Below are 72089 nucleotides of genomic sequence, written 5' to 3'. Positions count from 1 at the left end.
TCTGGCCCAGAATTTATTTTTAATACACATTTTGGTGGGAGAGCAACTGAGGATGTGCCTAGCAAATCAAAGGAGTAAAACAAGAACAAGGAAGATGCAGCCTCCAAAAATCAAACGCAGTGAGGAAGTCCTAGGATTATTGCTGTGCAGTCTGTGGGGAGCAGTTGGTCAGAGGATGCGCAGCTCTGGGAGGGAGGGATGTGGTGGAAATGGATGGAGGGCATTTAACAGAATGCCTATTTGATCCAAGTATTTGAAAAAAAAAGTTAAGGATGTAATAAAAGCAAACAACACGAGAATAAAAAGGAATTTGAGACCAAAAGAAAAACTTAATGTTCTACAAGAGAAAAAAACATAATCATAGTATAAAATCAGGCTCTGCACAAAACAATTAAAATAATTTTCAGCTCTTAGACTAACCCCAGAGATCAGCGGTCCCCAACCTTTTTGAAACCAGGGACCAGTTTCACAGAAGACAATTCTTCCAAAGACCAGGCTGGGAAGGGGGGGCATTAATTAGAGTCTCATGGGGAGCATGCAACCTAGATCCCTCATGTGAGCAGTCAACAATAAAGTTCGTGCTCCTATGAGAGTCTGTTGCTGCCACTGATCTGACAGTAGGTGGAGCTCAGGAGGTAATGCTCACAGCCGCTCACCTCCTGCTGTGCAGTTCCTAACAGGCCATGGACCAGTACAGGGATTGGGGACCCCTGCCATAGACAAAGCACAGAAGAGAGTTATGGTTTCAGAACAGAATGAAAATATTATCAATCTTGACAAGATAAAAGTTCAAATGACAGAAATTGGGAAGTGGAAAACAGGAAGAAGAGCTAAAAGGAAGGACAGAAGGGTAAATGTTCCTATCTTGCAAGGGGGAGAGTCAAAAAACACTATTACTGAACAAGAAATAAAGTGGTAAGCTTATGACTTACAGTTTCAAATGATACTGATTTTAAAAATGAAAGCATGATATAACTACATTAAAAGGTTGAAGGAAGGAGGGATGTAGGATGGTAAAATCTCAGATCAATGGTAGAAATTCAATAACTAATATCTAAAGTTGATCAATCAAAAAACAGAAACAGAAACATCTTATTTAGAGATAAGAAATTAACACCAAAATAAAGAGTAAAAAGAGTAAAAGTGGCTACTCTAGGGAAAAGGATAGGAGTTAGAAAAGAGTGAGGCAAGAAACTGTGGCTTTGTATCACAAGAGCTCTATGGTATTTTGACTTGCTAACCAGGATAAGTTATATTATAAATTTATTTTTTTTAATTTTAGCGGATCTTTAAGTTGCCTCTGGGACCACTGGCACATTCCCTTTGGACCCTTGTTTCGTGTACAGATCCGAGTTCTCATGGGCAGCTCCCATATCCCAGCACCAGGAAGTCCCTGGGCTCAACCCCCACCTTTTTATCCACGTTGCTGTGAACCTCATAAGCAATGAGGTTTCCATGCTCTTCCATGGGCCAAGGCCCTTTAATAACATGTGGTGTTTATGAGACTACAGTGCAGGGCATAACATTCTCTCACCGTGTTCCTGTGGGGAAGGTAGGAGACTGGTGCTATTAACCCCACGATACTGATGGGAAAATTGAGACAAAGAGCTCTTAGAACCCATCTAGGAGGTTTGTTCTATTACTCAGATTTAAGGGGATAAGTCCTGAGCCTTAGGGATTCTGGAAGCTTTCACCTGGTTTTTTTAAGCCCTGCAATTGATTCTTTCGAAGACGTTTGAGTGGGCTTCATTATGGGCTTCATCTTTTCCCTCTTTTAGTTGAACAATCCAGGGGCCAGGGTGGAGCCATGGGAAAAGGGGAGTAAGTCCCAGGACGTGAGTGACGACGGAGGGAAGTGAGAACGAAAGGCCTAGTTAACTGTGGGCTGTGTCTTCACCACCAAATCGATCCGGAAGTGTTTACGAAGCCCTCTCTTAGGCTTTCAGTCCCATGCCTGGTGCCGGGGAGAACACAGCGGAGGAGCGTGGAATTAGTGCCCGCGTGTCAGCAGCTTACAATTTCCTTGGATCCATGAGAAATACACATATTGAACAAGATGAAAAGTAATGCTGGGAGGTAGAAACAACTCAGTGTAACGAGACCTTAGGGGAAAGTAAGGTGAGCAAGGGCTTCGACGGGCACTTTTTCCACCTGTGTTTCTTCACTGAGCACCCACCATCGCGGGGTGTGCTGTGAGAGGTGCAGACTCGACACTCAATCCCTGTTCCCACGGGCTCATAGGCCAACCTAGCTGAGAGAAAGAGTGCAGCGGGAAGGGGTGGTCTGGAAAACCTCCCAGAGCAAGTAACCTCTATAAATGGAGCCTAACAAGAGAGTGGACGTTGTGCCTGTGAACTGAAGGGACAGCTCTGAGCAGAGGGAGGGGCTGCAGATACAGGGGAGGGCAGCAGAGAAAAGAGCTCCAAGAAGGAAGGAGGGCTTGGACACAATTTAAAAATGCTTTTCTGAGGTCACCCAGCCCTCTTCCGTCCACTAATACCGTTTTTGCCTAATTGAAGTAAAGAAAAGCACGCCTCCTCCATTTCCTCCACTTTCTTTCCACTTTCCTTTCTTTCTCTTGCCTTCCTGACTTTCAACAGTAGCATCAGGAGACTGTCTATTATTTCAAAAATCTCCTGCCGGTCTTTCCATTTTTTTGGTCATTTGTTTAAAAAAGTATTCCTTGTGAAGAATATTTTCATTGTGTGTGGCTTCATTGCCCACAAATTACTTCTGTCGCCACAAAGTTACATCTTAGATATGACAATGTCAGGTCAAGGGCTTACCACCAAATCAACAGAAGGACTCCAGGTGAAACTCCAGTTAAATTAGGCAGTGGAGCTGTCCAACTACCCAGACAACCCAGGGGAGCAAAAGTCCACGTGGCATTGGGTTCGCCAAGGAAGGAGGGTACAGCATTCCCAGCTCCCTCGGTGCTCGTGACAGAGGCCAGGAGTCAGAGGGTCAGGACAGAAACTCAGCTTGATTGCTATTCAGGAATACTCCTCACCTGCCTGTGACCAGGACTTGGGGCCAAAGGAAAGGAAATCACACAGCTGCAACCACATTCTCCACATGGCACAAGAAATGGGCTCCCAGTCTCTCCTTTTCCAGAGCAAGAACAGGTGGCACTTGGCAGCATAACTCAGTGGTTGCTACATGCTGAGCTGGTCCTAAAAGCCTTTGACATCCCCAGTTTCTCAATACCCTTCCTCCCTTATTCTGCCTGTTCCTTGCCCATTCATTCATGCTAAAGATCCAAACTCAGGTATGCTCTCCTCATCACTCAAGACAGGGCTGACTACATAAATAGAAGCAGGTCCTCAGTCTGTGCAGAGCTTGTGCTGTGTGCTGAAGCCCAGCCACACGTTACCGCAGACCTGACACCAGACCCCAGCAGGCAGCTGTGCTGAGGTCAGCTGGACTCCTCAGGGCCACCTCTTATATTTACTGCAAGGCACATCCTGATTCTTCTGGTGCCCCTGGAGGTAGCCTGTTACACATGACTCTCTCATCTCCTAGAAATAGATGATTGATGTTATTATTCATAGTAAATAAGTTACTATCAATAAATATTTTATTAGTTGTAACTGATATTGTCAAAATCATCATAAATACTTATATTGTAGTCATTACTAATGGTAGTAAATTTAATTGTTTCATAGCAATCCTTGTAGAGTTAATGCATTTGTCCCTGAGCCCTCAGGAAATAGAAATGTTGTTTCCCAGGCATAATATTGTCTTAAGTAATAAAATTAGAAACTAAATCTATTATCTTGCTGCTTTTTTCATCCAGTTCTCCATACTTCACTAGGATTTTAAGTTCTCACAAGGTCTAGGCTCCCTCTAATGGTCATAATTTGGTTACAAAGAAGTTTCTTCGGTTCACCAGAAATCAGGTCTGATCTGCCCCTTGTGGGGCATATAGTAGCCATGAACAGGGTGTGGTCTATCAGAGGCGATGCCTTACCTTATTAGAGGGAACTAGAACCTAAAAAGGTAAAACTCAACCCAAATTCCTCTCGATGAATCTGGAAAAGCAGTCTAAATTTAAAACTTTTTTTTTTTTTTTTTTAGAGAAACCGTAAGTAATTATATTTCGTAACTTTAACAGAAATTAGAGTTGTACATCAGCAAATTTGAGGGGGATAAAGAATGATTTTGAGATAGACAAAAAAAGCAATTGTTAAAACTTTTTTTTAACATGAAGACTGTTTCAGTAACTTCTTAGAGATGTCGAGGTGATGAGATTGTCATGCTTGATCCAGAAGAGCAATGAAATCGTAAATCGACATGACAAAAATCTCCAGAGCCCGGGACAGCAGGGGTGAGAGAGGACCCACAGTCCATCTAATTCAACCGCCCACTTCATCTTCTGCTCCGTCCACCACATCCACCAAGGGAGCATGCCGCCTCTGCAGTCAAAGAAGACAGCAAACAAGCCCACTGCGCTTGGGGCAGAACTGGAGAGGAAGGTCCTATCTCTTCTTTCTCTTTTTAAAGCATTATATATAATCTTAGTTTTCTGTTTAATTATCTAGTTGATTAAAGGCAAGTGAATTATACACATGCAGCAAAACTGTAACTAATACAAGCAAAATCACTATTTCTGAAGTTATTTTCCAGACCACATCTTCAGTGTCAATCCTGAAAATGATCCAACAGCACGGCCATTTAAACATAAGAGACTGTCCACACGTTTGTCTCTGCTTGTTCCTGGAAGCTTCCTCCAAAAACAGAGTAAATTAATTTAAAAAGGCAAAAGGAGGGAAAATGAGATCACAGAGTAGGAAGATGTCAATGTATTTGGGGAAGATAGAAAGTAAATGAAAGTGTCGTACCTAACTTAGAAGGGGGAAAGGTAAGCTCTGAATGCCTGCAGAGGACACCAATGTGACTCCATGGAGTCCAGCCACACAATCTGGAAAGACAGGAACTAGAACTAATTTGTCAGTTAGGAGTGAAGGATAGAGCTGAAAACAACATTGACCAGGACTCCTGCATCCAGCCAGCAGACCAAAAAAAAAAAAAAAAAAACCAAGAGTGTGTAGAATCACACATGAGAAATTGCTATGGGCCAAGAAGTAGCACACATCAGTCACATCAGCCTATGTCCACTGGCCAGAACTTAACCACACGGCTATACTTACCTGCAAGGGAAGCTGGGAAAGGCTCTGTCCAGAACTAAAAGGAAATAGGTTGTGGTAATCATATAGCAGTTTCTGCCACAGGCTAATTCTAATCACTAGAGCAAATTATAAAGTTCAAACAAGGAACACACCACCTTCATATCACTTAGTATCTTCTCAGTGCTCCATTATGGGGTGCTCACTGCATACTGAGTCATAAACCATAATATCTCTGAGAGGTTGCTTTGTGTACTTAACAATAATATCGTATAGGGTTTACTCTGTGCCAGGCATGGTTTTAAGTACCCTACATACACAAACTCATTTAATCTTCACAAAACCTTGTGAAGGAGATATTATTGTCCTCATCTCCATTTTACAGATGAGAAAACTGAGACCCAACAAGGCTGCATACCTGGCCCTGATCACTCAGCAACTCAGCAGCAGAGCTGAGATGAGAAATCAGCCCATCCAGTTGGAGTGCACGCTCTTAGCCTAAATTCTTCTACTCCAAAGTCACTCTCTATAGGATCAGTAGGAACATCCCAAGTTGTCTCAAACAACAAGAAAGCAGGTGTTTAACGTGCTTCTCAGGGTCAGGAGCTGTCCTGGTATTCGTGGCTCCATACGGCGCAGGACCATTTTCAGTTTGGGCCTTAGCCAGGAGGTTCCTTCTCCCACCATGAGCAGCAGTGAATGCGACCGTGACGCCAATCACACAGACTAAAGAGCTATGTTTGTGGGGCCGTATTCAGGCTCTGGCATGACTCAGGGCACAGTGCAGGAAAGCCAACCACGTGGCAATGCCCTGTGCAAAGGCAATCATAACCAGTTGCTCTGAGAGCAACATTAAAGGCTCAGGAGTCAGCTCTGCCTAGCATGATATGAGTGGGTAGCCTTTATTGAACATTTAACCCACCTGAGGCCCTGTGACGTGATGGTTTGTGACAGCACCTTTCTATTGATAAACATGACTGGCATGTACCAGGAATCTTTAATCCTCACAGCAATCCTATGGGCTATGCAGTAATCCTGCTATTATGATGATCTCTACTTTAGAGATAAGGACACTGGGAACCAAGAAGTTAAGTAACTCACCCAAAGACATACAGTTAGTACAAGACCACTCATGTTTAAAGGTTTCTTCTTTTTTTTTTTTTTTTGAGACAGAGTTTTACTCTTGTTGCCCAGGCTGGAGTGTAAATGGCGCGATCTCTGCTCACTGCAACCCCTGTCTCCTAGGTTCAAGTGATTCTTCTGCCTCAGCCTCCCTACAGCTGGGATTACAGGTGCCCGCCACCATGCCCAGCTAATTTTCTTATTTTTAGTAGAGATAGGGTTTCACCATGTTGGCCAGGCTGGCCTCGAACTCCTGACCTCAAGTGATTCCCCGACTTTGGCCTCCCAAAGTGCTGGGATTACAGGCATGAGCACTGCACCGGGCCTGTCCAAAGACTTCCTGCTGTTCAGCAGCAAAAAATATGAGCTGTATGGAAAGTGTAGAAAAGGACCCAGAGGGCCTGGGAGAAGGGGAACTCACACTGGACCCCAGGGAACTGTCCCTGGCTGTGAAGTTATGTTTTTGTTGTTGTTGTTTTGTTTTGTTTAGAGACAGGATCTGGCTCTGTCACCCAGGCTAGAATAAAGTGGCACAATGTCAGCTCACTGCAACCTCTGCCTGCCTCCCCGGCTCAAGTGGTCTCCCCATCTCAGCCTCCTGAGTTGCTGGGACTATAGGCACATACCACCACACCAGGCTAATTATTGTATTTTTTGAAGAGACGGGGTTTCACCACATTGCCCCCTGGGCTAAAGCAATCCACCTGCCTTGGCTTCTTAAAGTGCTGGGATTACAGGTATGAGCCACCGCACCTGGCCTGTGCCACTTCTTGAGTGAGATGGAACTGGAAATGTAGAACTCTACACGGAACTCAGTTCTAACTGTGTACATATTTTATGCTTATGCTGATAATTATACCAGCTAAATCTTTCTGTTATGTCTATAACCCTCCTGGTATTGGGATCAATGTCTGGAGAGGGAGGACCCAGACCACTGAAGTGAGACAGAAGCAGACCTGATAAGCACATCACCCTCCATGATGTTTTAACAAGTCAAACGTTTGTGGATGTGCTTTGCGTTTCATATGCCAACATGCATAATCACGAGTACACATGAACGTGTAATTATGTAAACATATACACAGCCGGGTTAAAGTTCCACATCTTTCATCTATTAATTATAAGACCTAGTGCAAATAATTTATTCTATCTGAAGTCCAGGTTTCCCCTCTATAAAAGAATAACTTACCAGATTGCTGTATCAAGTGTAACTGAAATCTCTATAAATCACAAACCTTGATTCAAACATGTAAATTATTATATATATATGGGTCTGTGTATAAAAGGCATGCTTTTCTTAAGACAGGGTCTTGCTCTGTCACCAGGTTGGAGTGCAGTGGTGCAATCACAGCTCACTGCAACCTCAACCTCCTGGGCTCAAGCAATCCTCCACTTCAGCCTCCCAAAATGCTGGAATTACAAGTTTGAACCACCATACCTGGCTAAAATGCATACTTTAATGGCCTGCTTGAAATTTTATATTGTTACTTCTGTGCATGATTTTACCAACATCAGCGAGACTTCTCTGTCTCTTCTTGTGATATGGTTTGGAGATTTGTCCCTTCCAAATCTCACGTTAAAATGTAATCCCCCATTATCCTTAGCAAACTAATGCAGGAAAAGAAAATGAAATGCCACATGTTCTCACTTATAAGTGGGAACTAAATGATGAGCACAACAGGACACAAAGAGGGGAACAGACACTGGGTCCTTCTTTAGGGTAGAGGATGAGAGGAAGGAAAGGAGCAGAAAAAATAACCATTGGCTTAGTATCTGGTGATGAAATAGTCAACAAACCCACATGACCCAAGTTTACCTATATAACAAATCTGCATGCACAAACCTTTGAACCTAAAATAAAAGTTTTTTTTAAAAATAAGGGAAATCCCCAGTGTTGGAGGTGGTGCCTGCTGGGAGGTGATTTGATCATGGTGGCTGATACCTTGTGAATGGTTTAGCACTATTCCCCTGGTGATAAGTGAGTTCTCACTCAGTTCATAGGAGAACTGGTTGTTCAAAAGTCTCGGACCTTCCCTTTCTCCCTGTCTCTCGCTCCCATTCTCTCCATGTGACATGCTGGCTCCCCATCACCTTCTGCCATGATTGCGTGCTTCCTGAGCAGGTGATGCACCTGAAGGAGATGATGGTACCATACTTCCTGTACAGCCTGCAGACCTGTGAGCCAAAATGAAACCTCTTTTCTTTGTAATTACTCACTTCAGGTATTACTTAAAGCAATGCAAAAGTGGCCTAATACGCCTTTTCTGCTCCTAGAAGTGAAGTCTTTGGGGAATGATGTTTATGCTACTATTTGAAGGAGTTTTGCACTATTTTTGATCCTTAGGAACTGTGCACTCTTGAGAAGAATTATCAAACATAAGTGTATAATATATATATTGTACAAACAGATTATTTGGCACATTGGCCTTCACAGAACAAATAATAGGGCCTCAGCTGGGGGATCCAGGTTTAAAGCCACCAAATAAGCTTATTCAAAGGGCCAGCAACCAAAGATGTGCAGGCAGTGGTTGTAATTATCTTCTGGGTTCACAGTCTAATGGTCCATGATGGGGGAAAAGGCCTCAAAATTACAGCTAGCTCTGTAACTCCACTCAAAATCACTTGCAGGGAAAGAGAAACTGCAGGTCCAGAACGCTTGCACAGATAGGGAACACAGACCAGCTCAGGGGCTCATGCCTCCCAACCGAGGACCCACTTGGACACACTGAGGGTTTCAGGGAGCAAATAACCAATATCCTCCAAAATGTGTGTTCACTATTAGATGAACAGTGTTGTTATTTCTACTTTATAGACAAAGAAGCTGCAACCAGGAGAAGTTTGAGAATTTACCCTCAATCACACAGATAAATCACCTAGCACAGGCCCTCTACATTGGCATACTGGCAAATAATCACAGCTCAACAAATGACACTGTGAGAGGAAGGGTCTTTGGTAAGACTGAGAGAGAGTCTGAGATTATGTTGGCAAAATTATCCTCAGATACACCATGAAAAGGTGTTCAATACTAGCAATTTCAACTACAGAGACCAAAGCACTTAAGAGTTCTTCTCAACATCAGCATCGCTGCCCACTCTGCCCACTTGGTTGCTGCCACTGGTCCAAGGCTTCATCAATGAACAAAATGAATGGAACCACTGACCGAGAGGCAGGGCCCTGGGAGGAGGTTGGGGAAGGATGGTCAAAAATAAAGGCATCTTAAGGAAAAGAAATAAAAAAGAAAACATGTTCACTCTGGGTGAGTTGTGTTGACCAATGGGCACCACAATGGAAAAAGAAATGAAGTGATTTGCACTATTAACCTGCTGCAGAGGAAAGCAACTTCAGGACCAATGGAAGTTTAAAATTATGATACAAGGCCGGGCGCGGTGGCTCACACCTATAATCCCAGCACTTTGGGAGGCCGAGGTGGGCAGATCACCTGAGGTCAGGAGTTCGAGACCAGCCTGGCCAACATGGTGAAACCCCATCTCTACTAAAAATACAAAAATTAGCCAGGCATGGTGGTGCACACCTGTAATCCCAGCTACTCAGGAGACTGAGGCAAGAGAATCACTTGAACCAGGGAAGCAGAGGTTGCAGTGAGCCAAGATCGCACCATTGTACTCCAGCCTGGGCAACAGGAGCTAAACTCTGTCCCAAAATATATATATATATACACACATATGTATAAATATAGATAGATAATATATAGATATTTTTATATATTTAATATATAAATATTTTATGCATATTATCTATACATTTTATATATGCCTCTGGAGCTACGTATCTGATTATAGAATCGCATGGTTCTATTTTCTCAAAGGTTTTAGCAACATACTCATTGTCACTGCATAGGAAGCATTAAACTTGGTAGATTAAAGGAAAATGTGTTCTGTGGGCTAAGAAAGGATTGCTGCAGGACCAAAGATAAAGGAGGCACTGTCCCACAGCCACCAAGACAGAGGAGAGAGCAGAGTCACTAAGTTTCATTCCCCTGGGTGATTGGGTGGCCAGGCTCATTGTGGTTGCTCTCTATCCATCACTCAACAGTAATATCACAGCTTCAGGGGGCAGGGGGACAAGTGATATGGGAGAGAGGGGTCCCTGGACAATCTATTTTTCTTCCTTAGCTGGTTGGGAGACCAAATGTAACAGGAAAACCAAAGCCCAGCCAGGAGGCCCCATGGCCCACAGCGTTGTTAAGTGTGACTAGTCAACAGTCCTAGGCCCTGAGCAGAGGAGCTGCAAGATGACAAGATGGAAGATGACAAGGTGATGCTCCAGCCTCCCAAGGCAATCATGTGGGCCATTTACACAGGCATTTGCCAAGGGTTGCGGACATACCCTGCTGCCAACCTCCAGAGCAGCCACAATGGAAACTCATCCACAGGAAGAACTTTTCAGAGGTTACCAGGAGTGACCCAGAGAGAAGTGACCCAGGGTAAACACAGCACCAGCTGAGCTGGCTGGACCCCTGCTCTGGGACACCTGGCAGAGGAGGCAGTGTTGGCTATTACCGAGGGATTTTGAGTCACTTTTTCCTGACTGGGAAGAAGAGGAGCCACTTTTTCCTGACTGGTCAGAGCCAGATAGGAAGAGAGAGCCCCGTGCTTCAGAACCCAGGCAAACCTTTGCACTGAGGGGACACAGAGGAACCTGGAAAGACCTCGGGTTTCAGCCTCTAAAGGGACAAGGGGCCTTCTCACCAAGGGGACTTTGGGGAAGAGCAAATAGCTGTGGTTAGTTGCTTATCTTTCCTGTAAGGTGGGTGCTTGGGACTTACTGTTATGGAACTTATTGTTGTTAGTCTATCAATTGGTCACGTCTTGCCTTCTGAAAGGTAGAAGGAATCAGAGCCTGCCCAGAAACCCCAAGACGGCTGATGCATTTTCTGGGACTGTATACCAGCCTGCAGGGCCCCCTCCATTCCTCTAGGCTGTCTGCCTGGAACACTTTGCCCAGGAGAGGCTGCCCAGTGGGCCCGTGCCTCCGGGCCCCACTGTCCAGGTACTGGGTTAATGGGTGTGTCTAGGTGTTTCTGCTTAAGGAGGGGCAGGATTGGTGTTACAAGCAAGTTTCCACAGCTGGGCGCTACACAGCTGGTCTAAAACCTTAGTAGTGCCCACGCTGTCCAAACCAAACTGAGGGTATAACAGTCTAACGAATATAAAGATGATTATATGGGGAGCACAGAGCCGATTATGTGAAAGGAAGTCTATAATTAAAGAACTGAGGGGATTATGATTATCCTGCCTGTTGAGTATGTTGAGGCCAAGAGATGTGGGACCTGGACAGACTCCAAGGAAAGCTGCCCCAGTGCAAGCTGTGTGACCTCAGGCAAGTTCGTTAGCCTCTCTGAGCCTCAGAATGTTCCACAAAAGATGCATAAAATAGGTGTAATAAGGATGTCTCTGTCACTGGACTATTGAGGAACCAAGTGAGATAATACCTATACGCATGACTGTTACTAGTTTTGCTGTTATTTCTATCTTTCTAGCCAGAGAACCTTGAACAAATAATTTCAACTCTTTGGGGCTGTGATTCCTAGAAAATGAAGGAATTGGATTTCCCAGATTTCTTCACAGCCCTTAACATTCTCGGCCGTCACCCATGAGAGTCATTGCCCTCTCATAGCTTTATTAAGTGCCAACCTTGAGGGCTTGGTCCCCCTTTCCAAATGTGACCTCAGTCTCCACTCACCCCCTTTCCTCTTGAAAAGATCTACAGTTTTCCTGGGAAGTGAGCACAACTGTATTCAGTGCAGCAGTAGCCAGAATGTCTAGGAAGCAACAGAAGGCTGCTGGCCTTGCAAGTGCCCTCCAGGCACAATCCTGAGAATGGGGGAAGGCCCCTTTCACCGGCTGGAAGGTTCACAGTCATGGATTCTCAGTGCTTCCAGTTCCTAAACACAAGCCCTACCTGTGCATGATTGGAGGTGGAAATGAGCAGACCTACATTTGAGTGTCAGTTCTGTCATTCATCAGCTGGGAGACCCTGGGATCTTATTTTATTTCTATAAACCTGTTTGCTCGTAAAGCTATGGAGCTATCACCTCATTGGGTTGCTCTGAGGATTAAATGAAATAATGTCTACAATGTGCCTGGAGCGAGTAGCAATCGTTTTATGTGTTTTTGCACATCATAAAGTGTTATTTCCCATTAAGTGTTTCTTTGTTCTTGTTGTTAGTTTTGCTTTGTTTTGCTTTGTTTTATTTGACAAGGAGTCACGCTCTGAACCCCAGGCTAGAGTGCAGGGGTGTAATCTCGGCTCACTGCAACCTCCACCTCCCAGATTCAAGTGATTCTCCTGCCTCAGCCTCCTGAGTAGCTGGGATTACAGGTGCACACCACCACGCCTGGCTAATTTTTTGTAATTTTAGTAGAGATGGGGTTTCACGTTAGTTACGTTGGTCTTGAACTCCTGACATCAAGTGATCCACCTGGCTCGGCCTCCGAAGGTGCTGGGATTACAGGTGTGAATCACTGCACCTGGCCCCCCTTAAGTGTTAAATTTTCATTTTCGCTGCTATTAGTGATCATAATGGGGAATGATGTCACTAGTTTCAACCTCCTTCATCCAAACAAAAAAGCCAAAGGCAGGCAGCACCCCATTCAGGCATCAGCTTTCTGCAGCCCTGAGTTTGGATATTAGATAGAAATAAGACCCCAAGCATTATCATCCTGCTTAAGCCATTGTTCATGAATAACTTTAAATCTTCTGTGAGCATAAAAAGCTGATGCTAGACATTTTCTCATTTTATTCCCAAAACGGGACCCTGGCTCTTCAAATGACTTCAGGTTTCCCCTGTGGAAAGGGTCATTCATTGCACCAGGCCTCCATGTCTAGAGACCTGAGTAGTGAATGGGCAGCTATTCATGAGCCAGTTAGCGATCCAGCATGAAGTTGAGTCAAGAATGGGCACAAAGGGGTGTCAGCATGAGCACCACCTAACCTGAAACAGGAACTCCTACTGGGTCACAGAGGCACGTTCTGGGACCCCTGGGTCTTGGAGGGAGCACCAGCACCTCATGCTCCCCTGGCAGCCTCCACTCAGCAAATCCAATACTGAGTTTACTGCAATCTGACTTAAGTTCAGAAAGAGCAAGCACAGAGAAGAAAGCAAGATATGAAATCTTCCCTTATCTCCATGTGCCTCCATTCTGGCTTCTCTGAAAACTCCAGGCTCAGTACACTCAACTGATGAACAGAGTGAAAAAGGGAATTTTCCACATGAATAAAATGAGAGGACAAGATGATTCAGATCCTCTTGCCTCTTTATTTCTCCAGCACCAAACATTGAGAGCCTTTTCAATACATTCTCTTATTTTCCTCCTCTCAGCAATCCCATATGTGGGTGCCATGGTAAACCTCATCTGATAGATGAGGAAATTGAAGTGAAAGAAGTTAAATAACTTGTCCATGCTCACACGTGGAGGCAGGGTTTAGACCTAGGTTTGTGTGATCTGGGGCCAAGTTAATAATCACTATGGGAATTGCTCTAGGAAAGAACCAGAATAGGTCAGGCAAGGTGGCTCACGCTTGTAATCCCAGAGCTTCTGGATGCCAAGGTGGGCAGTTCATTTGAGGTCAGGGGTTTGAAACCAGCCTGGCCAACATGGTGAAACCTCATCTCTACTAAAAATACAAAAATTAACTGGTGTGATGGTGGGCGCCTGCAATCCCAGCTAGTCGGGAGGCTGGGACATGAGAATCACTTGAACCTGGGAGGTGGAGGTCCCAGTGAGCCGAGATCATGCCACTGCACTTCACAGAGCAAGACTCCAGCTCAGAAAAAAAAAAAAAAAAGAACCAGAACAACAGTGATTTCCTAAACATTACCTCAGTTCACCTTGCAGTAGATGTTCAAAAGGCTCTCTTTAAAAGAGTCCCCATAATCTTTTAAAGAGATATCTACTATAAGCCAGATGCCTCCATATTTATGACTTCTTTAGTCTATATACCACTATCTATGAGGTCAATATTTTTTCTGCATTACAGAAGAAACTGAGGCTCAGAGAGGAAAGTGGCTTCCCAGATCATCTCGCCCACCAGTGGCACAGCTGGGCTTGATGCATTGCTCTTGGGGGTGTGAGGTTGGAGCACTGTCTCCTGATTCTGCAATGGCTGGAGTGGGGCAGCTTCCTGGTAACAGCTGTTTTCTCTTTCTCTTCCAGGCAGGATTCACATGTGTTCTAACAGTGGCTCCAGGTGCACGGGCATACTGAGTTTGGCCTTGGCTACCACAGCCATCACTGCCAACCTCCTGCTATACATCCCCAGTGGGCAGGTGCTGGAGCCTGCCGACATCACAGGTTTGGTCTGGGTTTTCTCTGGCTCTACTGGAGCTGGATGCTTGGTAAGAATGAAATTTATCTATGTCTCCCCCGTAAGGTGAAGTGTGTCCCTAAGCACTTGTCCAGACACAAAGCAATCCTCTCATCTGGGGGCCACCTTCCCTGTGCCCCAAAGCATGGGTTGCTGCTCTTCCTCTGTAACCCACAACATACTATAAATAAACACACTGCACATTGGCACCTGGCACACTGTATTGTAATCATCTGTTTATTTGTGTGCTCCCCATTAGGCTGTGAGCTCCATAAGAATAGAGCTCGGGTATCATTCACCTTTGCCCTCTAAATGCCTGCCTAGCAAAGTGCCTGGCTTAGATCAGAGCTTAATAAATAAATGGTTGTTAATTGCATGAAAGATACACTTTATCAAAAGCACAATAATAGGATATTTGTCAGGTTCATCAAAGATGACCATCTGAGAAAACAAATTATGTAGCTTTCCTAGGTATAATTAAAGGGTTAGCAATTTTTTTCTATAAAAGGTAAGACAGTAAATATATCCATCTTGGTGAGCTATGTGGTCTATTTTTTTTTAACTACTCAACTCTGCCATTGCAGGGCAAAAGCAGCCATAGAAAATACATAAGCAGATGAGCATGACTATCTTCCAATAAAGCTTTATTTATAAAAACAGGCAATCTTCCAGAGCTGGTCCACAGCCCATAGTTCTCTGAGATACGCACGGGGTATTTTCCTTCCTTTCTACCTTTGTTTTAATTTGGCTCCTCCTCTCTAAGGTATCCAGTGGTCACTTACGAAAAGACTATTTATTTATGTGAGATCCCGGCGCCAAGCACTGAGTGCGCAGCAAATGGGTGAATAAAGGGACAGGGCATAAAGAATTCTCCCAAAACAAAGTGACAACCTCCTTTCTGGGATTTTCTTCATACTAGTAGACACAGTGATATTGCAAGTTGCATCCAGTGACCACCCGCCCCTCTCCTACAATGGCAAAGGCTGGGGATTCCTGTGCAAGAGAGCATCTAAGTCAGCAATACCTCGGCAAATGCTGTCTGTGTCTCAACTCAGAGCCCTTCTTCACAGGCAGACCTAGGAGTCCAACAGACGCTGCTCAAATCATGAGTCTGCATCTGACCTGCTCTGCAACTTCCCTGTGCTTCAGTAAAAATAATCACACTATCTCACAACTGAATGAAATAACAGATATAAAGTGCCTGGCACATACACAGCAGCCAGCAAACATGCATCAGTCTCCTTTCCTGGCCCAGATGACCAGCTCCACCACCTCCTCTGGAAATCCAGCCAAGCACCTGTCTCCTGCTTCTAACCCACCCTATTTTTGAAGGACAGATTTGCATTTCTCAGCTCCACTGCCAAGCAAATTACACAAATCCTTCTAAGCTTAACTCTCATCCTCTGGAGAATTTACAGGAACATCGCCACCCAGCTTCTTTTAATACATATAAATGAACAAATACAGTAACTACTGAAAGCAGTGAAACAGGTTGAGGTCACATAGGTTTCCTAATAGCAGAATCCCAGAGCACTTACTAAAAAAGAATGACGCATAGAAAAATATTCTGTGGTCCAGAGGGATGCAGAGTACAGCCTGGCTCAGTCACGGGCCAGACACTCTGTCTCCACAGCACCCCTTAATGCCCACTGGCTTGTCTAGCTCTCACTGCAGCTTTCCAGCAAAACCTCCCCCAGCTCTCCCAGACAGTGACATGGAAATAATGCAAATAGGTCCAAACCAGGCCGTGAAGTTCGATAACATAAAATCCAACAAACCAAGCCAGTCTTTCTCTTTTCCTCCTTCTCTTTTTTCTTCCTTTCTTCCTTGCTTGCTTTGTTCATTCAATCATTAGTATACACTCTGTACCTTGACAGGTGCCCAGCTAAGGCAAACTAAGGCAGTGGCTGCAGAGGTGGAGAGGGGAGGGTATATTTGAGCAATGTTAAAAGATCAGATTGGCAGGACCTGAAGACTGATGGGGTGCGGCAGGGGGAGCAGCCCAGGTTGGCTCTGGCATTCTGGCTTGGACGCTAAGAAAAATAATGGTAGCTTTCTCTGAGGCAAGGACCTCAGGGATGAGCTTGGAGGGAAGGCAGAGGACTCTATTTTCCTCTCATTTACATCTACACCAAGGGATCAGAGGACGGCTGGGCTGGGACTGAAGACCAGGAAACAGACACGATTACGAGCCACTGCAGAGAGGTGATGTGGGAGCCCCCATAGGAGTAGGTGTGTCCGGGGCTGGTGAAAAGAATGAGAGGAGAAAAGAACTCAGGTTAAAACCTTAGGAAGCACCAGACATTGAGGCATACAGAGGACGAGAAGACTGAAGAAGACTGAAAAATAACTAGACAGTCAAAGGCAAAGCAGAAAAGAGGAAAATTAGGAAATCTGAGGAAGAAGCAAGTTTCAAGGAGTGAGGAACTGCAGTGTCAATTGCAGCAGGGGGAACATAAGCGGGGCCCTGAAGAGCATCCAGCGCACAGCAAGGCATCCAGGGAATCTGGGCTACAGCAGTCCTGGGGGAGTGGCTGGAAACGAGACTGCAGAGGACTGAGGAATGAATGGAGGTGAGGAGCTAGGGGCTCTGTGCGGCATTAATCTCTCCAGAGGTTCGACTCTGAGCGGAGGAAGAAGGGGCAGGAGATTGAGCTGCCCTTTATGACGTAAGGAAAGCTAGAACAAGATCTCAAAAGCCACGAGGGACACTCTGAAGACAAAAACAATCCCAACCACCGTTTATTTAGCATCAGCTTCATGCTTAACATGATTTAAGGATCTACAGTGAATAAAACCAGAATTCACAGTTACTGCCCTCTAATAATAATTGTAGCAGGCATTTGCACAAAGGTTTAGGTTGTATTAAATCTTGCACACATATCATTTGTTTGCTTCCCACAACAATTTTGTGTAGTAGGTATCATTATCTCCATCTTATGGGTGTGGAAATGAGGCCCAGGTGGATTAAGTCATTAGACTATGGCCACACGGCCAGTACAGGAGAGAACTGAGACTCAGACACTCGTCTGACCCAGAAGCCTGTGATCTCTCCATTTTGCCACCATTTGATCCATGCATTCACATAAGATAAGACACAGGGAAAGATGGCATGCATGAAGTTCATGCCAGCAGAGGCTCTACTCCACATCCACATCTCTGCAAAGAGCATGCAGAGTGCTTGGGAGGGCTTTCCAGCCAGCTAAGAGTTGGTCCAAGTTTGTTTGGCACAAAGTCTATCAGGTGAAAGAACAATCCTGAGTACGTAAGAGCCATCTTTAGCACCAATCACACGCCAATCGTACATGCCCAAGAATATTATTTCATCACCATCGTGAGAACTGGGGGCTTCCCAGATGTTCACATCAGCAAACACATTTACCAACCATTTCACAGGGGGAAGTGATTTTTTTCATGAAGCTGTTTCATCCATTGTAGTTACTTCTTGTTCCTGGCCTGTGGCCCTATTGTGCTGCTCTTTCTCCTACCTGACTGCTAGAAGAAACCTGTGGAAATGTCAGCACAAATTTTATCACCTCAGCATTGGCTTCTGATACTGTGTCAGGGACTATGATAAAAGCTGCTGGCCCACAGGGTTCAAAGCCCACATGGGCAAAGGAGAATGACATGTGCTTAGTGCAATAGTTCAGGTTGACCTGAAGGAAGGAACGAACTGTTTTGCCTGGCAGGGGTCACTGAAAGCTACAAAGAGGTCTTGCATTTCTATGCTATTGCTGCTCTAACCAATTATCATAAAGTTGGTAGCTTAAAACACCAGAAATTTGTTCCCTCATGATTCTGGGGGCCAGTAGTCCAAACTCAAGGTATCAGCGGGGTCACACTCCCTCTGGGGGCTCTGAAGAAAATTCATTCCTCATCCTTTCCAGCTTCTGATGGCTGCCGGCATTCCTTGGCTTGTGGCCGCATCACTCGAGTCTCTGCCTCCATCTTTCCATGACATTCTCCATCCACCCTCTCAACTCCTCATGCCTCACTCTTATAGGGATACAGACCATTGCGTTTAGGGCCCGCCCAAATAATCCAAGACAAGCAACTCCTCTTAAGATCTCTAATTTAATCTTATCTTTTACCTTATAAAGTAATATTCTCAAGTTCCAAGGATTAGGAAATGAATATATATTTAGAGAGGAGTGCATTTTCTCAGACTATCACAGGAGATACTATCACCCTCAGTGGGTGAATAGAGTGCAATCTCCAATGTCCCTTTAGGGTGAACACCTGATGGCAAAAGGTGAAGAGTGTATTCAAAGGCACAGGGGCAGGAAAGTCCCGGGCCAGCCTGGGAGCCCACAAGCTGGGTATGTCAGGAGATCTCGATGGAACTCTGACAGCAGGGCAAGACCAGCACATGAGGGTTCATGAACCATGTCCAGGGCCTGAGGTTATCCAATAAGCAGTGAGGAATCATTAAACATTTTTAAATAGAAAGAGATGCAATACAAACTGCTTCAAAAAGCTCACATCCCCTTCATTATTAGAGTATTTTCGTGACCATGGGTACTGGTACCCTCCCTAATGCTGTTGAGAGGAGGCAGAGAGGGGTACTGCTTTCACAGAAGCACGCTAAGTACTGTGGGGTCTACAGAATTGTTAACCACTCCTAAGACCTACCCCAAAAAGCTTTATTTCCTAGGCTGTGGGCTTTCCCTCTTTTGAAGGATAGACTATTGACCATCTCCCAGTACTTTGAGTATCTTCCTTTTAAAGCACAGGGGTATGTGCAGGGCTCTAGCCAACAGAGATGGGCACTGCTCCACAAGGCACCAGGCAAAATGAGCCTGGAAAGAGGCTTTGAAGAGAGCCGGCAGTGGACCCAAACATCCATCAGCACTGGGAGGCCAGCCTGCTGATGTATTGTTGTTTGTTTGTGCTTCTATTGTCTGTGGAGAAGTCTAGAGCCTTCTCATCCCTTGGCTTTCTTACTTCCTCAGTAACCAATGAGATAACACATCATAAAGCTGATATTCCAGCAAGAAGAGACATTGGAGATTTCACTCTCAAAAACTTTCACAGATGGTCCCTCTCCTGGCCCATGAAGAACAAAAAGCTGACAGTCTATAGATGCACCCATAACGTATTTATTTCTCATTCCCAGCCCATGGCCCTATCATGCTACTGCTTTTTCTCCTACCTGGTACTGCAAGAGGAAACCTTTGGAAATGTCACCACAAACTCTACAAACGTATCCTGCATTTGACAAACAAGAAAGGAAAAACCCTGAGAGACTGAATGGCTATCCAAATTCACGTAGTTCTAATTTTATTGCTGGAAGGCATGTTTAGGATGACAGCTGACCCTTGAACAACACAGATTGGGGCACCTACCCTCCCCACAGTCAGAAATTTGCCTGTAACTTCTGACTCCCCCAGAACTTAACTACTAATAGCCTACTGTTGACCAGAAGTTTTACAGATAAAAAAAAGTCAATTAACACATATTTTGTATGTTGTGTGTATTATATATTGTATTCTTACTGTAAGAATACAGTACAAATACAATTAGAATACAGTATATAGTACGCACATCATATAATAAGAGAAAATTCATTTATTTTATCTTTAGTTTATTGTATTATGTGTATTATATACTGTATTCATATAATAAACTTGAGAAAACTAGTACAATAAACGACTTTTCTCGAGTTTATTGTATGAATACAGTATATAATACACATGACATACAATAAACTACAGAAAGAAAATGCTATTAAGAAAATCATGAGGAAGAGGAAATATGTGTACTGTTCATTAAGTTGACATGGATCATCAAAAAGTCTTCATCCTCATCTTCACGTCAAGTAGGCTGAGGAAGAGGAGGAAGAGGAGGGGTTGGTCTTGCTGTCTCAAGGATGATTGAGGCAGAAGAAAACTCACATATAAGCAGACCCATGCCCTTCAAATCCTTGTTGGTGAACTGTATTTACTCATCCCCAGGTAGACTGCAAAGCTGCTTGCTTGGGGACAATCTTATCTCTGGACCCCCAGGTCCTCCACAGATCCTGACACATAGTGGAGGGACTGGGGGTCCAGAGATGATAATGACACCCTGAATGAGGGTGTGGCTGGCAGGGCTGGGGCTCGGTCTAGGTCTCCTGACTCCCAGCATCATGCTCTTTCCCACACCCTCATTCAGGGTGTCCTCATCATCTCTGGACCCCCAGGCCCTCCAGGGTGTGTCAGGATCTAAAACTACTCGCCCATGTCTCTGATCACAGTCCTGGCAGTTTTTGTTCATACACTTTTTTCATCCCTTAAACAACAGAAAAAAACTCAAACAGCCAGAGACCATCCTGCTCAAAAGATTCCCTGCCCCGACACTTGCAGCCCCCAGTCAGAGCCTCCCCAGAGAACTTGAGACTCCACATCACCTGAGGGCTATCTCTAAGGAGCTGCCTGAGTCATTCCATCCAGTTGCCCCATCCCTCCCTGTGGTGAGAAAGACACAGTATAGATGTATCAGAAATCAAAGCTCATACTTTGAAGCAAACTCGTCCTTCGGCTTTGCCCCATTTCCGCAATGCGCTAACACGCAGGAAGGGTCACTGTTCTTCCCATGGCCTCACCATCACACTCACCCATCCAGTCAACAAGTATTTATGGAGTTTGTACACTGTACAGGCCCTGTTTTGGTCACTGACTCAGGCATTAGGTACATAATTATTCATTTACTAACCCAATCACACAACATTTACTGAACACCCATCTCCAGGATGGCAAATACGCTTCATTTAGAGCTCCAGTACCAACCAGTTGGCCACTCTGTGTTAAGAACTGTGAGGCCTTGTCCAAGCTTGATGGGGAAGAATGCTGCAATCCATTACTGATGTCTGTCGTGAGTGCCAGTGAGGGGACTGGCAGCACACTTCTATGTGCCAGGTGGCTCACAGGCCCTAGGAGTCAACCCTGGACAAGTTTCATTTCCTGCTCACGATTTCGTAGCAGATCATTTCATTCTTTCAAATTGCACCTGGGACAGCGGGTTTCTCAGCTCTAGTGCCCCACTTTTTTGTCTACTTAGGAAACAAAACAAGGACACCTACCTAGTCCAGCATCTAGAAGAGAAGATTTGGGCCCTCTGTAATCTACCTGTACAATCTTCCTGCACATCATCTCTTGCATCTTTAAAAAGATGAGTTCCCATCACCTCCCTCACCATTGTTGCAATGAATTTCTGGCTCTTTTCCATTTCTTATGCTGTTCTATGTGCTTTGGGAAACACAGGGCACTATGTGGGCATGTATTGTGTGGCCATTTCTTCACTGGGTTTGCTCAGTGGCCCCTTCTGGACACAGACAGAGGAAACTATACCCTTTCAGGAATGACACGCTGGAGTGAGTAGCATTCACAGTCTTGGATCAGTGTCTCACATCTGAAGAGGATATAGCTGATGACCACAAAAGGCATATTCTCTTGGTATTGACTGTCCAGTAATGCTGCCAGGTACTTCCATTCATAACTCCTATCTTGTTCCTCTCTCCCCACTTGCTCCCAAATCAACAACGTCTGAGAGATGATTGACCTAGGAAGCAGCCCTGTGTGGGCCCATGAATTAAGCAGTCTACCCAAGGTATTCAACCCAATACTTGACTTCATTAGGTCCAATTAATAAACTCTACCAAGTAGGTGATGAGGGCATCGCTAGGTGTTGTGGAAAGAGAAGGGGTACAAAAGAAGGCTGAGACAATTTTACCTGTTAGCAAGAAACACTCTCTGACTGGGGAGATTTAACTCCTACATGCTTGTGTCACATGCCTTCCTGTCTCCTCCTATGCCCTGTTGAGTGGCTATGTCTGTATTCTCAATTCCTTGCTGAGATGTTTGCTATTAGAGGGAAAGATGTCTGTTCAGCCCTGTCTCTGATAGACACATAAAAGGTCTGCTGTCTCTATGAAGGTGAGAGTAATGAAGACCCGTAGATCTACAATCCCCTGTACTAAGCTAGTGCTTTTCAGATGCTTGTAAGTGGCAGCTCCCTCCCTTTACTGCCTTTGTTACAGTAACAAATAATAGTAGAGTCCTATGAAATACGGCCTGAAATCATATTTGAATGTTCAAATAACTATTTGGAAAGTCTGTGATATAGAGCCCTGTGAAATATGGCCTGAAAACCTATTCCATGTTCTGAATTTTCTCCCTTCGGTACCTGGAATAGGTTTTCGGGCCAGGTTTACTGTTGTCCCAGGTATTGACAGGGACAACTACTTATTCCACCAACCCACCTGGGCAATCAGCCAAGAGGCTGTGCATATCATCCTCTGGAACACGGTCTTTCTTTCCACCCTCCTGAGGACTGGTGCTAGGGAAGCTGTACTTTGCCTTAGCCAAGTTGTCAGTGCACTCTGTAGCCACTGCAGACTCTTCTGTGGTACATGCATCCAAAAAAGACACATCGGCGTTTCTCGGGAATTTCCCAGCACTTTCCCTTGACCTATTCCTTGCTGTCCCTCTGCTTCCCCAACTCCGCACTCCTGAGGTAAGCCAGTAACTGTGAAATGCCTTTGAAACGGAGACTTCATTAGCCACTTTTGGCTTAGTTGGGTAAACATGATAGCTTATGTTCAGCCTGAAGAAATAACAACTTATTGATAGATGAAAAACAGTTTCCCATTGCTCAGAATAACTGCATTTAGTAAATGTTAATTCCCAGAGTTCTTAGAAGCTGAGAAAAGTATCAACTTTCTTACCAGGGCTGATTTTTATAAAGGTCGACAGCTTTGGAAACTTCATCTTCTTTGTTAGAATCAAGATCATCATTCCCCCCAAATGATCTCTAAAAATGATTTAAGGAGTCATGTGGCTTTATGATAATTAAAATAATAATGATGATGATGATAATGATAGACACTCACATTTACTGAGTTGTGACTATATCCCAGGATTTGTGCTAAGAGCTTTATCTATAGTATTTCAATTAATCCTCTGAAGCAAGTAGCATCATATTGCTATGTCACAGACAAGGAAATCCAGGCTCAGAGAGGCTTAGTTACTTATCCAAAGTCAACAAATCTACGTGTTGAGCCTGATTCTGGCATTTCTATTCTTGACCACTCTCCAGTGGTTCTCCAAGTTTATGGCCATGGATTGTATTTAAATTCATCCAGGAAGCACAGATTAATTGAAATACAACTGAAACAGAGGGTTCCTCAGTTCTAGTGTCCCATTTTTTGTCTACTTGGGAAGCAAAGCAGGGACACCTACCTAGTCTGGCAGCCCGTCATGCTACTGGGCCTATCATGCTACTGCTCCTTCTCCTACCTGGTACTACTAGGGGAAACCTGTGGAAACGTCACCATAAATTTTACAAATGTATCTCCCATTTGACAAACAAAAAAGGAAAAACCCAGAGAGACAGCGTGGCTGTTCAAATTCATGCAGCTGTCATTTTAGAGCCGAAAGGCATGTTTAGGACAGCAGCTGACCCTTGAACAACGCAGGGATTGGGGCACAACCCTAATAATAGATGTTACTCATTTATCAAAAAAAGAGGAGGGCAGGCTTGAGCCAAATAAATTTGGGATCACTGGATTAAAACAAAGTTTATGGGTTTCTCTACTGCAAGACTTCGGAACTTTTACAAAGCTGGTACATTACTAATCTCCAGGAAAAGAATAGCAAAGGCACAATTCCCCAGTCTTGTTCAACCACAAATTCATTTTCTCCTGGGACAATTTTTATGGGGCTAACATCTCATGGGCACACTTTGAGAAATATTGCATGACTCACAATAATGAGGTAGAATCTACCACATTTAACCCTTAATAATCCAACAGACTTTTCTAAGCCACCAAAGCAGCAAAGAGTCTTGGGATAAAACATGCAACTTCTCTTTAGCTCTCCCTCTGGCACGAAGCCAGACACAGAACTACCCAGAAGATGAAGTGAACGCTCTGCAATGGACCCAGCACAGTGCCGCACCTGAGATCATCCTCTGGGCCCTAGCAATCCTGGGAGGCTCTTCTCTCTGGGGGGGAAATTGGGCTTAGGGAAAACAGGATAAAACAGGTTAAAGACGACTCATCTATGTTTTTTAAAACTTAAAAAGCTTTGTTGTAATAGCTGTAATCCGCAGGGGCTTTCCAGATTTTTGTCATAATTATTTACCATCATTGCAACAGACGTTTTTGAGAACTTAATGGAGGGTAGAAGCTACGGCAGTTCTTAAAGAGCTACCAGACAAGGTCTCTGCTTCAAGAAGCTTGGAAACTCATATATCATGAAGTGCTGACCGCTTCCATAGCAAGATCTAGGGCTTCTGCTAGGCCAAATAGTACCTTTGTTCAAACTGAAAAAAATAAACAAATAAACAAAAAATGTGGAGAAGACAGGCGAGCAGACAGAACCACTGGCGATTTTTTAAAGATGACTTTTTTTTCAGGCTGATGCAGCCCGTACTGGTTTGAAGATTGTCCCCTAAAAATTCTGTTCAAACAGAACCTCAGAAACCTAAGAAAATGACCTTATTTAGAAATCGGGTCTTTGTGGAGGCAGTCAGATAAAAAGAGGTCATACTGGATTAGGGATGGCCCCAAAACTAATATGACTAGTATCCTTAAAGAAGAGGAAAATAAATACACACAGGCACAGAAGAAGGTCCTGTGAGAACAAAGGCAGAGATTAAAGTGCTGCTGCCACAACCAAGGAATGCTAAAGATTTCTGGTAGCTGCCAGACGCTACGAGCAGATTCTCCCTCTGAGCCTCCAGAATGCAGATGATGCCTTCATTTCAGTCTTCTGGCCCCCAAAACTGTGAGAGAATAACACAGCAGGCATAGGTCAGCCTGGCACAGGCTGGATCTCAGCCCCCGACTTAGGCTCTGGGTGATCACTGCCTTGTACAGAAACAACCTGCTCAACCAAACAGGGCGGCTTTGCTGAAGCCACGAATGCCCAACAGTCCTGCCAACCCAGGCTGCTTCTGCAGCTTCCCTTCAGCTCTCCCTCTGGCACGAAGTCAGATACAGAACTACCCAGAAGACGAACTGAGTGCTCTGCAATGGCCCCAGCACAGTGCCGCACCTGAGATCATCCTCTCAGCCCTGAGAACCCTGGGAGGCTGTTCTCTCTGGTGGGGAAATTGGGCTTAGGGAAAGGACATCTTTAGGACAGTCACCCAGCGAGTAAAATGGCTCTATGCAGCCCGAATACTGTTTCCCTGGGAAGAAAAAAAAAAATCCAAAGCATAAACTTTTATAAGCTCTTTTAATGAAAATACTTTTTGTAAAGTGACGGATTTGAAGCAAGGGAGGAGAAAGGTTTTCTGGCAAATGTGCCTCTTGTGTCATTCCCTTGGTGAGCAAAAGGAACTCACTGATGAGAACACGAAAGCACAAACATTCTGTGGCCAGTAAACTGGGTGGAGGGGGCGATGGAGACGCCCTCGGGCAGGGCCCAGCTTGTAACGCTGGCAAGGCTCTGTTAATGTGCTTCATAAAGGGCTTTAGAGGGCAGGAGGAGCACCACCAACATTTTAAATGTGAGGCCAACCATAAAATGATTCATGATCAGTCCACTAAAACGTATTTATTGGCGTACAGAAAAGAGATCCATGAAAATAAGCAGGAACAGTTGATTTTCAAGGCTGACTTAGGTCTACTATTCAGCTACTCAACAATTATATCCTGACCAGGTACAGAGGCTCATGCCTGTAATCCTAGCACTTTGGAGGCTGAGGCTGAGGCAAGAGGCCAAGAGTTCAAGAGTTCAAGACCAGCCTGGGTGACCTAGCAAGACCCCATCTCTATGAAAGACTTAAAAATTAGCCCAGTGTGTGGCTTGTGCCTGTGGTCCCAGCTACTCAGGAGGCTGAGGTGGGAGGATCACTTGAGCCCCAGAGGTTGAGGCTACAGTGAGCTGTGATAGCACCACTGCACTCCAGTCTGGGTGATAGAGTGAGACCCTGTCTCAAGAAAAAATAAAAAGTAAAACAAACAACAACAACAAAAATACAATTGTTTGCTGAGTTCCTATGATCTGCAAAGCAAAAGTGCCTGGAGGAAGGAAGGCTCAAGGGGCTCTCACTTATAAAAGAAATGGTTTAAGCAGAGTGAAAATCTCAGAGCACAACCACCCAGACATAAGGCAGAAACGGAGAAAGCGGAACTTCCACTTCAATCTCTGTGTCTTTAAGCGTATCTCATCTTGTAACATTCCTTACTCTCATTAAAAAGACAAAATTTAAAGATCTGAATTCATGATTCTAGCATCAGGCAGCCCTCAGAACCAGAACAGGTTCAAAAGACTCCAACCCGCCATGTGGTCAGAGAGCACTGGTGAACAGAAAATGCAAATGAGGTGCAGAAATGGAAGTGAGGCATAGAGACAGCCTGGTTGGTTACTGCTTCAGGTCTGCCTCATTTGAACTTGTTCTGAACAGTTGGCTGCCTGTGATTGAATGAAGCTCAGCTGCTGGGATTGGCTGAGACTCAGCTCTCTGTTACAAAAGTATATTTCTAAATTAGGCTTCCAGATTGTTTATGTATTAAGTTAGGCTGCAGTTTGTTATGTAAGGACTCATGCACAGAGACATCCTCAAGCCAGATTTAGTTTAATTTAACATGCAAAAGAAACCAATGTTTTCCAGACCAGAGTTGACTGATATTCTTTTCCAACTCTCGTTCTGTATGTTTATAACCACTGTGATATCAGGATATAACGGTGTGCATATAAAGTGATATACGTACTATTGGAAGTGTTAAGAATGTATCTTTTGTTAGTGAATTTTAAAAGTCTTTCCATTTTACCTTATATACTGTGTGCATAGTATAAAAATTCCCATGTTTTCTAGTATAAGCAAAGATGCCTTTTATAAACATGTGTGGAAAAAAATGTTTTTTCTAATTTAGCAAAACCATCTAAAAGATTCATCTGTCTGCCAAGCCTGGTGAAATGCTCTTACAGTCCTGATGCCGACTTGAGGGAAATATCATGGTTCAACGACTCATTGACAAGCCAACATCCAGTATTTCTTTCAAGCCAAATGGGTAGAAAATAATTTTCAGAGAGGTAGAGTCACAGTAGGGAGCAAGGGAAAATAAAGCTGATATAAGTAGCTTTAGACAATTTGGAAAATTATGTTTTGACTTTGAAAACTTGGAAAATGTTGGAAACTGTAAGGCTAGAGACAAAGGAAATTGTCCATAAACATTGTACTGGCAAGTTGCTTCTCACAGGGGTATGAGGTAAGAATTATGAAATTGCTGTGCATGTATACTACTATTGATGACGGATGGTGGGAGCCAGTGTTCTGCTAGAGGAAGAGGTTGCAGATAAGCAGAGAGAAGGCTAAAAGGAGTCCAGGTGGTGATAAATCAGAGTCAGAGACATCAATCTAAACTCACATTTAGCTTCACATAGATACAGATGGATAAGTACAGAAATATATATGTGTGTATACACATGGATTATACATACATGCCTATATTTCCTAGCTCTGTCTGCTGCGAAGACTCGAAACAGTTACACCTCAGTCGCAATGAGCACACCCAGAGCCAAGATCTTGAACTCTATTGCCATTCTCCAAAACAAACAAACAAACAAAAAAACAACCACAGCTCCTTGAAGAATACAATCTTGATTCTAGGGATGGTGTAATATTGTGACATAGTAATATATATGTGGCCTTCATCTCAGGTTCCTGCACAGAGCTCCCATACCCTTAAAGTTTCCTGCATGTTGGGGTGAGAGGAGTGCCTTTCGTTACAATATTTGGTATTTGTTCCTGGTTCCTGACAGAAGAGACTCTAAAACCCTTGGAATTTCCTGAGTGACAGGAGTGAGAGGAGCATCTTTAGCTTCTAACCACACCTGAGTTTATGCTGCTGAAATGTCTCTTGGTGGGCACATACATAGCTTCAGGATGGGAACTGGTTGCCAGAAGACCAGCCAGTGATTAGATGGTCTAAATTTTCAGCCCCATCCTCCGACCTCCAGGGTGGGAAAAAGGTCTGGAGATTGATTAATCACCAGTGACCAATAATGTAATAAATCATGACTACAAAGTGGAGACTGCAGAAAAACCCTCAATAACTGGGTTCAGAGAGCTCCTGGGCTGGTGAGCACAGCAAGGTGCAGTCTGAAGAGTGCCTGGGAGCCTCACACCCCCCCTCCATGCCTCGCCCTATGCATCCACGCTGCTGTTCCTGAGTTGTAGCCTTTATGATAAACTGACAATAGTGAGTAAACTGTTTTCCCTGAGATCCATGCAACGCAAGGAGAGAGTGGTGGGAATCCCCAATTTATAGCAGGTTACTCAGCAGTACAGGAGGCCTGGACTTGCAATCAGTGTCTGAAGTGGAGAAAGCCTTGTGTGACTGAGCCTTTAACCCTGAGAGTCTGACTCTAACTCCAAGTAGCTAATGTCAGAACTGAATTGAATTGTAAGGCACTTTGCGACTGTTGGAGAACTGGTTAGAATAGGGAAGGAAGAAACCACACAGTTGGTGTCAAAAGTGTCCTGGGAGTGAAAAATAGATCTTTGCAGATGGGGATGAAAAATACAAGATGAGCCTGAAGCATCTTGTGCCTGAAAGTAAGGAAGTGCTTAAAAACCAAAAGGGTGCGGGCATGCCAGAAGGACAGAAAAAGAGGCCAACCTAAAATAGCTCCCCTTGGCCAAAGCAGACACCATTTGAGCAACAAAACAAAGCAATATTTTTGTAAATTAGGATAAAATAAATACTTATCACTACATACTGATATATGATTACATAAATAAATAAATAAATGGGGAAGGCTAATCTTCCTCACAGAAGAATTCCAAATAATTTATGTAGATGCTTCCTCCCTAGGAAATAGAATTTAATCCCCCCATCCCTTTGAGTATGGACTGTGTGCCTAATGCCTTACTTCTAAAGAATAAGAGTATAGAAAGTGGAAGGAAAGTCGTTTTATAGTGGCAAAAACTAGAAAGGACCACCTAGGCCAGGTGATAAAGGTTAACATCAGCAGAGAAGTCATGTTGACAGTGTGTACCACTGAAATTATGTGAATGGAATACAGCCATGGTAGCTTCACCTCTGTGGCCTTTTTCTCAAAAACCCATAACCCCAGTCTAGCTATGAGAAAAACATCAGACAAACCCAACGGAGGGACGTTCTACAAAATAACTGAGCAGTACTCGTCAAAACCGTCAAGGTCATCAAAAACAAGGACAAGCTAAGAAACTGTCATAGCCTAAAGGAACCTAAGGAGACTGACAATTAAATATAATGCAATATCTTGGATGGGATCCTGGAACAGGAAAACACATTAGTGGGAAAACTGGTAAAATGTGAATAAAATGTGGAGTTGAGGTAATAGACATATCCTAAGGCTGATTTCTTAGCTGTGACAAATGGTAGTGTCTGATGCTCACAGTAAGGGAAACTGGGGGAGGGGTATATGAAACTCTCTGTGCTATCTTTGCAACATTTTTGTAATTCTAAAATTAAAAGCTTATTTAAAAAGAAAAAGAGAAGAATGGGTTTCCTTGACTAAGGCTTTGAGTTTCCCAGCCTACTCAAACGAAGTCTAGGAAACCTGAAATCATTCAAAAATACAGAGACTCAGCCAAGTCTTCTTGTGTCTGAGTATCACTGTCCGAGCAGTGGCCCTACCCACAGATGGCTAGAGTGAGCAAAACACAGCGGAGAAACACAGCGCCCTTTATGTGAGGGACACTGATCTGGCCCCTTCCTCCAAGGCAGTTTGCTGAGAGTGGGTCTAAAGAACATCATGGAAACGCACCACGCCATCAGTACCCCAACAAACTAGCATTTGGCTATAGAGTGACTGAGAACATGAATTCAGGAATACAACCATGTTGTCTAATGGATTCCTTTGTATTGGATGTTCTCTTGCCGTACCACATGCAGTTACACGCCCCTAGTGTACACCGTTTTGCCATCCATGCAAACAATGCCCTGAGAATAATTGGTGGTCCTTGGTTTGAGCTAGGTGCCCCTTCTGTTCCCGAGACATGTCCTAACCACTGCATTCATCTTGTTGGTCCCATGCCTGTTCCCTCAACCTGACTGTGTTGCAGGCATGTGCCTTATTCATCTCTATATCCACAGTGCTCAAGGCATAATAGGCTCTCAATAAATGTTCAGTGGATGACTAAACATAAGAACAAATGACTGAATGTTCCAAATCCACAACGGCAATCAGGAAACGTCATTATCCAAAGTAGCTTACACAAACTGAAGGCACAGCTCTGTAAAAAGCCAGCTTCCTTCTTTTCCTCTTCCTCTCTTTGATCACCCTTTCCCAAATATGGAAATCCCAAAAGGAAACAAAGCCAGTTCTGAGCAGGATTTCATTTTGCAACTCTAGTTAAAATGTACTCTGTCGCTTGCCACTAGCATCACTGGGATTTATATGAAGTTCTTAGTAAGGGCCATGCTGTTCTAGATGAAGCATAAAAAATCCTATAATGATAATGTCTTGGATCTTTGCATAGGTTGAATCATCTCCAAAGCTTATTTCCTACATGATTATATCTGACCCTGAAACAGTCTTCTCACATCTTCCAAGTACAAATAGTTATCAGAATTTAGTGAGGAGGAAACTGAGGCTTAGAGATGGCTGTCTGATATGAGGCAGATACAAAGCTCAAATCTGAACTTTTGACTCCAAGTCAAAGGTTTCTTCTGTGGAATTTCACTGCTCATCACCTAGTTGAAGAGAGAAAGACCAATACAGAGAAAGGTACTCGAGGGCCTCATGCTGTGGTTGGAGCAGTAAGGGGAAGGCTTTGGACAACAAGGGCTTGAGTTGGATAAGTGGGAAAGAGAGGCTGTCCAGGCAGAAGAAACAGCGAGGGCAAAGGGAGGAAGCACGAGCTGGCAGGGCCTCTGAGAGTCACCCTGAGAGGGCCAGTGGCTGGGACAGTGGGGTAACACAGGCAGACCTGGGAGTAGAGGAGCTCTTCTACCTGTGAATTTGCAATGCATGAACACTGTAATGCCAAAGTGAACTCTGGTGCCAAAGTACCTTTGACCCACACACGGTATGAGCATCTTTTGCCTTCTACCGTATTGTAAGGGCGCATTCACTATGCTAGGATGCAGTAAGGATTTACTGTAACTAATTTCTTTTTTATTAAGACAAGGTCTCTCTCTCTGTCACCCAGACTGGACTGCAGTGGCACAACCGCAGCTCACTGCAGCCTCGACCTCCCGGACTCAAGCACTCATTTTGCCTCAGCCACCTGAGTAGCTGGGACTACAGAAATGTACCACCATGACCAGCTAATTCTTTTAATTTTCAGTAGAGATGAAGTCTGACTATGTGGCCCAGGCCGGTCTCGAACTTCTGGGCTCAAGCAATCCTCTGCCTTGGCCTCCCAAAATGCTACTACAACCATTAAGAAGAAGAGCATCCTTACGATGGAAACAAAGTAGCCATTGAAAAGAAGGTTGAAAGTGGTAAAAAATGAATAACATACATTCTAATGTCTGAGGCATTTGACAATACGAATGATTCTCAAAATCAAAGAAAAGTCTGCCACATGTTGAGGAGTGCTATAACTTTGCAATGTATAGCAGTCAGCAAGATACGAGAAAGAGATGAGTAAAATGCAAAGATTTGGAGTATATAGCTTGAGGATCAGCATAAACTTTAAATACACATTAGACTATTGTTAGAAATAGGCTAGGAGTTTACTTATTCAATCATTCCATAAATATTTGTTGAGCATCTACTATGTGCCAAGAACTGTTCCAGATACCGAGCTTAGAGCAGTGAACAAAATCAAGCCCCTGACCCCGTGAAGTTTTTATCTTATAAGGAGAAATGGATGACAACCAACATATTTATCAGGTCCTGATAAGTGTCCTAAAGAAAAATCAGTCAGGACAACTGAGAGAGAGTACTGGTGTGGGACAGCCCAAGGAATATCGGTGCTTGTGTTCAGTAGTCAGGAAGACCCCTCAAATAAGGTGGCTTTAGTCAGACACCTAAGTGAGAGCCAGATGTTTAAACATGATATAAATGCCATCAATGAAACTTTTTGTAAGTTTTAATTTTTTTTAGTTTTTTAATTTTAATTTTTTAATTCTTTTATTTTTTGAGACAGGGTCTCATTTTGTCACCCAGGCTGGAGTGCAGTGGCACAATATTGGCACCTCCACCTCTCAGGCTCAAGCAATTCTCCCACCTCGGCTTCTCAAGTAGCTGGGACCGCAGGTGTATGCCACCATGCCGGGCTAATTTTTTTTTCTTTTTACTTTTTGTAGAGATAGGGTCTCTCCGTGTTGCCCAGGCTGGTCTCAAGCTCCTGGGCTCATGCAATCCTCCTGCCTCAGCCTCCCAAACTGCTGGGATTACCGGCATGAGCCCCTGCACCCTGACAAGTTGTAAATTTTAATTATTTATTTTGTTTATTTAGTTTGAGAGGCAACAAACTTATGCCACAAGATGCAGCAGGTCCAGTAGGTTCTAGAAGGTAGGTCCCAAGAATGTCATCATGCTCAAGAGAACTGTGTGTCAGTCATGTGGACACCAGAACTGCCGAATCTTTCTCAGACACTTGCAGGAAAGACCTCAAAGAGCAAGGTTACCTGCGTGCTTTGCTCCTGCTTCATTCAACTGCAAAAGGAATACAAAGGAATCTTTTGACAAACAATGTGGAATAAAATAGTCACCCCTAACAGGCAATGACTGTCTGAGCTTAAAGCTTACAATTAACTCACATTTTATTAAGTAGAAGGATCTGGGAGATACAAACTTGGACTCATTTTGTTCCTTTGGCTTTCAAAACCCACCTGTTGATGAGCAGGTGAGTCATGGGAACTCACTTCCCTGTCATTTAGCCCTTCACAGGACAGACACAGAGGCATCTGCTTTGCTTTACAGAGAATGCTGGTAAATGAATGTGGGATTATCAGGATCTGCCAATGAGCAACATGTACTCTCAGCTTAGCCCAGAAGGAAAATTCTTTCCAATTTGAAGAGTGTTTTTCATGCATCATGCTGGCATCAGCCTGCCAGTCACTCTCATAATTAAAATCCAGCCACGTTGTGTGACAAGGCAGAGCAAAGTAAGCAAAGCTCAGAGGAAACTCAAACCAGCCCAGCCACAGCCCTGATGGCCTGACTCATGTCCTCTATCCCCAGGGAAGGTGGGTTCGCCCCTAGTGAATCTTCTACGAGCCAAACTAAGGACTCTGGGCTGGACTGTTCTGGGAGGGAAATGAGATTGTCATCCTTAATTACTTAATATCCCTAAATGGTCTAAAATCTATCCTCTATACTGTTTGGTCCACAAGCTCTGGGGTCATTACCTGAATTTCTATCTCAGCTTCACCACTCACTGTGTGATTATGGGCAAACTGCTCAGTTTCCCCACCTCATAGGAACGTTAGGATAAAATGAAATGAAACAAAATGAGAACCTACTATGCTCCTGGCACATAACTCAAAATCAGTGTTAGCTAGTGGTATTATTTCTGCCCTTTGTCTCTTGCCTGGACTATTGCAGTGGCCTCCTAATGGTTTTCTACCTCCAGTCCCCTGCTAAAGCCATTCAAAGAAACTATTGCCAAAGTATTCTTTCAGCACATAAATCTGATTCTAAAACCCTACAGTGATTCCTCACTGCCCTCAGAATATATCTAGATTCAGCTGCAGGGCATATAAAACCCTTTGTCATCTGACACCTCTGTGTACCTGCACCATGCTGTTTGTTCATCCAAGAATGCCATTTCTCATCTTAACCATCTGCTAAGCTCCTGCTCATCCCTTAAGATTTGCCTTGAGCGTCATTTCCTCCAACCTCTCCCTGCCGATCATAGTCAAGTATCTTTTTCCTTGCTTCCTGTGGAACATTTGGTATTGACTTTATGATGGCACTTAGTACATTGTGCTGTCATTGTTAGCCTGGCTTTCTTCCTTTATAGACAGTGCAGTTTAGCTGTTAAGAGGGAAGGCCATGTTCAAGGACAAAAGAGAATGACAACCCAGAGTCAGTGGGATGCCTTTACTCTGTTTTTCCATCAGTTCAGCCAGCTGGCAATATACGAAATACACGCAATGCCATGCCATCCCATATTTGTGATGCTAAGGATGTTAGACTTTATTGTGAAGAGGCAATTCCCCAATTCCCCTACTTCCCCAGTTGTAAGTAGGGAAGTAAAGTGGTTGGTTTTGAAGCGACTGAGAGATCTTACAGAAGCAGAACTGGCAGGGGTGATGGCTGACTGGAAAGCAAGAGGGAGAAGGAGTTAGCCGGAGATGCTACTGATACAAGTAACCCAGAAAGAGCAGGAGTCTGGGAGAAGAAAATAAATTCAGTTTAAAACACACACACACATGCGCGCACACACACACACACACACTCAAGGGTATATAAGAATCTAATTGGACAGTGCCCTCCCTGGTTCCCACAGAGAATTTGCAAAGTTCCAAAGTTCAGGGGTCTCAGGAGACTGCAGGGAGGAAGGAACTTGACAGATGTAGAAAGCCCAGAAGTAAGGGCTTGCGGCCTTTCATACAATTTTAGGACAGGCTAAGAGTTGCATAAGATCCCATCACTGGTTCTAATGTCTGGATGTTGAGTTCATAATATCTTGCAACACCGCAGTTAAACAAGCCATTTACTTACACAAATGCAAGGTTGGCTTGCCACACTGTGCATAATTTGCTGACAGAGACTACCTTTATATATATCATGTAGGTGTCCAATAAATGTCTCCTGAATAAATAAATGGAATCTAAAAGTGAAGATAATACCAGCTTCTTAAGGTTATATAAATTTAATGTGATACTAGGTAAAGCCAGGCCACTATACACACACACACACACACACACACACACTCACACACACACATTCACACACACACACACACACACACACACTCTTCTGGTGGCATTTGCTGGAAATTTAGGTAACCTAAATGTTTAGCTTTACCCAAAGGAAATGAAATATTGTTTTATATTCATTCCTTCAATCATGTAATAAGTGTTTCTGAGTGCATACTACATACAGTATATGTCAAACAAAAAATATCAAAAGACACAATCTAAGGACTAAATGCTATGAATCAGAAAAAGGAGGGAATTAAGATTGACAGATGGTGATAACTTTATATATCAGGGAAAGCTTCTCTAAGGAAAATATTTGAACAAATACTTAAATGAATTGAGGTGTTGCGCAGACAGACATCTGAGGGAAGAGACTTCTCGGCTGAAAGAAGAGCAAATACAAAGGCCCTAAAACAGCTCTGGGTCACATTTTCCTATTTTTGACACATCTAATAGTTTTCATCTGGAAGCTGGATTGTTGAGTGTTGTATTTTGCTTTATTTAAAAAGTTGTATTATTTTCCTGGGTAGGCAAGTCACTTAAAGTTCAGCCTGATCCTTTCGAGCCTTGTTAAGTTTCGTTAGGGGGGTCAAAAGGAACCTATACTCTAGAGCTGAGATAGCCCTACACCTAAGGGTTACCCTTTTGAGGTCTTCACTGAATGCACCAGGAATTCAATAGTATTTGCCCCTTGCTGATCAGAACACAAACATCTCCTGGCCTTGTGTAAGCTCTGGAAATTTTTCAAATTCTAGGACTACAGTCATTCTTTGCCTGGCCTCTTGGAATTATACTCTGTGAGGTCATAGTTTGGCATTTGGCAACAGACTCAAATAGACCACTATGCAAATTCTTGCTCTGTGTGGCTGACTTTTCCTCCTCATTAGTCTGCCTTGCAAACTGTAGCTCCTTCAGCCTCTACAAACTTCAATCTCTTCTCAGCTCAGCAAGACTGCTTGGATTCTTCTTTCACCCACTATAGTTCAGAAAGTGCTCCCAGGCAGCAAGCTGGTATATCCACAGGGTTCACCATGTTTGTTTCTACTTCTCTGATTTATGGTTTTAAAGGTTCAGTCTGGCTGTTCTGTGAGAATAGAATGAAGGATGACAAGACTGGAAACACAAGACCAGTTAGGACGCTACTAAAGTAATCCAGGCGAGGTAGGGTGGAGCAATGGAAGAAGTGAGAAGTCATTAGGTCCTGGATATACTTTGAAGATAAAATCCATAGGGTTTACAGATGAGTTAGATGTGAGAGGTGAAGGTCAACGATGATTCCAAGGCTTTTTGACATGAGCATCTAGATGAATTGTGGCACCATTTATACAGACGGAGGATCGTGGAGAAGAAGCAGGCTTAGGGATTGTGAGAGTGATGAAAAGCTGGGTTTCAGGCATGTCAAGTCTGAGATCCTATCGCATCCACGGAGAAATGATACGTAGGCAGTTGGTAATAAGTGCCTGAAAAGTAGGGGAAAGGTTGGGATTGGAAACTTAAATCTGGATTATAGAATGAGTTTAAAGTCAGGACTACATGAGATCACCTGATGAGTGACTATAGCTAAAGATAAAAAATGTTCAAGGCCTAAAGCTTGAGTGACCTGAACATTTAGGTGTATTAGTCCACGTTCAAGCTGTTGATAAAGACATACCTGAGACTGGGCAATTTACAAACAAAAAAGGTTTAATGGACTCACAGTTCCAATGGCTGGAGAGGCCTCACAATTATGGCGGAAGATGAAAGGCACATCTGACTCAGCAGCAGACAGGAGAAAAGAAATTGTTCAGGGAAATTCCCCTTTATAAAACCATCAGATCTCATGAGACTTATTCACTGTCATGAGAACAGCATGGGAAAGACCTGCCCCCATGATTCAGTTACCTCCCATCAGGTCCCACAACACATGAGAATTGTGGGAGCTACAATTCAAGATGAGATTTGGGTGGGGACACAGCCAAACCATATCAGAAGGCAAGATGCCAAGCAAAGAAAATTTATATGTTCTCCACAGTCATAACATCATTTCTCAGCAGCATCTAAGACATGAGATTTCTGAGAAAAAATGCAAGATACATACCACAATCCAGCCCTGAAGAGCCATATCCTATGCTTGCCAAATCTAGAAAGTACAATCAACCCCTCATGGCCAGTGTCACATGAAGATAAGATTGTGTCTGAGATCTGGTTTCAAAACAGCCCATGCAGAGTCAAGGTGAATTTATAACTAAAGTACAGTGTGTTTTAGTGACAAATGCAGATACAAGCATCAAGGGACATGAGTTCCAGTCCAGATAATGACTTTAACTAACTGTATAAACACAAGTAAACACTGACCTCCCTGAACTTTTCTTTCTTCCCTTGCAAAATGAAGACATTGAATGAAGTGATCTTTGAAGTCTCTTCCAGTTTTCTATCTTAAAACCTGGAGAAACCATTTGAAAGATTAGAAAAGAGATATTTTCTAATTCCATCCTCCACTGAAAGTTCTTCCCCCTAAATCACCTATGAGACCTTCAAATATTCTGGAACAAACAGTGCCTCTTCAAATATCTATCTGCTCCATGCAACCTGAAATGTGGATACCTAGAGAGGAGTCAGAAATGTGGATACCCAGAGAGGAGCCACTAACCCCTAAAAAAAAGAGCAACTTACTATTAGAGCTCTTAGGATTTTCTAAGACTCAGGGTATCAGTCAGAGTGTAGTCATCTATGCCACACTAACTACCACGTCGGTTTTTTTTAATAGACATTATTTTTATTGCACATTTAATTCACAGTAATATTAAGCAGAATATAGAGATTTCCTATATGCCCCCTGCCTCTTTATATACACAGCCTCCCCATTATCAACTTCTCCTGCCGGAGTGCCACATTTGTTACAATTAATGACACATCATTGTCACCCAAAGCCCATACTTTACATTAGGGTTCACTCTTGGTGTTGTACACTCTATGAATTTAAACAAATATATTAGGACATGTATCCATTATAGGATCATACAGAATAGCTTCATTGCCCTAAAAGTCCCCTGTGCCCCAATTATTAAACCCTTTGCAACCATTGATCATTTTGCTATTTCCATAGTTTTGCCTTTTCTGGGATGCTGTACAATTAGAATCATATGCTATGTATGTAAACTTTTCAAATTGGCTTTTTTCATTTAGTAATGAGCCTTTACATTTCCTGCTTGTGTTTTTGTGGCTTGGTAGCTCATCCCTTTTTAGCACTGAATATTCTACCATCTGGTTATATCACAGTTTATTTATCCATTTACACTGAAAGACATCTTTGTTTCTTCCAAATTTTGGCAATTATGAACAGAACTAAGATAAACATCCATGTGCAAGTTTTCATTTGGACATAAGTTTTTAACTCTTTGTGTAAATCCCAGGGAGTATACTCGCTGGATTCTTTGGTAGGAATACGTTTAGTTTTGTAGGAAACTGCCAAACTGTCTTCCAAATTGACAGTACCATTTTGCATTCCCATCAACAATTAAAGAGAATTCCTATTTCTCCACTTACTTGCCTGCATTTGGTGTTGTAAGTATTCTAGATTTTGGCCACTCAAATAGTTGTGTAGCAGTATCTCATCATTTTTTAACTTGTATTTCTCTGATGACATGATGTGGAGCATCTTTTCATATGCTTATTGCTATCAATACATCTTCTTTGATGAGGTATATGTTACAATCTTTGGCCCATTTTTAATTGGTTGTTTTCTTATTATTAAGCTTTAAGAATTCCTCGTATATTTTAAATAACAGTACTTTATCGTTATATATTTTGCAAATATGTTTTCCTACCATGTAGTTTGTTTTCTCATTCTTCTGACATTGCCTTTCACAGAGCAGAATTTCTTAATTTTAATAAAGTCTAGTTTATCAATTCGTTCTTTCAAGGATCATGCCTTTGGTGTTTTATCTAAAAGTCATTGCTATAACCAATGTCATCTAGATTTCCTCCTATGCCTTTTTCTGTGAGTTTTGTGGTTTTGCACTTTACATCTAGGTCTGTGATCCATTTTTAGTTAATTTCCATAAAGGTTATAAGATCTGTGCCTAGATTTACTTTTTTTGCATGTGGATGCTGTTCCAGCCCCGTTTGTTGAATGGGCTATCTTTGCTCCACTTTTTTGCTTTTGCTCCTTTGTCAAAGAATTACACTTCACTGTATTTGTGTGGATCTATTTCTAGGCTCTCTATTTTGTTCCACTGAACTATCTGTCTATTCCTTTGACCATATCACACCTATCGTGATCACTGTAGCTTTATAGTAATAAGTCTTGAAGACAGATATTGTCACTATTCCAACTTCATTTTTCTCCTTCAGTATTGAGTTGGCTATTCTGGGTCTTTTGTATCTACATATAAACTTTGGAATCATTTTGTCAATATCCACAAAATCTGGTATTTTGATTAGAATTGCATCATGGTTGAATCTATAATAGCTAACGTTAGTGCTGAAAGAAATCACAGATGACACAAACAAATGAAAATACATCCCAAACTCATGGATTGTCAGAATCAATATTGTAAAAATGACCTAATTGCCCAAAGCAATCTACAGATTCTATGCAATTCACATCAAAATACCAATATCATTTTTCATAGAATTGGGAAAAAAAATCCTAAAATTAATACGAAACCAAAAAGAGCCTGCATAGACAAAGCAATCCTAAGCTAAGACATTGCGTTACTGGACCCCAAGTTATGCCACAAGGCTATAGTTACCAGAACAACATGGTACTAGTATAAAAGTAGGTACATAGACCAATGGAACAGAATAGAAAACCCAGAAATAAAGCCAGATCTTTACAATCAACTGATCTTCAGCAAAGTATACAAAAAAATAAATTGGGGAAAGGATACTCTACTTAATAAATGGTGCTGGGAAAATCAGCTGGCCACACGTAGTAGAATGAAACTGGATCCCTATCTCTTACCTTATACAAAAAGCAAATCAAGATGGATCAAAGATTTAAATCTGAGACTTGAAACCATAAAAAAAATTCTATAAAAATACCTTGGAAAAACGTTTCTGGACATTGGCCTAGGCAAATCATTCATGACAAGGACCCCAAAAGCAAATACAACAAAAATAAATAAATAAAATAAATGGGACCTAATAAAACTAAAAAGCTTCTGCACAGAAAAAGAAAGAACCCACAGAATAAGAGAAAACATTTACAAACTATGCATGTGACAAAGGACTATTATCTAGAATCTACAAGGAAGTCAAACAAATCATCAAGAAAAAATGATAATAATCCCATCAAAAAGTAGGCAAGTGACATGAATAGACATTTCTCAAAAAAAGATATATAGGGAGAAGATCCAAGATGGCCGGTCAGGAGCAGCTCAGGATTGCAGCTCCCAGTGAAAGCGCAGAGGGTGAGTGGACGCCGCATTTCAAGATGGATTTTTATTGCCCACAGACCAGGAGATTCCCAGGTGGAGGAGCCCAACGGGTCGCCAGCATGGCTGTTGTCGCCAGCGTGGCTGTTTTGCTGGCGCCCCGGCACGGCGGTTTCCAGTACAGAGTAAATGGGGCTGGGTCCCCTGTTAGCCAGCAAGGGGAGCTCCAGGAAGCTCTGGGAAGGCAGAGTCACTCATTCATCTGATTTAAAAAAAAGGGGACTGAAACAGGGAGCTAGGCCAGGAGATTCCCAGGCAAAAAAGCACCACGAATATCAGCGCTGCTGTTTCAGCCGGCGCAGTGGGTCGCCGCATGGTATTTTGTTCAGTACTCCTTCTGCATCTATTGATATAATCATGCAATTCTTCTTTGCCTGTTGATATAATAAATTGTATCAATTTTGATATTTTGAACTAGCATTGCATAACTAGGATAAATCCCATTTGGTGATGGTGTATAATTCTTTTCATATATTCGTGGATTTGAGTTGCTAATATTTTGTTGAGGATTTTTGCATCCATACTTATGAGAGATATTGGTCTGTAGTTTTCTTTTCTTGTAATGTCCTTGACTGTTTTAGTATTATAGAAATGCTGGCCTCATAGAATGAGTGAGGAAGTATTTTCTTTTTTCCTATCTTCTGAAATAGATGATAGAGAATTGGCATGATTTCTTCTTTAAGTTTTGGTAGAATTCACCAGTGAACCCATCTGGGCCTGATGCTTTTTTTTTTTTTTTTTTTGATAAGGTTATTGATTATCGATTTAGTTTTTAAATAGATACAGACCAATTTGAATTGTCTATTTTTTCTTTTGTGAGTTTTGGCAGATTGTATCTTTCAAGGAATTGGTCCATTTAATCCAGGTTATCAAAATTGTGGCCATAGAGTTGTGGATAGGATTCACTAATTGTTTTTTATACTTCTGAGACAGATTCTCCCTCTGTTACTCAGTTGGAGTGCAGTGGTGCAATCTCAGCTCACTGCAACCTCCATTTCCAGGGTTCAAGTGATTCTCATGCCTCAGCCTCCCGAGTAGCTGCAATTACATGTGTACACCACGATGCCCAGCTAATTTTTGTATTTTTGGTAGAGATGTGGTTTCACCACGTTGGCCAGGCTAGTTTCAAACTCCTGGCCTCAAGTGATCTGCCTGTCTTGGCCCTCCAAAGTGCTAGGATTACAGATGTGAGCCAGAGTGCCCACCCGATTATTCTTTTAACATTCATGCAATCTGTAGTAATTTTCTCTCTTTCATTTCTGATATTGGTAATTAGTGTCTCTCTCTCTCTCTCTCACCCACCTCTCTCTTATTCATCTTAGCCAGAGGCTTATCAATTTTATTGATATTTTCAAAGAACCAGCTTTTGGTTTCATTGGTTTTCTTTGTTCCTTTTCTGTTTAAAATTTTTGGATTTAAATTGCTCTCCTTTTTCTCTTTTCCTATGGTGGAAGTTTAAATGATTGATTTTAGATCTTTCTTATTTTCTAATATATGTATTCAATGCTATAAATTTTTCTCTAAGAACTGCTTTCACTGCATCTTACAAATATCGATAAGTTGAATTTTCATTTTCATTTAGTTCAAAATATTTTAAAATTTCTCTTGAGATTTTTTTCTCTGACCCATGTGTTATTTAAAAGTGTGTTGTTTAATCTCCAAGTATTTTGAGATTTTCCAGCTACCTTTCTGTTATCGATTTCTGGTTTAAGTCTATTGTGTCCTGAGACCAAATACTGTACAACTGCTCTACTTTTACTTTGCTAAGATGTGTTTTATGGACCAGAATGTGGTCTATCTTGGTGAATTTTCCATGTAAACCAGATTGGATAAAGAAAATATGGCACATATAAAACATGGAATACTCTGCAGCCATAAAAAAAGAGTTCATGTTCTTTGCAGGGACATGGATGAAACTGGAAACCATCGTTCTCAGCAAACTGACACAAGAACAGAAAACCAACCACCACATGTTCTCACTCATAAGTGGGTGTTGAACAAAGAGAACCCACAGACACAGGGAGGGGAACATCACACACCAGGGCCTAGGAGGTGGGGGGCCAGGGGAGGAATAGCATGGGGTGGGGGACTGGGGAGGGATAGCATTAGGAGAAATACCTAAAGTAGATGACAGAGCAATGGATGCAGCAAACCACCACCATAGCACGTGTATACTTATGTAACAAACCTGCATGATCTGCATATGTACCCCAGAACTTAAAGTATAATAATTTTTCAAAAAAAGAAAAGAATGTGTACTCTGCTATTGTTGTTAGATGAAGTAGTCTGTAGATTTTATTTATATCCAGTTGATTGATGATGTCGTTGGGGTCAGCTATGTATTTACTGATTTTTTGCCTAATGAATCTGTTCATTTCTGATAGAGGAGTGTCAAAGTCTTCAATTATAATGGTGGAATCATGTTTCTTCTTGCAATTCTATCAGTTTTGCCTCATATAAGTTGACATTCTGTTGTTAGGTGCATACATTTTAAAGATTGTTAAGTAGTCTTGGAAAATTGATTCCTTTATCATTATGCAGTGCCTTCTTTATCTTTGATAACTTTATTGCTCTGAAGTCTGTTCTGTCTGAAATTAATATAGTCACTCCTACATTCTTTTCATTAGTGTTAGCATGATGTTTTATGCTACATTTCTTTCATCCTGCTTACTTTTAATCTATATGTTGCTTTATATTCAAGGTGGGTCTGGGGCTTTTTATATACAACATACAGAGTTGAGTCTTGCTTTTTGATCCACTCTGAAAACCTATATCTTTAATTGGTCCATTTAGACCATTAATGTTCAAAGTGATTATTGGTATCATTAATATCTACCATATTTATACTATTTTCCATGTTGTTTTCCTTGTTTCTTGTTCTTATTTTTTCCTTCCAAGCTTTTTCTGCCTTCAGTGGTTTTTGTTTTTGTTTTTTTAACCACAACTTTTTGTCCAAACCTTCAGTAGTTTCAGTTGGGCATTTTATTATTCTATTTTATGTCCTTTCCTAGTATCTCAGTTATACTTTTTTTTTTTTAGTGATAGCCCTGAAGTCTACAATATACATTTTTAACTAATATAAGTCCTTCTTTCAAATAACACAATACTATTTCATGGTTAGTGTGAATAGATCTTATAATAACAAAGTAATTCTAATTCCTTTCTCCCATGCTTAGTATTATTGCTGTCATTCATTTCATTTATACATAAGCCTTAATAAGAATCTACTCTCTATATAGATGAGAATATATAGAAAGATAGGGGCTGGGTACAGTGGCTCAATCCTGTAATCCTGGCACTTTGAGAGGCTGAGGCAGGTAGATCACTTGAGGCCAGGAATTCAAGACCACCCTGGCCAACATAGTGAAACCTCATCTCTACCAAAAATACAAAAATTAGCTGAGTGTGGTGGTGCATGCCTGTAATCTCAGCTACTCAGGAGGCTGAGACATGAGAAACACTTGAGCCTGGGAGGCACAGATGGCAGTGAGCCAAGATTGCACCACTGTACTCCAATATGGGAGACAGAGGGAGACTCTGTCTCAAAAAAAGAAAGATAAGTAGGTATTTGTAATTGAATATATTGCTACTATTATTACTTTGAACAAGCTTTTATCTGTTAGAGCCACTAAGAATAAGAAAAATAAAAGCTTTTAAATCGTTTTTTATCTGAGTTTTTGACCCATATCATTTTTCTTCCCTCTAATGAGCTTCTTTAACATTTCTCACAAGGCAGTCTCTACTAAAAAAAAAAATGCCCTCAATTTTTTTCTGTCTGAAAAAGTCTTTATTTCTCCTTCACTTTTGAAGGATAGTTTTACAGAGTTCAAAACTCTAGGTTGGTGGGAAGTTCTCTCTCAACACTTTAAATATTTCACTCTACTCTCCTTGTTTGCATAGTTTCTGAGAAGTTGGATGTATTTCTTAACTTTCTTCCTCTATAGGCACTTTTTTTTGTTTTTTGTTTTTTGTTTTTTTTTGCCTCTGGCTTCTTCCAGGATTTTTTTTTATCTTTGATTTTTTGTAGTTTGAATATGATATGCCTAGGCATAGTTTTGTGGGGATTTTTGTTTAATTGTTCGGTTTTGGTTTTCATTTTCATTTTTGTTTTGCATTTATTCTGCTCTGTATTATCTAAGCTTCCTGGATCTATAGTTTGGTGTCTGGTATTATTTTGCAAAAACTCTCAATCATCATTGTTCCAACTGTTTCTTTCTATTCCTTTCTCTCTTTGGTTTCCTTCTGGTATTTTCATTACATGTATGCCACACATTTTATAATTATCCCACAGTTATTGGCTATACTAGGGATTTTTTTTTAGTGTTCTTTCTCTTCGATTTTTAGTTTTGGAGGTTTCCACTGACTATCTTCAAGCGCAGAGATTCTTTCCTTCGTTGTGTACAGTATACTAATAAGCCTATCAAAAACATTCTTCATTTTTGTTCCACTGTTTTTCATCTCTAGCATTTCCTTTTGATTCTACCTTGGAATTTCCATCTCTCTGCTTACACTGCCCATCTGTTCTTGCATGGTGTCTACTTTATCCATTAGAGCTTTTAGCATATTAATCAGAGTTTTTAAATTCTGATCTGGTAATTCCAACATCCCTGCCATATACGAGGTCTGGTTTTGATGCTTCCTCTGCCTCTTCAAACTGTGTTATTTGCCTTTAAGTATGCCTTGTATTTTTTTCTTGGTAGGCAGACATGATGTTCTGAGTAAAAGGAACTGCTTTAAATAAGCCTTTAGTAATGTGGTAGAATTGTGTGGGAGAAAGGGAAGCATTCTACAGTCCTGTGACTAGGTTCAGTCAGTTAGTGAGCCTGTGCCTCTGGACTGTGAACATCACACATGCTTCTGAGTTCCCCTCTCCCCTTTATGTGAAACAGGATGGCTGGAGTGAACTGGAGTTGGATATTTCCCTTCTCCCATGCAGAAGGCCAGAACTGAGTGGAGTTAGATGTTTCCCTTCCCCTAGATCAGTAAGGCTCTGAAAAAAAAAACCAAAACCAGCAGGTAAATAGTTTACCTGATTAAATAGTTTCTCCTGAAGGCAGACCTTGTTAGGAAGAATAGAAGGCTCTGGTATATTTCAAATGATTCTTTTTTTCTCTCCCAGCTGGAAGCCAAAAGCAATTTTCTCCCATATTCACTGAGAGAAGCTGGTAGAGCTCCAAGAAGCAAAACTCAAAAAGGCATGGGGGACCCAGCTAACTTGGTCCCTAGAGTTCTTATTTATCAGGCTTGTCCACGCTATGCCTCCAGCAATTGGTCAATTATGATTCAAGTTTTCCTATATTGGCAGCGGTTCCAGAGATTTCTGCTAGTAGGTTTCTGCCCCTATAAGTTGTGATTCGGTGTATTTGCCTGTCTGTTTCTCCAGTTTGAGAAGCACAGTTTTCCTAGTGACCTCACTTCTCTTATGGATTTAAGAAGAGTGAATGTTTTTCAGTTTGCTAAGCTCTTTACTTGTTAGGATGGAGTGGTGACTTACAGGATTGTAACACGCCAGACTAGAAATCATAAGTCTCCACACGAGTTATTTTAACAGAGAATTTCATATAAAGAATCGTTAGTAGGTCTGGAGGAAATGAAACAGCAAAAAGAGAACACTGAGGTTTATCACAAAAGTAACAGGTGCAGGATGCCGTTCCCACCCCTAGGACTGGGGAAACAAAGGGAAGAGGTTGGAATTATTGAAACCTAGAAGCTTAGAGGAGAGATTTGGTGGGGCCTAGGACCATTCTGGAGGCCCAGGTTAGGCAGAGAGCAACATTGCTGTGAGGCTGATTCTGCAATTGTTGGGAAAAACACTGATTGGATTCAGCGGATGCCACTGAAACACACTGGCCCTGCCAAAGTGAAGCAGCATTGCTGGAGTATCTGAGAGGCATAGGAAGCCAATGAGAAGGGCCACGTTTCTTTTTCTTCCTCCAGCCCTCCTCTAGCACCCTCTGCTGGCAGAGTCAACCAGTGAGCAGTTAGCAAAGGAGAAAGGTGATGTATAGCATCCCAGCCCCAAAGCTTAGTATAGAAAGCTGGGAACCAAGAGTTTAATCATTGACACACTCAATTATTTTTAAATTATTAGAGAGAATTCTGAGTTTATAATCTGTAATATGCAGTGCAGTGTTTCTAAAAATTCTCTATTGAGCAACTTAGAGCTTCCCTTGTTTACTCTTTGACATCCAAATTCTGTAGCTATAGGTATGCTTTTTACGTGCAGTAAATAAATAATCAGTAGGTATATATTTATCACATTTCATTACACACCCCATCATGCTGTCATCCAGTCAACCATTGTTCAAGTGCTTATTATATGCCACATGTTATTTTAGGCTCTGAATTCTTAGCTATGTTATTTGACAGTGACCTGAAGTGGAGTTTCATCTGAGTATGACAATAAAGGAAAGAGTGTGGTTTTCAGAAAGCTTAATTAAAATGTATACATTTCCTGGCATGTTTGTTAGACCTCTATCTCCCAGCACTATTTATAAATCCCTTTCTCCATATGGACCCCTACCATTCACATTCATTATCCCAAAACAACTCATGTACAAATAGTGGGATATCAATATACTTATGTCACTAAGTAAAAAAGGCAAGACTCAGAGAGGTTGTCAGTCAACACACAGTTTTGTATGTAATTACATACAAGCAAGCACTCAAACCCAAGTCTTCATGACTCTTTCACCAAGAAAACCTCAGAACTGCCAGAAATTATGGCCTGGAACACACAGGAGTTTTTCTATCAACAATGACATTTCTTGCCCAGTGAAAACAAAAAAAAAATTACGATTGTTCTAACCTGAAGCCAATCTTGGGTGAGCAAGTTGCATACAAGCCTCTAGGCATTGCCTCAGAGGTGCATTAACCCTTCCCAGACCTGGTTTCTTGAGAAGAAAACTCTGACCCAAGTGCCTAGCTAAACTTCACTGGCCCTCTGGATAACTTTCACTGTAGCAATAAATTCTGACTTTCTTTGAGTTAGACATTGCTCTATATTTGATATTGTTGTTGCTCTATATTTGATATTCATTACACTTTCACCAACACATACACTCATATCCTTAATGCTAGGAGCTCATACGCATTGACCATTATATACTCTGACTGACATGTAAAAGAAGTAAAAGAAGAGTGATTTATTCCTCTCCATTTCACCACCTCCATCCCCCCACCACTCCCCATGTAAACATGCATGGCACCTCATAATTACATATCCAGTAGTCAGAAGAAAGGATCGTCTGAATGAAGAACATCAGAGGCAATAAGGAAAACCAGATCAGAGCCCTCCTCACCTTCATTAACGAAAACAGACATTTATAGAGCTCCATTATACAGAGGGAACAATGAGTTAGGCAGTGAGGATACAAAGAGGTGTATTGCATGTATGATGTGCACAAATTGTTTAATTGCCCTCCATCTCCAATGGCAGACAAACAGATCAATGAGAATAGTAAAACTCCTTAAGAAATAGGGCATAGCCTTTTTTCTCAGGAATTTCAAAGAACCTTTGCAAACACTCATTAGGCCCAACCCATTCCATAGTCAGTGGGTAGAAAATCCAACATTGACCATAAACTGGTCTCTACCTTTATCTCCTTCAGTTCAGTCTCACACAATTACCTCTCTTGAGTAGAGTCCGATTAACTGACTGTTCTGCTTTACTCATTTGCTTTTATTCAGCCCTCGGGGAGCTAGCCAGGTATGTTCTTTATGAAGAAGCAGGTGTGTGGCTGCAGGGTGGCCTTCTCCCTTGGTTACTCTCCAAGGAGTGTAAGATGATCACTAGGAGAGCAGATTCAGCAAGAGAGAGTGGGAGGGATTGAGGCAGTCTCTGGCTTCCATCTTCAGGGCATTTGGTTATCCCCCAAAGCTGAAGAAGTGTCAATCCCACCCACCACACTCCATGTATTGTATTTGTCACAGGTAATAGCTTCTCATGAATGTTTACTTTGTTCTCAGTGCTTGCACATGTCTTCTCATTACAGGGCTGAGAGGCCACCTCTGGTGTCAGAGAGATGTGGGTGTCATAATAACTATGTGAACATGGAGCATCAGTATCTTCATCTGTATAATGAAAATCGTAATATTATTATCGATCTCATAGAGTTGGTGTGAGACTCCAATGAAGAAATACCTATAAAGCACATAATGCCAAGCACAGACTAAATGCTCAATAAATATTTTCCAGTACTAAAGCTCACCACAAGCCCATGAAGCAAGTATTAGATATTACTCCCTTTTTATAGATGAGAAAATGAAGATTCAGAGATAATGCCTTTTACCAAGGTCACTAGCTGTAAATGATAGCCTAGACTTCATGGAGGTGTGACTGACCCAGATCCCATGCTGACAACCACCACAGAATGTACAGAATGGGTAACTGTGCCTCAGCAAAGGGGGCTCATGGTCACCATCTCAACCTAGCCACAGTCCAGTCATCCCAGGAGAGGAGTGCAAACAGCACTCCAGGCAACACAGAGGGGGGGAAGGCAAAAGATTGGAAGGCTCAGTCATCATGGGCAGGAAGCTAGAACCTTCATATGTAAGTACCAGAGGAACAGCAAGTAAAGACACACCTCACTCTGAAATACTATTGCCATTACTTTCGTTAAAATGAGAAAATTGAGGCTCAAAGAGGTTAGCTAACCTTCATTAAGCCACATAACTATTAAGTAGTAGAGACAGGATTAAAACTCAGGCTTTCTGATGCCAGAGTCCATGCTCTGAACCTCTTCACATGGTCCTGCTTGGTTTCATGGCTGCAACCCCATAGCCACCACTCACTGTTGTCTCTTTTCTGGATCAATGGCTGCAGAGTGTGTTTTTAACTCAAGTGAAAGAAAAAAAAATGAATAAAATCAGCATGTATTGAGCACCTCCTGTGTGTCCACATGCTTGATAAATGCCTCACAGACATTAACTTAATCATCACAACAACCCAGGAGGTAAAAGGAAACAGAGGTCCAGACCCCAATTAAAGTAAATATCCCCAGGGACCACCTTGTAAGAGACTGGGAACTTGAAACTCCACCTTTGCCTACCTTCCCTCCCACGTTGCACTACCTCTGAGGAAGCCTTGGGGAGAGCACCTTTTATTGTTTAAAAAAATCAAAGGCCCACAGAAGAAAGAGAAGACCACAAAACAACCAGAAGCAAACAAACAAAAAAGGCAGGAATAGTCCTTATTTATCAATAATAATAATATTGAATGCAAATAGACAAAACACTTCAATCAAAAGACAGAGAGGCTAAACAAATACTTAAAAAAAAAAAAAAAAAAAAAAAACAAGACCTAATGATCTGTTGCCTACAGGAAATACACTCCACCTGTAGAGAAACACATAGGCTGAAAATAAAGGAATGGCAAAAAGATATTCCATGCAAATAAAAACCAAAAAGTAGCAGGAGTAGCTATACTTATATAAGAAAAATTAGATTTCAAGAAGGAAAAACTACAAAAAGAGAAAAAGTTGATCATTCTATAATGACAAAGTGGTCAATTCAGCAAGAGGATATAAAAATTATGAATATATATGCACCCAACACTGGAGCAGCTATTCTTCTCAGCATATGGATCATTCTCAAGGAAAGACCATATGGTAGGTCACAAAATAAGTCTTAAGAAATTCAAAAAAAACTGAAATCATATCATGTATCTTCTCTGACCACTGTGGAATAAAACTAGAAATCAATAACAAGAGGAACCTTGGAAACTATACAAATAAATAGTAATTAAACAATATGCTTCTGAATGACCATTGGGTCGATGAACAAATTAAGAAGAAAATCAAAAAATTTCTTGAAACAAATGAAAATGGAAATACAACATACCAAAACCCATGGGTTACAGCAAAAGTAGAACTAAGAGAGAAATTTATAGCAATAAGCATCTACATTAAAAAAATAGAAAAACTTCAAAAACAATCTAATGATTCATCTTAAAGAACTAAGAAAGTGAGAACAAACCAAGCCCAAAATTAGAAGAAATAATAAAAATCAAAGCTAAAATAAATAAAATTGAAACAAAAAAACCCCACAAAAGGTCCACAAAACAAAACATTGGTTTTTTTGAAAACATAAATAAGATCAACAAACTTTAGCCAGACCAACAAAAAAGAGAGAAGACCCAAATAAATAAAATTAAAGATGAAAAAGAAGATATTACAACCAATACTGCAAAATTCAAATGATCATTAAAGAGAAGATCGGAAAAAAATATGAGCAACTATGCGCCAATAAATTGGAAAATGTAAAAGAAATGGATGAATTTCTGGATGTTCACATCCTGCAAATAAACCATGAAGAAGTCCAAAACCTGAATAGAATAAATGTCTTCCAGCAAAGAAAAGCCCAGGATTCAATAACTTCAATGCTGAATTTTACCAAACATTTAAAGAAGAACTAAGAAGAATTCTACTCAAATTGTCCTGAAAAATAGAGATGAGAACACTTCCAAGCTTATTCTGCGAGGCCAGTATTACCCTGACACCAAAAACCAAAGACAGATTAAAAAAAAAAAACTTATGGCCCAATATCTCTGATTAATAGTGATGCACAAATACTCAACAAAATACCAGCAAAACAAATTCAGCAACACATTAAAAATATCATTCATCATGACCAAGTGAGATTTATTCCAGGAATGCAATGGTTCAACACATGTAAATAAATTAATTTGATACATTATATCAACAGAATGAAGGACAAAAACTATATGATTACTTCAATTGATGCTGGAAAAGCATCTGATAAAATGTAACATTGCTTCATGAAGAAAAAGCCTCAAAAAAACTGGGTATACAAGGAACATAGCTCAATACAATAAAAGCCATATACAACACACCCACAGCTAATACACTAAAAACTGAAAGTTTTTCCTTTAAGATATGAAACAAGACAAGGATGTCCACTTTTACCAAAGTTATTCAACATAATACTGGAAGTCCTAGCTAGAACAGTCAGTCAAGAGAAAGAAATAAAGACCACCCAAATCAGAAGGGCAGTCAATTATCCTTGTTTGAAGACAATATGATCTTCTATCTGGAAAAATCTAAAAATTCCACCAAAAAACCATTAGAACTGATAAACAAATTTAGTAAATTTACAGGATACAAAATTAATATACAAAAACGAGGAGAATTTCTATATACCAATAGCAAACAATCTGAAAAAGTAATCCCATTTACAATAACTACAGATGGGATAAAGAAATGAAAGATCTCCACACGGAAAACTATACAGCATTGACGCAAAAAACTGAAGAAGACACAAACAGAGAAACATTCTGTTTTCAGAGATTGGAAAAATCAATATTGTTAAAATGTTTCAACTACCCAAAGCAATCTATAGATACATTGCAACAAAAATATTAATGACATATTTCACAGAAATAGAAAAAATAGTCCGAAAATCTCTATGAACCACAAAAGACACAGAATAGCCAAACCATGCTGAGCAAAAAATAATAATTAAAGGCCCAAATAAATGGAAAGATGTCCCACGCTCATGGATTGGAAGACTTAATAGTGGTAAAATGGTAATGCTATTCAAATCGATTTACAGATCCCACACAATCCCTATCAATACCTCAGCTGTCTTTTTTGCAGAAATTAGCAGGCTTGTCCTAAAATTAACATGAAAATACAAGGAACCCAGAATACCTCAAACAATCTTGAAAAAAAAAAAAAAAAAAAACAAGTTTGGACGACTCATACTTTCCAATTTCAAAATTTACTACAAAATTATAATAATCAAGATATAGGTAATGGCATAAGGATACACACACAGATTAATGGAACAAAACTGACAATTCAGAAATAAACTCTTATTTATTCTACAGTCAACTAATTTTGACAGGAGTGCCAAGACAATTCAATGAAGAAAGAATATATTTTTTCAATAAAAGGTGCTGGAACAACTAGATAACTCCAAGAGAAAAATGAATCTGGAGCCCTACCTCACACAATATACAAAAATGAATCTAGGCTGGGCATGGTGGCTCACGCCTGTAATCCCAGCACTTATCCCAGCACTTTGGGAGGCCAAGGTGGGCAGATCATGAGGTCAGGAGTTCAAGACCAGTCTGGCCAACATGGTGAAACCCCACCTCTACCAAAAATACAAAAATTAGCTGGGCATGGTGGCATGTGTCTATAATCCCAGCTACTCAGGAGGCTGAGGCAGGAGAACTGCTTGAACTGGGACCCGGGAGGTGAAGGTTGCAGTGAGCCAAGATCATGCCACTGCACTCCAGCCTGGGCCTCAGAGTGAGACTCCATCTAAAAAATAATAATAAAATTTTTTAAAAAAGGGGAAAAAAATGAATTATAGACCTAAATGTGAGAGCTAAAACTAGGAAGTTTTAGAAGAAAGTATAGAAGAAAATAATTGAAACTTGGGATTGGGCAATGGTCTCCTACATAAGGAACCAACAGCACAAGCAACAAAAGAAAAAGTCAATAAATTATACTTCTTCAAAATGAAACACTTTTGTGCTTCCAAGGACACTGTCAAGAAGGTGAAAGGACAATCCACAGAATGGGAGAAAAGGGATTTGCAAATCATATATCTGGTAAAGAATTTGCAACCAGAATCCAAATGCAGAGTTCTTTAACTCTTACAACAATAAAAAGACAAATAACCCAATGTTTAAATGTGCAAAGGATTTGAGCAGACATTTCTCCAAAAAAAAAGATATGCAAGTGGCCAATTACCATATTAAAAGATGCTTAGTATCATCGACCATTAGGGAAATACAAATCAAAACTGCAATAAGAGAGCACTTTGTATCCTCCGGGATGGCTAAAATTAAAATGACAGACAATGACAAATGTTGGCAAGAATTCAGAGAAATCGGGACCCTCACACACTGCTGGTGGGAAACTTTGAAAAACAGTCTGGAAGTTTCTCAAAATAAAAGTGGCAATTCCACTCCTAGGTAAATACACACGAGAAATAAAAACATGTTTACACACGAACTTGTACACAAATGTTCACAGAAGCATTATTCTTAATAGCCAAAAAGCAGAAACAATTCAAATGTTCATCAGTTGATGAATACATTTTTTAAATGTGATACAGTCATACAATAAAATATTACTCATCAATAAAAGGGAGTAAAGCACTCCAAAAAAAAAAGAAAGAAAGTCAGTGGTTGCCAGACACTCAGGAGATGGAGATTGATTGCTAATGAGTATGGGGTTTCTTTTTAGGGTGATGAAAATATTCTAAAATTAGTAGTAATGGTTGCATAACATTATTAATATACTAAAAAACCACTAAATTATATCCTTTTTTATTTTCACTTCTTTTAGAGACTGGGTCTTGCCCTGCTGTTGGAGTGCAGTAGCCCAATCATAGCTCACTGCAGTCTTGAATTCCCAGGCTTAAATGATCCTCCTGCCTCAGCCTCCCAAGTAGCTGGGATCACAGGCACGAACCACCACACTCAGCTCTGCACTGTATATTTTAAAGAATACATTTCCTACTATGTAATAAAACTGCTATTGTGGGAAATGGGGGGAGGAAAGGAAATGCACTAGACTAGGAGTCAGACCCGAGTTCAAATCTCAGCTCTGTACTTTCAACCTTGGGCAAGTCACACTGCCATTCTAAGTTCCTCCTGGGCCCATTATATATGACACTAGCCCCTTTGTAGGAGAGCGCACGCCCAGGCCTAACTCAGAGAAGTTGCTTGGTGCATCTTATTTTCTCTCTTCTGTCTTCCACCATTTGGACCCAGTCTTCCCTCCTGGGTAATAGAAAAAGGTGTTCTATCTCCCCTGAGGATGGATGATCTTCATAATCATTCACCCAGGCTTGGCACTTACTAGTAGCCATTCAAAACCAAAATATAAGACAGAGAAAAAATTAACTAAAAGACAAATTCTTAGACATAAAGTAGAATAGTGATTACCAGGGATTAGAGAAGGCAGGCAATGGGGATTTGCTGTTTAATGGCTGCAGTAGTGAGCAAGCCAGCCTTGCCCTTATGTCGATTACAATCCAAGAGTGTTCAAAATCTCTAAGGCTCTGAATCACTGGCCTTGAAGCTCTTGTTCCCCAGCGGAGTCTCAGTATTCATCTAAGGCATTTGGGTGTGCTGGTACAGGTACGGGATGGAGGGCAAACAAGACCTGAGTTTAAATTCCAGCACTCTCACTTCCTAGCTGTGCTGCCTTGAAAAACTATTTTAACCTCTTGAGTCTTAGTTTCTTGTCTGTGAAGGATGACTGATAATCTCATCTGCTCCATGGGGCTCTTGGAAGAACTGAATGAGGTAATATATGCAGAGTATTTCCAGTGACACCTGGCCCAGCACTTTGGGAGGTCACTTAAGCCCTGGAATTTGAGATCAGCCTGGGCAATATGGCAAAACTCCATGTCTCTACCAAAAATGCAAAAATTAGTCGAGTATGGTGGCTCATGCTTGTAGTCTCAGCCACTTGTAAGGCTGAAGTGGAAGATCATCTGAACCCGGGGAGATCAAGGCTGCAGTGAGCTATGACTGTGCCACTGCACTCCAGCCTGGGCAGCAGAGTGAGGCCCTGTCTCAAAAGAAGAAAGAAGAAAGAAGAAAGAAGAAGAAGGAGAAGGAGAAGGAGGGGGAGGGGGAGGGGGAGGGGGAGGGGCAGGGGCAGGGGCAGGAGAAGAAGAAGAAGAAGAAGAAGAAGGAGGAGGGAAGAGGAAGAGGAAGAATAAGAATAATTTTGATCCCACAACTTTCTTCAGAAGAAGCAAGGCCGGATAAGGAGACATACACTTAGGTGTCAGGGAGTTGAGAGTTTGGTCTCCGTCCACATCTTCAAAGGTGTCACAAACTTACTACCTCATTCTTCCCAGACATAAAATGGTAATAACACCCACTGCCTCCTCACTGTGTTGGGAGGATATTTTAATTACTTCTTGCAGGGCACTTTGAAGCTGAAAGTGTTAAGTATCCCAAAATAGAAAATTAAAAAGTGCATTATTTGTTAGAAAAACACCAAACTGGCTGGGCGTGGTGGCTCACGCCTGTAATCCCAGCACTTTGAGAGGCCGAGGCAGGCAGATCATGGGGTCAGGAGTTTGAGAACAGCCTGGTCAGCATAGTAAAGCCCCATCTCTACTAAAGATACAAAAAATTAGCCAGGCATGATGACAGGCACCTGTGATCACAGCTACTTGGGAGGCTGAGGCAGGAGAATTGCTTGAACCCAGAAGTCGGAGGTTGCAGTGAGCCAAGATCGCGCCACTGCACTCCAGCCCAGGCAACAGTGCAAGACTCCAACTCAAAAAACAAAAAAAAACCACCAAACTGGTGCCTGTCCCTTTGTCACTAGAAATGTAGCCCCCACAGCACCAGCTTCTTTTCTTTAACCCATGCTAAGTGAGATCAGTTTAAATAACACCACGATAAATGGCACACCTCTACCTACCACCCACCTTCAACACAGGGAAGAAATGAGTATTTCAAATGACTGTGTTGATAAAATGTGTCTTCAGGATTTTGACAATTAGAGCTCATATGCACATTCCTAAGATGCCAGTGGTCACATCCCAAGGAATACAGCATTAGTCAGGGCTCTCTGGAGAAGCAGAATGATCAGGGTGCTATATGTGGATAGAGAGATTTGTTTTAAGGAACTGGCTTAGGCAATTGTGGAGGTACAGCAAGTCCGCAACCTGATGAGATAGGCCAGCACACTGGAGACTCTGAGAAGAGTTATGGTTCAAGTCCAAAGCCAGTTCACTGGCAGAATGCCCTCTTCTTCTGGGGACATGTCTTTTTCTCTTAAGTCCTTCCGCTGACTGCATGAGGCCTACCCACATCATAAAAGGTAATCCGTATTGTGCAGTCTACTGATTCAAATGTTAGTCTCATTTCAACAACAACAACAACAAAACCTTCACTGAAACATCTAATGTTTGACCAAAGATCTGGGTATCATGGCCTAGCTAGACCATAAAATCAACCATCACAAGGCATGTTCTCAGACATGTTGCCAGAACTCGCCTTAGAAGGTCACTATCTTTGCTGCTAGGGTCCATCTCTGGGACCCTGGGTTGCTTGCTCCCACTAGCCATCCACATGGATGCCTCATGCCTTAGGCAATTCCTTGCCTTATGTTATCACCTACCCCGAGCCTGCCTGTGTGTGGAGAAGAGCCTGCTGTGGCCCAGCCTCCTGATCATCTCCCTGCCCAGAGAAGATAGTGTGAGAGGAAGACCATACCACCTTCCTCCATTTGTTCCCTAAAAACAATTGGTCTCAAAATGTAGTCCCCAGACTATCACAAACCACTTCATGTGGGAACTTGTTATAAAGACAAATTCAGGGGTCTCTCCCCAGCCCTGCTGAGTCAGACACGCTGGAATGGGACCCTGCAATCTGGTTTTATAAGTCCTTCAAGAGACTCTGATATACTGGAGTTTGAGGACCACTGGCTAAAGAGATACACAACAAATGCTGCCAGAAAGCAACTCCTGGGAACCCAGTTTTTCTTTCTTTCTTTCTTTCTTTCTTCTTTTTTTTTTTTTGACAGAGTCTCACTCTGTCACCCTGGCTGGAGTGCAGTGGCACAATCTTGGCTCACGGCAACCTCTGTTTCCTGGGTTCAAGCAAGCACGTCCAGCTAATTTTTGTATTTTTTAGTAAAGATGAGGTTTCACCATGCTGGCCAGGCTGGTCTCAAACTTCTGACCTCAGGTGATTCACCTGCCTTGACCTCCCAAAGTGCTGGGATTACAGGCATGAGCCACTGCGCCTGGCAGGAACCTGGTTTTCTTTTCTCCTTTCTCATGTGTCTTGATGCCATCTAGTGAACACCTTCCCTTTGCAAGATTTCAGGACTGGCTTCTTAGCACACGAGTTTCCTAAGGTATGAATCACACTATAGAGTAGGCTGTTTTCTAAACTGCTTTACTTACATTCAATTGATTGCTTTTAAAATGATGTTTTTTCTAAGTTTGGGTGTTTATCCTTATGAAGGTCATATGGCTTAAAACTACACTAAGACATTGGAACTTCCCCTATCAAACAGTTCCTTTAATCCTCTCAAAGATCCCATAAGCCAAGTACTAATATTACTGTCTTTATCTGACAGATCAGGAAACTGACATGCAAAGAAGTGAAGTCATTTGCCAAGGAATCTGGTTCCAGAACAACATCTCTAACCACCATACTGTCTTGCGTGGGACCCCTCTCTTCACTTCTGAGATGTGTGTACCTTAGTCTTGAGGGACCTTATAGTAGACTACAGCCTCATCCAATGTCATCCACATCTATTCTCGGACCTCCACTGGCTTCTGGCTTGCTGGGTGTACCTGCTTCTAGAGCATTTCCTAAAGGGTCTGTGAACTCCCTCCAAGGTGCGTTGCCTGCATCACTAAATGGTGTGATTTGGTCAAACTCTTTCAGCGGCTGCCGCTTACACTGACCAAGGTGGTCAAGGGGAACGTGGGATTGCTAAAAAGAGTTTGCAGTGTGGCCCACTCACCAACTCTGCAGGGCCTGGCCAAGAAGCTGAGCATGAAAGACAAGCTCACATATTTAGCAGTATTGAGTACAAGCAGAAGTTTATGTACTCAGAACTTTAAATAAAGTACAAAGAAACTCTTCATGACAAGCAGTGCCAAGGTCTGTTTCATTAAGCTGCCATATGTTCTATACATCCCTTGTTAATTTAGACAGAATCATAAATCACACATTTTAGAGAGTTGAAAGAGACGTTAGGATGTAAGTCAACGTACCTTCTCAGTCTCTGTCTCCCCCAGTCACCATCCCTGTCTTGTTCATCTGACATTACTTGATGGGACTCCATCCCCAAGGCTGTCCATTCCACATCGGGCAACAAGAGAGTTAAAAATGTCTTCCTTCCAATGAGCCAAGATCTTTCTCTCTGCAGCCTGCTAGTTTGACCCCTGGGTCTAATCCATCTTTCAGTGACCTTCAAATACTTTAAGACAGTGTTCCTGTCTTCCCCAAGTCTCCCCACAAGCTCTCAGTTCTGTGATTCCTGTCACCAGCTGAGCATCAGCTCCAACTTCTCCAGTTTTGTCTACAGCCATCTCAAAGTGTAGTATCCAGAACTGACCCCCATACTCCAAGGGATGTTCTCATCAAGAAAAGACCAAAGCAATCCCCTCCCAATAATGAATTAGGATACAAATGTAACTAACATCACCTGATATATCTTTATGGATGCAGAAGTGGAGTCCATTTCTGAATGCTCGCATATAAATAAACTCCAGATACTTACACAGCACATTGCTGATTCAAACCATTCCTGATCTCTTTTGCGCTTTTTTTTTTTTCCCCTATTTTTTGGGAGATAGGGTCTTGCTCCAGCCCAGACTGGAATGCAGTAGCACAATCATAACTCACTGCAGCCTCAAACTGCTCTGCCCACGTGATCCTCCCAGCTCAGCCTCCCGAGTAGCGGGGATCATGAGCACGCACCACCACCTCCTGGCTAATTGTTATGCCTTCCATTTCTACTAGTGTCATGACGCTGCAACAGTGGTTGGAAGATTCCGGAATCAGAGGGTTGGAGGGCCACTGGGTCCTCCCAACTTGAGTACTAGATTACTGGATTACTGTGCTGGGAGGTAGGACCTGCCTCTACTTCACAATATATAGTCATGTCCGTGGACAGATGATGCTGCAACAGGACTCAGCCTCCCCGGGAAGCCTCTCTTGTGGTCAGACAAGCTGGACATTTTCCAGCAGGTTTATAAAAGTGGATATGGCTTTCCTCAGATCCTCTGAGGGGAAAGGGAGGGAAAATGTGTAGAGGATCTATTATGTGCCAGGCGTGATGGAATTTTACACGTTCTCTCTTTTTACTCCTTTGCCACTTTATAAGGGATGTGTCTTGTCCTCAGGGAGCACAGAGTGGTTGTGTAACCTGCCCAAGGCCACCAGATAAGAAGCAGGTGGGAATGAGCCTCCAGGAGGGCAGCCCAGGCTGACGCCCCTCTGGCAGGCTCCACCCAGAAAGCCATCTGGGTCATCACTTGTAATCACAGCCTGCACTAAACACAGCACTCTGTGAGATGAGATGGAGGGGTCTGGTTGGGAACCACAAATCAGGCTCCTTCTCAGGAGCAGGGATCTGGGCTCCCAGGAACCCCAGGACCCAATTGCCCCATAATGAGTCACTTTGGTTCTATCTTGGGAAATCATTCCTGCACTGGGACACAGATGTCTGGGCTTTCTCTGAGGTCTGGGAAAAGCAAGGGCCAGTTCTAGGGATAATCAGCGCATATTAGTTAATGATGCACTTTTCTCTCCTCCCTTCAAATCTGGTGAAATTGTTTGGATTAAACAAATTATTCATAATATATAAAATTGTCACTTTTCAAGTCAGATCATTGTGGGAGAATGTCAAAAGACAGGAGTAAGACAGAGATTAAAATCACTTTCAGGATGACTGTAGATTTTCGAGTCTTTAAAGGTTTACTGTGTGGGCAGCCTGGAGGCTGTAATGTCTCCTGTTTGATTGAGGAGCTGAGAAGCAATTAAATGACCTCAGCCAAAGGGCCGCCTCCCAGTGTGTTCGAAGAAGGAAAAATAGCATTAATCATAATGATGTGTGCTTATATGAGGCCTTTCATCTGTGCCTCTCAAAGTGCTTTAACCACCATTAATTACACCTCCAATTGCGCCTCTGAGGTAGGTAAAAATTATTATACCAATTTACAAGTGAATAAAGGTCTACTGGGTGAGTAAGAGTGAATTATTTGGGGCCACACATGAAACAGTGGCAGAGGAAGCAGTTCCTGTCCCCCAGGTCAGGACGAGGCTACCCTATTCTTGGGTGCCCTCCTCTTTGAAGGAACAGGCTCTAAGATAGAACTAAAGGTGATTTTGTGATGCCACCTCTAAGGGCCAATGGAATTGATCACTCTTAGCCCAAGCTCTTAAAAACAGAAAGTGACCTGTTGATAGAGAGCATGAAGGCAGGATATTCTCATTATTTGGGCATTACCCTTTAGGAGGCATATAGCCAATGATCAATGGGATGTTTCAGACTTGTCTTAGGGTATGACCCAGCTGTCTGGGTCTCTCTCCAAGGTCTTCATTTCAGGGAAGTCACTGAGATGGTTCTCAAAGTCAGTCTGAGCAAACAGATTCCCTGCACAGCAGCTCCTCCCGGCAACCAGCGTGCACTTGTCTCAGCGACTCCCCCTTTGCTCTTGCCCTCTGTTCTCATCATCCACACCACAGGAGCAGCTAGCAGGGGCATCTAACCTTGTCTTGGGGGCTTCGGGGGAAGAGCACGAGTAGGTCAGGCTTTTTGTGGGGAAAGAAAGCATCGTATCTGAAGTAACAACAGGCAAAAGTCCAGGGTTCCGGAGGTGAGAGAGAGCACGGAGTTCTTTACAGATAACACCAGTGTGCATGAGGAGTGAGTGGTAAGAGCCAAGATAAGAAATTTTATACAGGGGCATCCATGGAGAGTGGTGAGCTGCAGAAATACACAATCAAGTCTGTATTTTCAGAATAGGAAGCCCAGGAGGAGGTGCAGATGCGGGGTGCCGCAGAGATGCTGACTTAGTTGGGACTGTTCACTTTGAGGTGACACTGTTCACTGTTCACTCAGAGCACCCAAGTGAAGACATCCAGTGGGTTTTGGGTACTGGGGCCCAGAAGTCAGACTCTGGAATACAGATGGAGATTCACAGCTGGGCATGATGGCACACACCTGTAGTCCCAGCTACCCGGCTGGACACAAGAGTCGCTTGAACCCGGGAGACAGAGGTTACAGTGAGCTGAAATCGCCCCACTGCACTCCAACCTGGGCAACAGAGTGAGACTCCGTCTCTCTCTCTCTCTCTCTCTCTCCATATATATACATATCTATATATGTACACACACACACACACTCTACTATATATTATATACTATATATTATATAGTAGTATATATTATATGTTATATATAAAATTGTATATATATTATATAAAAATTCACTTTGGGCATAAACATATTTATATTACATAAAGTATAAATATCTAATATATTTATATTAGATATAAATATATATTAACCCAAAGTAAAGAATTATATATTATCTAAAATATATTTTATATATAATATAAATATATAAAAATATATATATGATAAAATATAAATATATATATATATTTTTAGTATGTATGTTGGACCGTTTTCCTCTTCTGCTGGGAACCCTCCAGAGGCTTCCATTTCACTAGGAGTGAAAGCCAGAGCCCTACTTGGCTCCGAGCCTGGCCCCTGCATTCTGACCTTCCCTCCCACTCTTACCCCATCAGCGTTTCTGCCATTCTTACGCAGCAAGCCCTGCTCCTGCCTCAGGGCATTCATCCTTCTGTGTCCTCTGCCCGCAGGTTCTCGCCCCGACAGCCACGCCCGGTTGCTCCCTGGCCTCTCCATGCCTATGCTCATGCATCTTGTCTGGCACATGACCACCTATTTAAAACTACAGCTTCCCCCTGCCTCCCCCCACGGCACACTCCCTTTGCCATCTGTGTTCTTCCCTCTCCCCACGGTACTTGATGTCTTTAGTCCCACATACCATTTCCTCATTTATTTTGTGTACTGTCTTCCTCTACTGTCTACTGTCTCCTGAGCCATTCTCTGCCTCTCTCTATTGCTCTAGAATATAAGCCACATGAAGGCAGGGATTTTTACCAATCTTATTCACTGGTAAACAGTGAAACACAGAACAATGCCTAGTACATATAAGGTGCTCAATATATACTTGTTGAAAAAATCGCTTAACTAAAATTGATCCAACAAAACAAAGTATAAAGATTATTATTGGGAAATGCTAAATATGGATTATAGATTAGATAATATTACCATTATTACACACACACCACTATTAAGTGTCTTGAATGTGGTGTAGATTATGCAGAATATCCCTGTTTGGGGGAGATATCAGCTGGAGTATTAGGGGTAAAGTGCCATGATATTTACAACTTGCATTCCAATGTTTTGGCAACATACAAAAATATTTGGGAGTGGATAAAGCAAAATAAATTGATGAATCTAGGTGAAGGGCATATAAATGTCCATTATACTATTTTTGTTTTAATTATCTTTAGTTTGAAATTCTTTTCTTCAATTGTGGTAAAATGCACATAACATTAAATTTTGCTAATCATTTCAGCCAGTTTTAAGTGTAAAGGCATTGCAGTCCGGTAGTCTTAAATATATTCACCCTGCTGTGCCATCTCCATCACTCTTTTCATCTGGCCAAACCTAAACTCTGTACCCACTAAACAGCAACTCATTCCTCCCTCTCCACAGCCCCTGGCAACTGCCACTCCACGTTCTGCCTCTATGAATTTGACTACTCTGGGTACATCATATAAGTGGAATCATACAGTATTTGTCTTTCTGTGACTAGCCTAGTTCACTTAGCAAAATGCCTTCAAGTTTTATCCGTGCTGTGGCATGTGTCACTTTTCCTTTCTTCTTAAGCCTGAATAATAGCTTATCGTCTTTCAATGTTTATTAATTCCATTGTGTGTGCTCGTGTATTTGCTGATATTTATATATATATAACATTTTGTTTATCCCTTCAATCATTGATGAAAACTTGGGTTGCTTCCACCTTTTGGCTATTGTGAATAATACTGCAATGAACAAAGATATACAAATATATCTTCAAGACCCTGCTTTCAGTTTTTAGGGGGTGGTACATGTCCAGAGTGGAATTGTTGGTTTACGCAGTGGTTCTATTTTTAACTTTTTGAGGAACTGCTATATTTCTTTTTTTTTTTATCATGGCTGTTCAGTTGGAAATTCTTCAAAATGAAAGGTTGGTAAAGTAGCTTGGTAATGTGTCAACTTGGCTAGGCTATGACTGTATCTTTTAAGTTAAGGTGGGCCACGAGAGAAATCATTGTGCAAGATGTGGAAGGCAGAAGTGATCCAGCAGTCACATGTGTTGCCCTTACCTGCTGGATTACCTTATCAGCACAAGGTATTAGCTGGGTCTACAACTGCTTCACCTTTCCTGGGATTCCCTTAAGATTCTCTGACTCCCAGGTCAGCTGTGTACGTCTAGCTCCGTGGAGAAGAGCCCCAGCTTCTGCAGGACACCCATTCCATCAAGATCAGAGGCAACAGGTACTGACATGGGCTTCAGTCCATCCTTATAGACTCCAGCTCATGCCATGAGTTCCAGCTTATTCTTGGTCTCCTGCACTTTAAATTCATCTGCCTTTCCTGGCTCCCTTCTCTGACGACTTTGAGCAGCAGCATCAGACACAAAGATAATAAGTTGCCTTCCAAAGGCTGCTTAACCAACTCCCTCAATTGCATGACATTGAGTTTGTAACAAATCCCTTTACGCATAAACACACACACACACATCTGTACACTCGCTGATACAGACTTTGGTACCACGAGTGGGGTTTACTCCACTAGACAACAGCCACGTTTACAACTCAAAGTCTTTCTCTACTCTGGGCTTCTATTGATACTGCTGAGGAGTAATGCCCTTAAGCTTCTTAGAAGTCCTGATGTTTGGTTGAGAGGACGTATAAGGAACATCTTTAATCTTTTTAGAGGGCCTCTGTTTTTTTAATAAAAGGTATTCTGAGGTACCATCTTCGATATTTTTAAGACCTTAACAAGAGATTTTACAATCACACCTTTGGCTTTATCTTCGCATTTTCCTTGTGGTGTCCTGGATTTTATCTTCACTTGAAAGCCATTTCTTAATTTTTGCATCATTTGTCATCTAGAGAGGCTGAAAATACTCAAAATCATCAAGTCCCGGCTCCTTTTTCTTTATCAGTCTTTACACGCCTACCTCTGGGACTTAGAAATGGAAGGGGGCTATTCCTAGTTTTATTGTTAAAGCCCCTATTATCATCAGAGATAACTGACTGATAGAGTTTGTTATTGTTTATCGTCCAGACAGCAGGGTCTTGGAAAGGATACCTGTCATGAGAATTAAAGATACAGTTGCTTGCGTGAGGAAATATTTGGTAGTTGCTTCTGTGGAACAGGGGCTTACTTTTTTAATTAAAATTAAAATAAAGGCTAGTATATTTTATCAATTTATCTGTCTCCTTTCACATTTTACAATAGTAGCAAGAAGAAATCAGGGAGTGCCTTCAACTCTATGCATGGAAATCTCATTGACTAGATCACCCAGCTCACAAAGTCTATTTTCTACTTTCCACATCACTATAGGCAACAGTGCTGCTAATTATCTCTGCCACTACATAACAAGAATCTCCTTTCTTTCTATTTCCAATAAGATTTTTCTTGCTTTCCTTTGAGTCCTCACCAGCAAACTCTTCAAATCCTTAAATTCTATGAACCATGTGCTCAAGACATCTTAAACTTTCGCTGATATTCTCAAACCTGTAAGCTGCTTCCAACGCCACCCCGACATTTTAGGTTTTCATTATGACAAAACCTCACTTCCAGGAACTGAAATCTGTCTTAGTTACCTACTGCTTATAGAGTAACTTATCCCAAAACTTAAAGCAAGTAGCATATATTATCCCACACAGCGTCTGATTGTCAGGAATCCAGTAACAGCTTAACTGGGTGGTTCTGGCTGAGTCTTTCACAGGGTTTTAGTCAACTTGACAGTCAGAGCTGTTGTCATCTCTAGGATTGGTTAGGGTGAAGATTCTGCTTCCAAGCTTACTCTTTTTTTTTTCTCCTTTTTAATAGGTTTTATTGTTTGTTTGTTTTGTTTTTATTTTACTTTAGGTTCTGTGGTACATGTGCAGTCCATGCAGGGTTGTTGCATAGGTGCATACATGACCAGGTGGTTTGCTGCCTCTATTCCCCCTTCTTCTATATCCGGCATTTCTCCCCACGTTATCCCTTCCCACCCTCCCTCACCCCACAGTCCCTCCCCTAGTTCCCTCCACCCCCGACTGCCCCCAGTGTGTGATGCTTCTCTCCCTGAGTCCATGTGTTCTCATTGCTCAACAACCACCTATGACTGAGAACATGCAGTGTTTGATTTTCTGTTCTTGGGTCAGTTTGCTGAGAATGATGGTTTCCAGATTCATCCAAGTCCTTACAAAGGACATGAACTCACTGTTTTTTTTTTTGTGGCTGCATAGTATTCCATAGTGTATATGTGCCACATGTTCTTTGTCCAGTCTATCACTGATGGCTATTTGGGTTGGTTCCAGGTCTTTGCTATTGTACACAGGCCTGCAATGAACATACATGTCCGTGTGTCTTTATAATAGAACAATTTATAATCCTTTGGGTATATACCTAGCAACGGGATTGCTGGGTCAAATGGAATTTCTATTTCTAGATCCTTGAGAAATCGCCGCACTGTCTTCCACAATGGTTGAACTCATTTACACTCCCACCAACAGTGTAAGAGCGTTCCTATTTCTCCACATCCTCTCCAGCATCTGTAGTCTCCAGATATTTTTAATGATCACTATTCTAACTGGCATGTGATACCTCAATGTGGTTTTGATTTGCATTTCTCTAATGATCAGTGATGATAAACATTTTTTCATGTTTGTTGGCCTCACGTATGTCTTCTTTTGAAAAGTGTCTGTTCATATCCTTTGCCCACTTTCGAATGGGTTTGTTTGTTTTTTTCTCAAATATCTGTTTTAGTTCTTTGTAGATTCTGGATATTAGCCCTTTGTCAGATTGTTACCAGGCCTCAGTTCCTCACTGGGTGTTGCCTGGCTTCAACTCTTTGCCACATGAACCTTTCTATAGTAACTTACAACATTGCAGCTGGCTTTCCCAAAAGGAAAAAGAGAGAAGTCACCCAAAACAAAAGGCTGAGTCTTTTATAATTTAACCTTAGTAGTGACATACCATTGTTTTCTTTGCCATATGCTATTGGTCACACAAACCAAAGCGTGTGCATACCAGAAGGCAGGAATCACTGGGAGGCATCTTGAAAGCTGGCTACCGCAGTTGGATAAGATGGATTTGATGCATTTCATTTTGTTAGTTGCTAGCTCCACTAACAGTGAACATCCCCTTTCCTGTGGCAGGTACTATGCTAGGCACTAGGTATGGGGAACACCAGATCCTGCCCTCTACAAGTGTATAATCTTGTCTAGTCAGTGGAGATATAATATGAACCCAATGCCTGGTGTGCTGGTTCACACCTGTAATCCTAGCACTTTGGGAGGCCAAGGTTGGAAGACTGCCTGAGGTCAGGAGTTTGAGACCAGCTTGGGAAACATAGTGAGACCCTATGTCTACAAATCATTTTTTTTTAATTAGCTGAGCATGGTTCTGTGCATCTGTAGTCCTAGACTTGGGAGGCTGGGGCAGGAGGATCCCTTGAGCCCAGGAGGCTGAGGCTACAGTGAGCTATGATTGTGCCACTGCACTCCAGTTTAGATGACAAAGCAAGACCCTGCCTCTATTATATATACATTTTTAGATTTTTATATGTACATATAAACACAAGTAAGGGAGAAAATTTACATCTACACCATAAACTATTATGGACCAGACATGTTGCTAGGCACCTTAACAAAGTAGATGCTAAGTGTCCACTTTTATAGAAAATTAAAATTATAATTTTAATTTAAAAATTTAAAAATTTTAAAATTCAGAAAGCTTATGGATAGTGCTCAAATTCTCATAATCAGTAAATGCCAGGAACGGGATGTGAATCAGGCTTCCAGGTTATGAAGGGGACATAAGGGATAGCACAGAAACATTAAACAGCTGACCCGCCAACAAGAGGCTCAACCCTCCAATTCTACCAACTATAAATTTTAAAAGATTAGGAGGAGGTAAACTGATACTCCATCCCAGAACTCTCCCTGTATCCACTACCTCTGCCTTATCTTCTGCTCCAGGGATTAATATCACAAGGGTCAAGGCCAAAAACTTTGCCAGAAGAAATAAAAGTAAAAGGATAGAAGGTTATCTGGGCTTTCTTTTTTTAACTTTTATTATTGATATTTTTAAATATTATACAAAAGTAGAGAGGAATACTCATGTACCCATCACCAAGCCTCCACAATTACCATATATTGCCTGTTTCATCTTTCCACTATGAGAGCTTTTCTAAACTGAGCATTAGAGTCAGGGTAATGGGAAGTCCTTGGTTTTGGAGTTCTCTATTGGTTCTGGAGGAATAGAGAGAGCAGGAAGTTGGTTGCTTTTGGGCTTGCTTTAGGGTCTAGAATTAAAGGAGGTAGCGGGTGGATCCTTAGATGTCCTCAGCTACTTTAAGCAGAAAGGGATTTGTTGCAGGATGACTTACACAGTTTTGGGGAGGGACATGGAATTAAGCTTTGCTGCTGCAAATTTAGGAGAAGGCAGCCAAGAGATACACACAACCACAGCGTGGTACTATTCTAGTAGAAACGCCACTGAGGCTGCTGTGTGCCACTTGGCTTCTACGAGGCCAGGGACCAGAGAGCAGACCCTCTCGCACAGCATCACAGAAGACCCCATCTCTCCCCAAAGCCACCACCTCACATAATCCCTTCTGCCCTCCAAGGGGCAGTCGGGACATCTAGGTCACATGCAGAACCCTAACAGCAAGAAAGTCTGGGAAATAATAGAATTATTACCACTACACTGAGAGCCCGAACGTGGCTGAAGAGGCATACAATGATGAGAAACTTCAACCTCTCCATTCCCCAAGGACAATGGGTCACCAAGGCTTTGCAACACTCCAAATAAAAGAATTTAGAGCCATCAAGTTAAGAGAGTCTAGAAGAAAATATAGACAATAGAACACATTACAAAACTGAAAAAAAGAAGCAGTTTGAAACATGACTCCTTATATTGTGCTCAATGCATTAGACTCTCTTATTAGTCCTTCCTGTCCATTGGTGTTAAAAATCATTTAAGGAAGGGGCAGGAATATTAGCGAGTGTTTTATGCAGCCATAAAAAAGGATGAGTTCATGTCCTTTGCCGGAACATGAATGAAGCTGGAAACCATCATTCTCAGCAAACTGACACAAGAACAGAAAACCAAACACTGCATGTTCTTATCACTCATAAATGGGTGTTGAACAATGAGAACACATGGACACAGGGAGGGGAACATCACACACCAGGGCCTGTTGTTGGGGGTTGGGGGCAGGGGAGGGATAGCAGGGGGTGGAGGCATTGGGGAGGGATAACATTAGGAGAAACACCTAATGTAGATGACAGGGGGATGGATGCAGCAAACCGCCACGGCTTGTGTATACCTATGTAACAATCCTGCACGGTCTGCACATGTACCCTGGAACTTATAATAATAACCTTTTATGCAGTGTTGGAAATAGTGGATTTTAGTTAAGGGTTGTTGTGATTTGTCCTTTCTCAGCAAAATAAAATATTGTTGACTTTATGCTACCTTTTTGTTAAAAAAAAAAGTACATATCCATGAAATTCATAAGCCCAAAGCTTAATAAAAGCTGCCAGTGTCAAGAACGTTTTTAGTCATGGCAGGAGTGTAAGCTGGGCAGCAGTGGGTGAAACGGTGGAGGCAGAAGCTTGGTTTGAGGTTGTCCATTCTTCACCACCACTTCCACACAGCCTTTCTGGGAGTCATGCCCAGCTCTGACTTCCTCTTTCTGCCATCTACACAGCCCAGATTTGATTGTCTGAGACGTGACTGCCGCTCATGTAGAGAGATGTGAAGGGATAGGCTTCAGGACCACATTCAGCCTCTGTGTGTCAGGCATCATCCCCGTGGCTCAAGTGCGGTAATTTTACCTCATTTTGGCTCCATACTCTAGAGCTTTATTTTTATATACAACAACTCAACACATTCTCACTATGACAGCAGTGTGATATGGAAGAAAGAACACTGGACCCATAGCCAGACACTGGACACCACTTATCAGCTGTGGGACTGTAGCAATCTCTCTGAACCTCAATTTTCTCATCTCCAAAAGAGAGATAACGATGCTGCCTTCACAGGGTCATGGTGGGAATGAAATAAAATAGAATGAAAGCAGGCACAGTCTCTGGCATATTAAAAGTGCCTGGCAGTTGCTATTTGAATCTGATGGTAGGAATAGAAGAGGTGAGAGGTGTTCCTTGTCCCCTCCCGCAGACACTATTTCCCTTTTGATATAGGATGAAACCTTGAGTCAGATGAATAAGGAGCTAATGGTGGAATTTCAGAGACGAGGGAGTGACAGGTGACTGAAGAGCTGTGAAGCAGATCTGTGTGTGTGTGTGCGCACGTGTGTGTGCGTGTGTGTGTGCATGCGTGTGTGTGTGCGTGTGTGTGTGTGTGCGTGCATGTGTGTGTGTCTGTGTGTGTGTGCGTGTGTGTGCGTGTGTGTGTGTGAGATAGAGTTTCTCTCTTGTCACCCAGGCTATTGTGTAGTGATCTCAGCTCACTGCAGCCTCTGCCTCCCGAATTCAAGAGATTCTCCTGCCTGAGCCTCCCGAGTAGCTGGAATTACAGGTGCCCACCACCACACCCAGCTAATTTTTGTATTTTAGTAGAGATGGGGTTTTGCCATGTTGGCCAGGCTGGTCTTGAAATCCTGACCTCAAGCAATCCTCCCACCTCAGCCTCCCAAAGTGCTGGGATTACAGGCATGAGCCGCCACACCTGGCCAGCAGATTCTCATTCTTCCAGCTCAGACCATTCACCCGGGCCTTGTCTTCCCAGCATCTCCTCAGAAACTCCTCACGCCTCAAGTCCCCTCAGTCTTGACCCACTTAGCTTTCATCTAAACCTCATTTTCATATCATAGAACCTGGGACTTAATAACCGTGGGCATGGACCTGGCCCAGAAACCCACCAGGTCCTGCCTCCTCTTATTCCCAGAATCCTTCTCTCCATGTGCGTGGGTACTACACATCCACAACCCTGACCCACCCAGGTCCACTCTGCTGCTACCCCTACACAGGCCACCGAGGGCTCTGACACACAGACACAGGGACAGTGTAACATGAGAAATCAGAGTTGCTAGGCTGTTGGTGATACCTCCTGCCACTGTGCCCTGCAAAGCCATTCTTTAGGGTCAAACAGGGCCCCTTTTCAGCAGATACAGGTAGTTCTATCAGAGGAATTGTCTCCCCAGGTGTGTTCGGTCTGATTCCTTACTCTGAGCCTGAGATACTATTAACTGGCTTGTGAGGAAGAGATACCAGTTATAGGAACTAAAAAGCTATGTTGGCTGGACGCGGTGGCTCACACCTGTAATCCCAGCACTTTGGGAGGCCGAGGCAGGCAGATCACCTGAGGTCAGCAGTTCGAGACCAGACTGGCCAACATGCTGAAACCCCAACTCTACCAAAACTACAAAAAAATTAGTAGGACTTAGTGGTGTGTGCCTGTAATCCCAGCTACTCAGGAGGCTGAGTCAAGAAAATCACTTGAACCCGGGAGGCAGAGGTTGCTGCCAACCAAGATCACGTCACTGCACTCCAGTCTGGGTGACAGAGCAGGACTCCATTTCGGGGGAAAAAAGAAAGCTGTGTTATCTCAGCACACCTTAGCACAGCATGAGAACATTGACCCCACTTTATCCAGTAGGTTGGTTATTCAATTAACAGATCTCTCCCCTAGTAGACCTTATTAGTTGTACCCACCATTGTATTCCCAGAACCTATCACATAGCAGTAATTAATATATGTTTGAAGAACGGGTGAATAAATGAACAAATAAATGGAAGACTAGGGAGGGGTAGGATTCATGTTGACTACAATAGAAGATACCTCTTCCAGCATCACTGGGGCAAACAGAGGACAAATGGAAGTATAGAGTGGTCCAAAGGTGCACTTAAGAAGCTGAGGGAAACTCCACAAGGCACGTTTCACTTGAGCTGTGATTGGGGATCGGAGAGTAGAGAGTCACCTCCCGAAACAGCAGGGTGGGATGAGCAAAAAGGGAGGAGGGAGGATCGAGAAGTTGAGAAACAGCTACTGCAGGTAGTGGGACTGGATGCCACCTGGACTCGTAGAGAAACTGCCGAGCAGCAGGGTGGCTCTGAGGTTTTAACTCTGATGCTGGGGCTGGCAAGCACCATCAACCAAGAACAGCAATGGAGGAGGAGGAAACTCATTCAGGGAAGCTTATGGGGCCAGGCTTCCAGCTGGAGCTGTCTCAGGTTAACCAGAACTGATCAGGCTCCTACTATGTGCTGCACCTTGCATGGAGTACAAAGAAAAATAGAAGAGCTCCGCCCTAGAGGAGCTAGAAAACGCATCAGATATGAGGGAATCATAAATGCCTAAGTAAAACCACAAAGGGTCTCATGCTACGGCTCAACTGTGAATGAAAAAAGGCCAAGACCAAAGGTTTTTCTGTTCTCCCTCTCCCTTCTTCTTGTTCCTTTTTTAAACCAAAATGCACAGATTTCAGCTCCTTGGCGG

The sequence above is a fragment of the Aotus nancymaae genome, unplaced genomic scaffold (genome assembly GCF_030222135.1).
Source record: "Aotus nancymaae isolate 86718 unplaced genomic scaffold, 86718_ANA_hifiasm-v0.15.2.pri h1tg000059l, whole genome shotgun sequence".
Lineage (NCBI taxonomy): Eukaryota > Metazoa > Chordata > Mammalia > Primates > Aotidae > Aotus > Aotus nancymaae.
Note: the sequence above shows the minus strand (reverse complement) of the source record.